At 40.1% G+C, this 72,089-nt stretch overlaps 1 long non-coding RNA gene across 1 annotated transcript; it reads left to right on the top strand.

Moving 5' to 3' along the window:
- The first annotated feature begins 27,911 nt into the window (after nt 1-27,911).
- Nucleotides 27,912-71,668, top strand: LOC309650936. Its single transcript, XR_014257836.1, has 3 exons — nt 27,912-40,849; nt 62,389-62,539; nt 67,920-71,668. It is a non-coding gene; the product is annotated as an uncharacterized lncRNA (long non-coding RNA).
- The last annotated feature ends 421 nt before the right edge of the window (nt 71,669-72,089 follow it).

Genomic DNA, 72,089 nt, shown 5'->3' with positions numbered 1-72,089 from the left:
ACAACCTGATTTAGAGACATGCCAAATGTTCTTTCCTACACCACCCCCATTGTTTGTGGAGTTGTTTTATGCCAGGTTTCCTCCACTTCATTATTACAGACATTTGGGACCAGATCACTGTTTATTACGGAGGGCTGTCCTGGGCACTTCAGGACGTTTAGTAGCATCCCCGGCCTCGACCTGCTAGATGTCAGTGGTACCATCCCCTCCCCAGTTGTGACAACCCAAAAAGCCTCTAGACATTGATAAATGCCCCCCTCCACACCACAGACAAAGTCCTTTCCTTGTTTACAGCCCCTTAGATGGATCCAGTAGGTTTTGGAATATTTTCATATTCCAATATATATTCATATATGAATATATTTCTATATTCATATATGAATATATTTCTATATTCATATATGAATATATTTCTATATTCATATATGAATATATTTCTATATTCATATATGAATATATTTCTATATTCATATATGAATATATTTCTATATTCATATATGAATATATTTCTATATTCATATATGAATATATTTCTATATTCATATATGAATATATTTCTATATTCATATATGAATATATTTCTATATTCATATATGAATATATTTCTATATTCATATATGAATATATTTCTATATTCAATAGAGTCCAGCCCAATGACTGGCATATAGTAAATACTAAGTACTGGTTAAATTTTAAATACTGAAGTTGTATTAATTTTATGTCAGAATAAAAGTGTGGCTATGTTGACATTAAAATGGAAAGAGCATATTTATGTACCATACCCAGCTTTCTGATCAAAGGTCAGATAAAACGCATTGATTCCTATTTGCAATAGGTTCAGACCTCTTTGGTTACCTATCAGGATTACCATAGACCCATCCCAGAATTGTGGGAAGCATACATGTAATTTTATTCCTAAACCATCATACCACTTCCCATGATTAGGAGGAGAAAAGCAGCTGTCCATTTGAACAGCTGTCAGTACTTCTGGACAGAATAGCTGAAGGGGAGGGAGAGAAGTTGGTTTAACTATCTGCTACATGTGTGCATTTCTATCCTGGAGACCTGAGTTGAGAGCAGTAACTGTGGTAAACTAAACCTAATGCATGATGGGCTTTACAGTCACCCATTTCAGAGCTAATTGGTTGTATAGAAATTAATTGACAGGAGATGACCAGAATATACCTTGTAATATCATTACACTTAATGATTATGCACACTATTCCCCCCATTCTTGGAATGGTTGGCTGAATTATTGACCCAAACACTCCTTCCCCTCCTGCTCAAGATTTTATACAATTTTCAACTAGTCAGAAAGTGACTGGGTACAGGATCAATTTTTCAAGGGGCAGGGAGAAGAGGAAGAAAGGCATCAGATGTGTTATCATGAGTCACACTTGATGTGAGCTCTGCTCTTTTTCAGCAGTTAAGAAATTAGAACAGAAATTTTTTTTTTTTTTTTTTTTTTTTTAAAGAAGACAGGCTGAAACATTTGCTGCTTTGGAAAGGTAATCTAGCGCTGTCAAGCTTATGACATGTCAGGATTCAGTATAGGCATTTTGTTTTTATAATACAAAGATCAGAGAGTCAGGCAGATTTTGGCAAAATAATAACAGGAAGAGTCCCTGCCAAACTTCAAAGTAATTTACATCAACAGTGTGATCGGCCCATACAAAAGGCTCCCCACCCACCCCCTGTGCAAAGCTCAATCATAAAAGGACTTGCTCAATCACAAAAGTGTTTTGAGGAAAGTGAAACTGAATAGGTTAGGTAAGTGATGATCTGAGATATAAAAACCCACTCTGGAAGAGTCTCGAGATTTGGTTCTCTTTGAGAACAAAGGAAAAAATATCATACTTTCAATTTCCAAGGATCTAGTGTGTTGAAAAATTAACACATTATCTCAGTAAAATGTGACTCACCTAGTGTTGGAACTCAAAGAATTACGGAAATGGCTCATAAAGCAGTGTATGTCGAATAAGGAAACTCCAAAACCCGTAGAACTTGCATTTTGAATTTTGGTTAGAAACTACACTCATTTAAATGAACTCCAGTTATCTAACTATTAAAAGTCACTTGCGGGCCCAAGTTCTACCGTCTTGCAGGCAAAGTAAATACTTTCACATTTAGTTGTTTTAAGATCAACATCGCTTTATGGTTTTAGAGTTTCACGTATATTTGAATCCATTTGAAAATTCGAAGTGGATCATCGTACTGTCACTGTGCTTCAGTGTCATGGAAAGAAATGAAAACGGGGCTGGAAAAGACCAGCCCGGAGGAAAATCATTTCTTGGTGCAGTGCTTTTTCCTCCTATGCATCAAATGAATCCCACCTCCACATCAGGAAACATTCACTATTTTTTATGTTTTTTCTCTCTTGGCTCCAAGGAACCCATTCAGTGTGCCTCCCCATTCAAGTTCCCCTTTCCAGAGAGCTGTTCATATTCTAACTCATTCTGCCCTCTCTTCATCTCTCCCCGCCCCAATTAAATCCTATTTTGCTATGCTTTAGTCTCCCAAGGCAATGCTAGGTAATTTGATAATTCTAACCTGAGTATCAATGTCTTAGCATGAAAATAATTAGCAAACATTTACTATGTTCGACTAATAATTTAGTGAGTTGTCTTTTTTATTGGTATTTACTCTTGCTTGAGGACTCCTGGTAACCAGGACCTTATGTATTTGCTGTACAATCTAGTGAGTAAGAGGCTGCTTGGGATGAATCCTGGTTTTATCTGTGTTAACCCCATGACTTTGGATTCATTACTGGGTCTCTCTGGATTTCAGTTTCCTCATCAGTGAAATGAGATGACGCTACGAATGCCCATCTTACAGGGTTATTTCATTGAGATAATTCATCTAAGATATTTATAACAGCAAGTGACCATTAATATACACTAAATGTGCATCATAGCTAACAGAAAATATACACTAAACAATATACCTGATAACTAAAATATACTAAACACTAATTATTCCTTATAATCTGAAGAACTAGGTCATTAACGGTACATTCCAGTCTCTAGAGCTGACAATTCAGAGAGATTTTTGCAAAGGGGAGAGTTTATCCCCCATTTCATAACATGCTTATGATAACTTTCTCAGCTCTGTGTAAGAACGGTCTCAGCTGTCATCTTCAGAAATATATAGTAGTAACAAACTGGGATAAACTAGATTATCTTAACAAACAACCAAACCAGGCTTCAGTGGCTGTAATTCCAAGAGCAACCATCATATGAGATTGTATGAATAGAGTTTTAAAATCGTGGTAAAGACAAATACTTAAAGATATATTAGATCACTTCTGCCTTATATTTTAATATACAGTCATTACAGGGAGAGAGAAAGAATTAAACCAAAGCATAGATCTAAGTAAAAATGATTCTCATCAACATCTATGGGCTCAAGTTTTTTTTTTAATAAAAAAAATAAATGAATGAGATGCAGATACACCATTTATAGCTATAGACTCATAATTTCTGACAGCCATGGGCTGCATTGAATTAGTCACCTACTTTCCTTTCCCCCAGTGGAATAGGGGAAGAAAATAGTATCCTTTGCTAGAAATTACTTAAAAATATGTTCCAGTGCCTTAGTTTGTGAAGTGTAGGGGGAAAAAAAAAAAGCCGTCAAATTCTGAAACAGGACTAAGAATCTCCAGCTTTCAGCCCAGAGCAATAACAGCCTATGGTTGATCTGCGTGTCCTCTGGTGGAGGAGGACTTATATTTAAATTTGCATTTTTAAATATACATCTTCTGGTCAGTTCTCTAGGTCCTCAATTGTCTGTGTCAAAGGTTGGGTTCTCCAGAAGGTAATGCTGGGATGGAATTTGGGGTGAGTGATGTTTTTTAGGGATCCGCCTCTTTGCAAAGGGGCAGGGGGCAGGCTTGGGCAGAGGGAGAAGGCAGGTGGGATGTGTCCGGACAGAATCTCAGCCAAGGCCCCGGGGAGCGGGCCACTCTGGCCGGATGGGTCACTGAATGAATGACCTTCAGGTATTGCCGGGCCACGGGCAAGGCAGCTCTCTGCAGCTGAGGCAGACACTGCAGGAGCCCATGGCTGGAGGGCTTTGCTGATCATGTTACCTTCAGCTGGACTGCAGGTCCTTCCTTGAAGGGCCGTCTGGGTGGTGCAATGCCGTCGGCCACAGGCTATTACTGATTTGATTCACAAGAATCCTTTTTATCACAGAGTTTTAGCAAGCAGTTGCTTTTTCTTGTGAGCATGCAAGGGACTGAACAAGAGCCTTTAAGCAGTTACTACATTAAGAATTGGAGCATTTGGGGATGTTTTTTGTTTGTTTGGTTTTGGTTTTCTTGGGCACGCCGCGGGGGCACGTGGGATCTTAGTTCCCCGACCAGGGATCAAACCTGCGCCCCTTGCAGTGGAAGCACGGAGTCTTAACCACTGGACCGCCGGGGAAGTCCCTGGAGCATTTTGATGAATCTAAACATTTGCTGGTCTCAACAATAGGCCATAATGTTCTTCTAACCACGGACAAAAGAAATGCTTCTAAAAATAACTTCACATTATAAAGCTCCACAGCTATCTTTTAAAAGTTACGGAAGAGAGAGGAAATACCTCAACTCTTCCACTTGGAAAATGCACGCAACAGGTAGTCACTTCTACCCTTGGTAATGATGAATTCTCTGAACGAAGCCAGGTTAGATTCTTAAGGCTTTCTGAGTTACCTCTGTTTCTGCTTAGATAATCTAACTAGTGTCATGACTTACCCAAATGTTTTACTGTAATAGTCTGTGTTCTAGTTTCTTCATCCATAGAAAAATCCAAAATGACATGCTAACCTTTTAGTTCCAGGCAAGTAGATTCGCAGAAAAGAGATGTATCAGTCAGGGTAATAACCACGAGCTGCTATAACTACAACAATAACGCAAAATAACTCAGCGGAAAGTTCAGCTGGAACTTAGCTGCTGGGCTTGGACCAATGATCTAGGAACCCTGGCTTTCCTCTTCTGGAGGTGCCATTCCTTTCCAGGGTCCCCTACCTTCAGCCAGACAACTAGCAAACAGAGAGCAAGAAAAGTCACGTATGGCTTTAGCCCTGGTGTGCCTTTAGCACACCTATAGCCATGGTGTGCATTTCTTCTTTCCTAGCCTCAAGCTTAGCACAAGGGAGGATGGAAAGTGTCGTCTTCTAGTGTGTCCAGAAAAATAGAATAAAACGGATAAGCATTTATTTATCCAGTCTCTACTACAGAGGATTAAACGGTCATCATATGTGCCTGAGTGTTTACTTATTCCCAGCCTGTCCTAAAACTGTCATTTCAAAATATTATTTGGAAGAGAGTGTTAGGGGGAGGTTAGCTGAATCCAAAAGAGAATTTGGTGTCATAAAAACATGAATGCTTCAGTCTGCTTCGGGGCACTATTTCTAGTGGAACTAGCTAAAGTTGGGATCGGTGCTTATTTCAAAAGGAGCGAATCGTAGGGTTTGGAAATGATGTAGTTGTTGGTATAGGTCATGCGGCAGCAGGCTTAACATCTTCCTCTTGGTGGATGCCAGGTTAAGAAAGATTCGTACTTAAGGACAGAAGAGATCCTAATTTTAGTCACTACAGTCTTGATAAAGTGGGGTACAGAGACATCTCTATTATCCCGTTAACGTTGCTTCCCCAGGCTGCAAGCTCAAAGAAACCAGTGAGTCGTCTATTTCCCTCACGACTGTACACCCCGAGGCAGTGGCGTACTGGAGCCAGCCTCCTACTGGCTTGTCGGAGCTGATTTTGTCCCTCTTGTCCCAACTCTACGTTCAGGGCCGCCATGTCAGCAGCTTGAAATCAGCCCCAGTGTATGTGCACCATAACAACCGCCCAACGTTACAAAGGAAGGATTCCTCCTCCCTGCCAGAGATGAGTTACCAGCACACGCCTGCCAGTTTACTATATATTTGGCAAGAGCATGACGGTCTCAGGAGAGACTGGCTTGTGCTGTGGTTCCAGACATTCTCCAGATCTTATTGTCTTAGCCACCCAAGTGTATTTTTAGGTCACATTTCGTGCACCACATGAGATGGCTTTGCTCAGTGTGGTCTGTTCCGGTAACACCTGGGTTCACAGAGGAATCAGCTTGACATGACCTTCTGTCATCCCTGCCACAATGAGAAAGGAGGTCTTGAAGCCTCTACCCAGAAGTGACATGACCCAGAAGTCATGTCACTTCTCTTAATTGGCCAAAGAAGGTCATGGGCTACACCAACCTCAAGAGGGCAAGGAAGTGAAATCCTATCGTGTTCCTTAAAGTGGGGTGAGTGTGGGAGAAGGTCATCAAGACAACGTGACCGCCAGTTGACCTGCAAGCTGGACCCAGGCAACCAGAGGGTCCTCACCCCCTCCCCTGTCCTTGGAATGTCCATTCTGCCTACTGTTTCCATCGTGGAAGCTGTTCCCAGGACACAGCCTTGAAAGAGTAAGGGGTTGTCGAGACCACCTGGACGGTATACATGACCGAACCCAGTTCAGGCCTCTATATAAACTTCTACGATTTAGTGGGTGGGTGCAGAGACCTACTCGTCTTGTAGCACCCAAGACAAACCTTGTATGTAAGTTCTTTTCCTTCTTAAACCTGCCGCCTACCAGTCCGGAGTGGCTGCCGATTTCTTGGGTCTCTCCCTGCCCTCTGTGTACAGGGCCCATTTGCAAACCAACGGTGAACTAGAATTATTTGATAGATATTATTAATGATAATTCCAATAGGGTTTGGTAAATAAGAGCATAGTCTTAATCAGTGTATTAGGGTCCTTCAGAAAAACAGACCCAATAAGAGACAGATATAGATATATATTTATATATATGTATAAGGAGATTTGTTATAAGAACTGGCCAAGAAGCCTCCAACCTGCCATCTGCAAGCTGGAGAACCAGGAAAATCAGTGTTTAATTCAGTCTGAGGCTGAAGTCCTGAGAACCGGAAGGCTGCTGGTATAAGTTCTGGAGTCCAAAGGCCCTAGAATCAGGAGCTGCAATGTTTGAGGCCTGGAGAAGATGACATGCCAGCTCAACAAGAGAAAGCAAGAATTTGCCCTTGCTTTGCCTTTTTTGTTCTGATCGGGCCCTCAGTGAATTGGATGATGTCCACCTCTGCTGGTGAGGGGGATTTTCTTTACTCAGTTTACTGATTCAATTGCTAATGTCTCCTGAGTGTGTCTACGTGAGTGTTTTACCAGCTCTCTGGGCATTCGTAGCCCAGTCAAGTTGACACATGAAATTAACCATCACAATCAGATAAATCCAGAGTCAGATGACAGTTTCACCTCTAACCTGCTGTGCAACTTTGGCCAATTCAGCTGCCTTCTCTATGCCTCCAAGTCTTCAACTCTAAAATGCATTGTAATCAACTTAATTGGCAGTTATGCTTCCCAATCTTTTCTGTGCTTTGGAAAATGGAGAGAAAGGTGATATTTATTCCAATCACTGGATTGAAGAGCTGCTGCTTGTGGCCAGAGGCAGGTCGTCTGGGTCTTCTGGCTTCCCGGAGGCCAGTGAAGATCAGTATCTAAGCATATGTGTACTGATTCTAGGCCATGGCTATGCTCCTGCACAGAAAGAGCCTGATAAAGCCTAGTTTCCACCACTCTTTGTTTTTTTTTTTAAACTGGTTGCTCAATATTAAATGAACAGAGGGATGTACACCACACAAAGACTGAAGTTGGTACTATTACTCACCTTTTACAGGTGAAGCAACTTCAGGTCATGAGGGCTAGCCATTACCCAAGTCCCAGATGTGGGAGAAGCATTGTAAAGAGTTGGATTATGAACCCCGAGGTCAGGTTCAGTGCCTTATGACTATGCTGTAGCTGCCACACTTCCTTACAAAGGGGGAATCTAGTGATTTCATGTTAAGAAATCAACTTTCAGTTTCAACACCTGCCCCCTTTCACCAAGGAAGTACCCTGATGCTCTTGCAGGAGACTTGGATTGACTTTTGCTGTAACACAATTTAGAATATGCCTGACATGTTCAATGAGGGAAACACTTATGTCTGGCCTGAAAATATGAGAAAATGGCTCTTCCCCTTTCAGATAAGTTTTAAAGAGATGGGTTGAGTTCAGGATTGCCCAGCCTTTTAGAAAAGTTTAAACCCACTCAAGGGAAACAGTGCATTGTCTTGACTTAGCCCCTGTCACTCCACTTAAATTACTTAGAACCTTCCCTCAGCAATCCACAAAAATCAATACAGCAGGGTTTTTTAATTCCACTCAACTCTGCATGACATATGCATTATTAGGGATTATTTTCTAAGTTGTCCTGAAAGGCAGAAAACAACCCATAAGAAAGTGATCACCATGATCCCAATTAAAAGAAGGGCCAGATTTATTAGATGGCTATTTTTAACAAAATCCCAGTGGTTTCAATAACCTATAAGCTCAGCTACCAGGAAGTGATCTCACCGGTTGCCCCAGTGAGAATGAATTATGTTTGTTACCCCAGGAGGACTTGTATGTTTTCCACTGCAGTGGGACATTATTTCTTTCTCTTTTCCTCAAGTAAAAAAGAAAAAAAAAAAACAGAACGAAAAGAATTTTAATATAATTTTACTTAATTAACCTGATTGAAATAAAGATTAAACCTGTCTCTAAGATCCTTTAGAATAATTGTGAACTTGATTCCCTTTCTACTCTGTACCTTAGCACAGCCCCAAATCCCAAGGGTAACAGGAAATATGGACTAAAACAAAGTCTATCTTCAAAGCTTTTAGCACCGTATCTGCACCATGGGAAAGGAAACATTTGATAAAGGAATTAGAACAAAAATCTTAATGGATTGGTGGGAGAAGGAAGTTTCAATTCTGCCTGGTTACTTCCCAAGGTCACTGTGAGCTCTGCAAACTTCATTTCATCTGCAGAATCACCTTATAGGTGGAGGAATATGATTTCACTTCAAAACATGCAGGGGGTTATTAAACTGAATTTAGATTGCTTGTAAGATGTCACTCAGTCAAATAGATGTATACTTTTCTTTCTGCATTTTTCTTTCCAGAGCTAGAATTTTACTGGCATAGATCTTATGAACATAGTAACATCTGATTCATGAAACATGGGCTTTAAACACCTCCGTAAATGAGTCAAATACATTGAAATGCATACCAATGACATTTACAAACAGAATTCAGTATAAAAGGAAAGAGTGATTTCACTCATACAAGAAATCATCCAATATTATGCTTACATCAAGAAGCAAAAGAAAATAAACAATAAAAAAATATAGAAAAATGCTGAGGAAAAAAAGAAGCAAAAGAAATAGCCTTTCAGGGTATCCATGTGTGTATTCAAAACAATCATTCCGTTTACAATCTTTAAAACTGCTTCACAAATTAGGGAGTTTTTTTGTGTTTCTGCCCAAAGGATGCTCCCGGTTTCTTATTTGAAAACGGGAGTTGGCTTGAGTCTTTGAGTTTCCTAGGGCCGTTGCCCTAGAGCAGAGTAAAACGTGTCTCAGGTGACATGCTGAGTGTAACACAGATACATCTATCTCACAGTGAACGGGACAAACCCTGGGGTCAGTGCTTGGTAAGGATGGGCAAGGACAGAAACAGAAGGGTCCCACAAAAGTGTCTTCCGGCTCATGCGAAGAACAAAAACTCAGTGGCAGGCAGCAGAAAGAGGCCAAAATCCTGTTCTGTCAATGACCAGTCGTAACCAGTGAGAAAGCAATTCTTTCAGGATTCCTTTTTTTCTTATCCATGAAATGGATTAGTAATACTTAGCTCATAGTACATCTGGGAGCACTAACTGGGCTAAAGCACTTAGTACAGTACCTGACACAGCAACTGTAGTGGGCAGAATGATGCCCTCCCAAAGATGTCTACGTCCTAATGCTGGGAACCTTTTATGTCTCCTTACGTGGCAAAGGGGAAGCAAGGTTGCAGACGGAATGACGTTTACTAGTGAAATGACTGTAAGAAAGGGGAGCTCCCGTGGATCATCCAGACAAGCCTCATGGAATCACAAAGGCCCTTAAACGTGGAAGAAAGAAGCAGAAGAGTCGATGTCAGAGGGCTGTTGGATGAGAATGTCTTGCTTGGCCATTGCTGACTTGGAAGTCGGAACCACAAGCCAAGGAATGCGGGCAGCCTCTAGAAGCTGGGGAAGGCAAAGAAACTTTCCCCCAAAGCCTCCAGAAGGAACATGGCCCTGCTGACACCGTGTATGAGCCCAGGGAGACTGACTTCAGACTTCTGACCTTCAGACCTATAAGATATTAAGTTTGCCATAAACTTGATGATTTAAAACAATTTAAGTGGCAATAGGGAAACTAAGACAGTGACTAAGCAGCAAATGGGACGTATTGATTGTGAACAAAGTCAGTTCTGTGTAAGAATGACAAGTGGTATCCAATGTGACTCCTTGTGAGTGGATTATCTTTGGAAGGTTGTACAGGATATTATAGAAAATCAAATTTTAAATGAAGGGAGTTGAAGGAATTAAGTAGCAAGGGGGAGAAGTATGCCAGCCAGATCACACCAGTATTCTCCAAACTCATAGGCATTGGATGAAATTTCCACTTTATAAGACACTAAATTAATCAGCTAAAAGCTCCCTTTTTTGATCACTTAAATATGCCCAGTTCTTCATAGACGTTTAACTTCTATGAACAATCTTATGAGTTGGCTATTACGTTTATGTCACAGATTCAGTTTGAGGTTCAGAGAAGTTAATTCATCAAAACCAGTACAAAAAATAATTGACAAATCCAAGTTTCAAACCTGACTTTCTCATCCAAAGCTGTAATTCTGTGATATGACAATTACGACTTGAAGTTATAACATTATTCATGTAAATCAACAAGCTTTTATTATACAGTTACTATATGCTAGGTACTATGCTAGATGTAGTTGTAGTAAGCTAGAGAGAGGTGCCCTGTATTTGCGAATAACCAACATCATAAAATGTGATGAATGCAATGTTGGGGTGAATAAAGGGATATGAAGCCATCATAGAATCATCTGACCTCCTTAATGGTACAGAGAGTAATAGAAGGCATCCTGAGGCCAAATCCAAGACATGGAGGATGGGTAGGAGATAATCAAGCAAAGTGGAATGGAGAGAAGAATAGACTTGAAAGTAACAAAGAGTATGGAATGATCAATAGTTGAGAATATACGAAATGTAGGAGTGACAAGAAATGGGGCTGAAGTGGTAGTAGGTGGGAGTTCAGGAACAGAAGACTGGGTTCCCCATCTTATCCCAAGGGCAATGTAAGTGTTAACATGGAATGACGTAATTGGATTTGCATTCTTGGTAGATTATTCTGACTGGTGTGGGAAATGGATTGGCAAGAGTTAGCAGACATTTGGTCCTGTCCATAAGACATCTGGTCCATGTCAAAAGGTCCTTAATATTTGGTTCTGTCCAAAAAGACCATAGCACATTTAGTCCTGTCCAAACCCATTTGGCATGGACCAAATATACTCATGAACATTTTGGATGGAGTCAAATTTCAAGGACCTTTTGGAATGGACCAAGTGTCTTATGGATGTTTGGGACAGGACCATATGTCCTGCAGGGTTGGCAAAGGAGAATACAGTTAGTGACACAGCTGCCACAGGTAGTCCTACACGGTAATGGCAAGGGGGGTAGAAAGTGTCACGTGTGAGAGAAGGTTGGGAAGCAGAATTAATAGAACTGCATGGAGGGGGGAATATGTTAATAGGAGTTGTAAAGAGTTATGCTCATGTCTCTGGTCTAGTTGATTTATACAGAACAATGAGGAAGAACAGTTTTGGAGGGGAATAATAATGACTTCTTCTGGGGCAGGTGAAGGTTAAGATACTTGAAAGACTGCAGGAGACAGATCCAGCAGTAGTCAGCCAAATATATAGGACTGGCTATGAAAACAGAGTTGAGTCGGATATAAAGAGCTGGTTCTTGTTGGCGTATAGACAGTAACTAAAATCCGTGGAGTGTATGATACCCTCTAAGAATTAAAATGAGGAACAAGTAGGTCCAAGGACTGGGCCCTGAGGATCAGCAACATGAAGAAACGAGCATAGGAAAAGGAACCTGTGAAAGAATCAGAAGTAGGAAGGAAGGAAATAAATGAGAGAAGCCAGAGGAAGAATGTGTATCGAGAACCAGGGGGAGAGTGCTTGGTAGAGTTTGAATTCAGGGAGAACGTGTGAATATTTTCCATGATTATTTATGTCAAGTGTGTTCACACTTACTGATTCCTCTGCCTGGAATGTTCTTTCTGCCTCTGCATCTACCTCCTCCAGGCCTGCCAGGAAATTCCAACTCATCCTGAAAATTTGCTTCCTCTGACATATGTTAGGACCTCAGGCTATACTTTTGTTAGCACGCTGTTCCTTTTCTCCAAAGAGCCATCGGAATTGCAGTAGGTTAGAAATAACTAAATACCTACATACCTGGTTACACCTTGCTCCTTGCTCTACCTTCAGTACCTGCCCTGTAGCATCTGGCATGTTGCAGAAACTCAAATGGGGCTTGTGTGTTTCATGTGACTAACCAATAACTGCTCAATAAACATGCGTTATTTTGAGGCAATAGAGACGTTAACTGCAAACACTCTGACGCCATATTGCCTGGGTTCCCATTCCAACTGAGCCGCTTCCTAGCTATATAATTTCAAACAATCATTTAACCAGGTAATTCTGCAAACAGAACTGAAGATCTGACTCTACCTAGGAGTTGTGAATTTTCTCCATAGGATTTTGACTCTTTATAATTTTCCTCTAAAGTGTTGGTGAATAAGTGAATCCCCCATGAACTGGCCCCATAGGTGGTGGTCTTTGCTCTGCCTTCCGCACGCCGCCTCCCCCCAGAGCTCCGGTGAGGACTGCATGAGGTAGTGTCCGTCAACGTGCTGAGAAGTTATTAAAGACAAAGCTCAGCTATTGCAGAGCGATCTCCCTAGTAGCGCCCAAAATCATCTCTCATCTGTGTTTACGGTTGGTTCAGCTTTAATGACAGTTTCATACTCTGTTGTTTAAACAGCCATTCTGAGACTTGGAGGGGAGCAGGTGGAATCAGTAATTGCTTAACTGTATGTGTATAGTAAGGCTTGGCAGTTTCAGTAATAGTCATGATAAGTCGTGGAGAAAGAGAAGTCCCCCTGGATAGATCTAAAAGTCTAAGACAGTGTCAACAATTACCCAGTTGTGTTGGCTTTGGGGTGTCATGCTGTGTCAGTAACACAGTGGGAAGAGGCCGTGACTTTAGGAATATGTGACCTCTGTTTTGGATCAGAACTCGATTCTTTGTCGCGATCTAGTGTTTCCCAGGATGCTCTGCTTATTTGTTGACAAACAACAACATACTGCTGGCATAAATCCACACTGACCCTAGCTCAGTATACATATGTCACTTGAGTCGCTTATCTAAAATAAGGCTGATGACTCTATAGGCAACTAATTATATTCTCAGTTGTGAATTCCCTGCGGGCGACAGCATGAATATGTGAAATACTGACCACGGGAGGAAAGAAAATCTGTGACAGTGAACTAATTTTATCTGTGATGCCAACTCACTTCTAAGTGGCACGTGCTAACCAATACATCTGTCTGCCTCATTGTGCAAACGTGAGGCACCCTCCATGCCCAAGGAAAGAGGGATTGTAAAGAAACCTTGTGCTATAAGCTCAGACACTCTGTACAGGGGTCGACCAGAAAACCTTTTCTGTAAAGTGATAGAGAATGAATATTTTAGGTTTTGCAGGCCACAGTTTCTTTGTCACAACTATTCAGCTCTGCCACTGTAGTGCAAAAGCAGCCATAGGCAATATCTAAACAAATGAGTATAGCTTTTTTCCAATAAAACTTGACAAAAACAGGTGGTAGGCCAGATTTGGCCCGTGGACTGATTGTTACTCTTGTGAATATTCGCATTTTACATAGAATATAATTCTTATAACTGTGGATATCCATGGATACAGGATGCTTCAGGATATAACATTTTTGAGTGGACTGAGAGGTTTTTAAATAAATCAGGAGCAGGCTCAGATTTCAGCATCAAAGTTATATTTCCTAGCCAACTTCTTTTACTCAAAAGTAGCACTTCTTGGTTAAACTTTGTGTCCTGATTTTCATTTTATAATTGGTCACAGAGTGGCATATTGAATTTGATGAACTTGTTTGAAAGGGAAGTCAAGGAGAGTTTTTTAAATGTTTACTATTCAATTGAATAGGTCAGTCACTGTAGATAATTAACCAAGTAAAAATCTCTGTACCTGTTTGCTTTCCCTTTATTGTTTGCCTTCCTAATAAGCAACTTGTCAATTAGTTTAGAAGATTTAAACCTGAATCATCATTTAAAGTCTTTAACAATTATATCAGCATCTCACTTCTAAGGGCAGGCAAACATCATTGCCATCTTAGCCACTGAGATAGACAGAAGATTCATTTCTACCATCTTCTGCCATATTAGAAATCCCCTTTTTGTAAAGTTATTCAATTATCATTACTGAAAGGAAATGACTGATTTAGAGTCACTAACCCAAAGCACTAGAAATGATCTGGAATACCACCCAGAGCCTTCAGCTTGTTACATGAAGTACTGTGATATTGTCAGGATGTAGATGGAAAATACAGACTTGCCTTTCTGCTCATTTATTTTTGTTTTTTGTTCTTGTCATCACTTTCGTTGTTCTACCCTTTGAGAGAACTGGAAACATAAAAGGTATCCATGTGAAGGGACAAGAAAAGGAAGTTAAACAGAAAGAAAGAAGCACTGCAAAGAGGTTGGGTCTACAGAGTGCCTAGTGCCAAAGGTTCTTAGGACATATTATTGGGATCATTTCTAATATGATTCAGTCCTTCAAGTTTCCATGGCAAGAGGATTTTCCTCTTTCAGGAAACTGGAGAATGACCATAGGAAGGCTAATTCTCTCTCTTTTGTAGACAGGTCAGTCATGAAGCGAGCTGGCCCCTTTCCATTATTTCAGGGAATCTAGTGCATGATCTTAATTCTGCTTGAGCTGTAACCTGATACACATAAGTGGGGATGCAGGTTCTCTGACACTGCCTGGGATCAGAGCAGCTGTAGCTTTAGACTAACACCTGACCCTGATTAAGAACTTCGGTGCCCTTTAAGCCCCAATCAGCAGAAAGGATCTACACCAGGAGCTGAACTCCTAGGTGTTACGTCCTAAGATGTTGGTAGTTCTTTCCCCATTCTCCAAGAGCCATCGCTCTTTGACCTGGATCCAAAACCCAACTCAAGGCTGAACCTGGTTAACTTCATGGTAGCTATGTAAGCAATTTTACAGAACTTAGAAAAGAATCACAAAAACAATCCCCCTTTCCAGGAGTAAAACCAAACATCTGAAGGTAACTAATTCACTGATGTCTACTAAAGGGGAGTGGGCAGGAAAAATAAGGACCTTAAGGACCTTAAGATAGAAGTCTCCCCCTCCCTCTTCTTTATAAACTCTTTCCCAGTTAAGGGTGAGAACATGAACTTCCTCGAAGAGAGAGAGACCTGGGTTTGTTTCAGGGCTCTGACCCCCTCCTGGCACATGGCCCTCGGAATGCAGGTCACATTTCTCAGTTAAATATTTGAGCTGCTACTGCGGCTGACCTAATACTATCTTTGTGTTGTGGGTCATCAGGTGTCTAGAGCAGCCTGTTCTGTTCCTTGGTTTTCACAAACAGTGGCAGGAGAAATTCATGGAATCAGTTAATATTTTCAACTACTATCAGTTGCCATGTTGTCATGAAATAAACGCATTGGCCGTCATAGGCAGCTACACAACCAGGAAGTTACAGGTGAGCAGGAGAAACTGCTGGGCAAGACTTGATCTTGGAAATTATGATTTTTTAAAATAAATCAAAGCATTTTCTGTCCATTTAACTCCACTCATGGTATTAAGCAATTTCAGCAAATACATGGATTTAATTTTGTTGTACTCTGATCATTCAACCTTCAAAAACTTTACATAACTGCCATGAAAATCTAATTTTCTTCACCCTCCAGATCCATTTTCATCCAACTGGGGAAACTCACATTGATAGGAAGAGGTGTTTTTGCCTCTGACTAGGCAATTTAGGTAACGGGAAGAAGAGTGGACGTCTCGATGGCAAATCATGAGTAGAGAAAGAGGTAGATGGTTCTCCAAATGTTCCAAGCAAGTGGATTGTATCACATTCTAAGGTCAATGACTTGGACTAAGTGCAAAATGAAATGTATAAAACTGCAAAGATACATTTCCCATGCTGCTCCTTTAACTGGAAGCATCACAAAGACGACTGTTATTAAAAACAACTTACTTGGTTATCTCCCGTTTTAGGCTAACATGGTCTATGATGCCACCAGGGTTTCCTTTAAAAGAGCCCCGGGCACTGCATCTGGCATCACCTGTACCTCACTCCACTCTTGCTTAACTGCAGACAGGCATTATCCCCCAGCAGATGGAAGACTTATCTGATGTCAGAGTCTTTATTAACGTGTCTCTGGTACATGCAGATGTTTTGGTGGGGTTTTTTTGAATTTTATTTTTTTTTATACAGCAGGTTCTTATTAGTAGTCTATTTTATACATATTAGTGTATGCATGTCAATCCCAATCTCCCAATTCATCCCACCAGCACCTCCCCACACCCCGCTTTCCCCCTTGGTGTCCATACATTTATTCTCTACATCATGCAGATGTATTTTAAAAAGCAAGATAATCATGGATGATACACTATGAGTCTGTCCGTTCTCTGGAATAATGAGTACAACTGAACCACAAACAATGAGCAGGAATGGCTGGCTGAAGAATTTCCTGATCAAACTTGGATGTGCTGAAATCTACATTCCTACAAACTAACATCGCTTTCTATGTAAGGGACACATTTAAACAAATCAATATTTTCCTTGGACTAGAGCACCTCTGTAGGATCCCGTCCTCCACCAGATATTCAGAAGAGACTTAACTTAGTTCTTATTTCTTCCCCGTGATGGCTAAATATTCGGATTTTTGTACCCACTCAATTCGTTTTATATGATGCCTACTGAAATGGCTTACCTCCTTTGTAATAGGTAATGAATAGCATATGTATTTAACAGGTCCAATAGATTTTATTGTCAACAGAATTTATTATCCCTAATGGATTAAACACCTTGATTTTGAAGAGCAAAGTATAATCAGGTTTAAAGCTACTAGGAAAAATAATTAGTTTTCTATAAAAGTTAGTTAAAATCAGGTGTATTTAAACTCCACTTATACGTAGTTGCGTCAATTTTCAATCAGCATTAAAATGGGAAGAACTTAACACTGTACCATTTCCTTCTCCAGCCTCAGGTGGACCTTTCCCACCCAGAAATACACACACACAAGCATGCACATACACCACCCCCCCACACACACACCCAACACATATACACACACTGTTTCTGATGCTTTGAACAGCTCTCCATAGGTTCAAACCTACTAAATATTCGTGTTAGCAAGGTTCTGCATAGTCAGGAGACCTTGAGAATAATCAGATAATGAATTAACCTGACCCCACTACCTCGAGAACCTAATCATAGATATGTTTCAGTGAAACGCAGCTAAGCTGTAGGACCACAAAGAATATCTCTAATTCGTCACTATGGCACATATTCTAAAAATTAGATTTGAATATTGCATGTTTGCAGTTCGGGGGGTTATTGCGGTGGCTTACCAAATGAAGCCTTCATGGTCATTCTTTTCATGCTCAGATTTATTCACCACACTGCCATTGGAGCGGTCTTTATAAATGCAGGATTTGATTAATGAGATTCCTTGCTTACGAATTCCTTCTAGTTCTTAACTGCATTCAAAATTAAATACCAAATCCTAAAACATGGAATCCAAGGCATTTTTGCAGACAGATTCTGCTCTCTCTCTTTAGGCTCTCGCCTAGCCACAAACCCTGCTCATCCACCAATCTTGTGTCTCTTGTGGACAGAAATACCAGATAATTTGCAGCAATTCAAATATGCCATTTATCAACTCTTGCCATATATGTTGAGTACTCCCTGTACGTCTTGCTCTGTGGGGGACCTGAGCTAAATAAACAAGAAAATATGAGAAGGGACCCTTGACTGTTATGAGGTCCCCATGCTTCTATGGGAACATTCTGACATGGCCCAAGACATACATTTTTGGATTCTTAATTTTTCAAAATTCTACATGGGTGCATGTAGAAGAGTTTCCCTCAATACGCTCTAGGGGTTCATATCTTTGCTCTCGCCACCACCCAAGGTAGAGGGAAAGATTGACACAAGGGATGGGAGAGGCTAAGAGATGGAGTGCAAACGCACCATTTGAATTCACCTGACACATGTTTACCATTGTTCCTAAAGGACATCAGTTAATTCGAAAGGTTATCTGTTCATCCTCCAAGAATCACTTGTATATCTTGATAGACTCATCTGCCCTCCAAGTTCTTTAGGTTTTTCCTTAAAGTAATAGATTCCAAAGTGAAGGATATTTGTTCTACAGTATGATTTATTATCTTTCGATCCAAACAGTAATATTACTGAGTCCTCTCAGATTTCAATACTACACATGCACAATATTTAATATCATTAAAGTCTTATGCAATAAACTTTGTGAAAAGAATGGAAACCTTCTTAGAAGCTAACTCAGTTTGAATAGGATTTTTGAAAAATATTTTTATTACTTGTAATTTGCAAAAGTAATGTATTCTAATAAAAATTCAAACAATCCAGAAAAAAAGTAATGGAAAATTATCTAAAACTGGAATGGAGTTAAGGATAGTGAAAATTAAATATATTTTATGTACCTCACTTTGTCATACAAGAATTTTTGCACCTTGATGGGGACATTATAATGACTCTTGCTTTAACTGGGTACAGGGAGTTATGTATAATTGTAATTGGGTTTTCACATCTGAGTATTATATGGGGACATTGCCAAAGTGCTCTGAGAAGCACTGAATGGCTCTTTCTGGGGGAAAAGAGGGGAGATAGAGTGGGCTACAGAAAAGAGTAACTGTTAATCTGCAATTTGAGGACTATTTAGAAATTTAACAACAATCTGGGAAGCAGGAAGAACATTCTATGCAAAGGTAACATTCTTGTACAAAGACCCTAATATACGAAGGAGTCACATTTTAATGGAAAAAGAATGGTTTAGGATAAATTGAACATTGAGCCTCATCAAGGTCCAGATGATATATTTCTGGCAGATCAACTTTATAAGTGGTCTGGGTTTCAAAGGAATCAAGTGAAAAGTAGAATAGTCAATCTTATAAAAGTCAACTCTACTATCCAGAACAGTTTACAGTATAAAATCTCACTGTAGTAGACTGAAAAGTAGCCCCTCAAAGGTATCCACATTCTAATCCCAGGAATGTGTGAATATGTTACCTGACATAGTAAAAGACTTTGCAGATGTGATTAAATTAAGGATACGGGGCTCTTGAAATGATCCTGGGATGTCTGGGTAGGTCCAATGCAATCACAGGAGGATCTTATCCTCATTTTATAAGAATAAGAGGGAGGCAGGAATGTCAAAAGCAGAGAGGAGATGTGAAGATGGTAGCAGAGGTTGTACCAAAGTGCTTTGAAGGGGAAGGAAGGGGGTATAAGTTAAAGAAGGAGGGGAACCACCAGAAGCTGGATAAGGCAAGGAACCAGATTCTCCCCTAAGATCTCCAGAAGAAATGCAGCTCCACCATGTTTGCTTTTAACCCAAAAGATCCATTTTAGACTTCTGAACTCCAGAACCGTCAGTCCATTCTGTTGTTTTAGGCCATTAACTTTATGGCAGTTTGTGATAGCAATAGGAAGTTAACATATGCATTGTCCTGGATACCACTGTGGTTCTCCATTTTGTTGATTTTACTGTTGCTTTTGCCATTGCTGTTCTTCTTAGAATAATTAAGAGACTAGGAAGTACACAAACGTAATACTGATGATGTCTTTTCCCTTGGGTTTTCACTTTAGTGAAGTGAGATACATCTATTAAAAAATTCCCCCAAGAAACGATAGTGATCAATAATAAAGATCTTTGAACAGAATAAAGAATCATTTAGGCTATAGAGCCCTAAGTAACTTTCACTAGTAAAATTATGATGGTTAGCACAACTGTGAAGAAATTAACACAGCGTAGGTAGAAGTTGTCAAAACAAAGCAACTGAACCATACACAGACTAGCAACTACTTCCTAGTTTTTCATGCAGAAATCCCTTTGGGGAATTGCCCATTCATAGTCTCTCCTGAGATTAATGGCTCCTACATTTTAATTGTTTGCTAGCTGTTGGTGTATTTTTCAAGATGACAGGGAGTCAGTACTCTTAGAGACAATAACTTGTTCAAATGTGCAAAACATATTGGACTTAAATGCAGGAGAAAAGCGGAAATATCTAGTTATCATAGCGAGATTACGTTGAAAATGACTAAGTACATCATAACCAAAGTACCAGAAGATGGTAGGGTCAAAGCTTAACCAATCATTGAAACTCTTTCCTCAAGCAGTCCAGACTGTGTCACTTTAGTGATCTTTTCCAAGTACGCTGGCCAGTGGTGTGGCTTGCTCAGCTGAAATAAATTGGTCTGAGCAAGTAATCAAAAAGCTCTAGAATGACTGGGTGCTTCTTTTGGAAGCATCCAGCTTGAATCTAGACTTCTTCAGGCTGGTCCATGTGTTTGGATTCTGCCTTACAGATCAAGGGCTCAGCCACGAGTATTCCCTAAAAGGCCGAGACCCCCTGTGCTTTGTAGCTTCCTAGAACTTTTTTGTTCTGCCTTCAAAATTAACTATTTTAAACCCACCCATTCACCCACAGGTTGCAATTCAATTTTTGTATTAGCCAACATAAGTTTTAGGTGCCATTCTGGGATTACATTAATTCCTCTGCCTATCTGGATGATTTAGACGTACCCTGCCTTTCAGTTCACCCATACTCTTGGGCCATAAGTTAACTTGCCCTTTGCTCCCTATTTCTTAGCCATGGTCAGCCATTCCCACTCTAGCTCTTGGAACACGAGATGGGGCCAAGCTCTCAACCCACTGTTGCTCTAGGCAAGAGATCAGACCCCAGTTACACAACTATCTTTAGTTTAAAAAAAAAAAAAATTGATGGTATCTACTGGTGACGTAGGTGAAAGACGGGTATTTTCTCTCAAAATTCAGTATAACTAGATGAGAATGATTCTAAGACTTTAGGTCTAAAGCGTGACCCCTACAGAGACAGCCAGACTCTCTAAGGTATGGTGTGTCTAAAGGAGAAACATGGAGGCCTCTGGCCTGGTACAGGTTGGTCTGTGACATCACATCTGATTAGTGGGACATTAAAAGTGAGATTCTAGTCTGGAGGTTAGAACCCAAGTCAGAAGTACAGCATCTCACATCCCCGTCACCAGGTACCATTAGTAAGGTCTGGAATAATTCCAGGGGGTAGCTGGCGGGAGTATGAAAGCAGAAATCTAGTCTAATCACCAAGTCAGGATGTCAAGCTAGGACCTGGCTGTGATTCAGTGGGCAGGGAGATGCCCACAGCCCATATCGGGGTGTCCTATTATCAGGGATATAGTCATGACTCTAAATCCCTCCAGCTGGCTAAGATGAAGCTGAGGATTCCTCCTCTGACAGACACAGCTTGGCAGTTCCAGGAGACGTAAAGGGCACACGGGGCATCAGGGATTTCAGCTCATCAGATGCACAGTCAACATGCTTAATTAGGACCTGGCAGAACACACAGGTAAAGGACAATGGTCTGAAGCTGAATGACTAATGAATAGTCGTGGAGGAGACCTGGAAGGACACTTTGGCCCCCTTTGAAAAAATTAACATCTTACACTTTCTCGTACATGGCAGGTCTCTGGTTTGGGACACTTTGTAACCAGGGTTGGGGGGCTTCCAAGAATCCAGGCTGACAATTTCATGCATCTCTGAGTAGGGTGCAATGCCCATGAAAGGTTGCATAGTCCCTGGACCTCCCAAAAGAACCTAAAAGGAAGCCCTAGGATGTCATTACCCTCGAGGGGACTGGTGAAGGCCCAGGGGAAGAGGGGACCAGCTCCTGGGGGGAAGATCCTCTGAAGCCAATAATAAATCAACTATAATTAAGAAGCTATGACACTGACCTGATAGAGTTTTGCTAGTAATAGGTGGGGTTTCTTTCTCGGGAAGTGTTTCATTTTCTGTTAGAATAGCAATAAAGAGGGCAGGAGGTGGGACAAAGAGGAAGAGGAGGACCTAGGAGTACACGTTTGTGTTGTTGCAGGTCAGAAGCCCGGAGAGCAAGAGGGTGGAAGTATTAGAACAGCGGGCTCAGGAGTCTACACGGAGGCAAAGGTCTAGAATAGTAGTTATTAGCATTGGCGTTCAGTGCCAGCTTTCTCAGGATGTGATACTACACTGTCTGGATCCCAGAGTCCTAGACGTCTGCATTTTATGAAGCCCTGCAAGGCTCCTTCCCATACAGTGAGGTTTCAGGTATCTTGGCCTGCTGAAAAGGGGCTGGAGAAGTGAATGGCGGGATGGGGTGGGCAGATAGCAGGGAGCATGCGTAGTTGGGAGAAGGAGAGGTGGTTTAGGGTCTTTTTTAAGCTTACAGTTCCATGAGTGATATAATCTATGGCTTAGGGAGAATGAGGTATGATGAAGCATAGTGAATTTCAAGTCACAGGTCCTGGGTTCAAGGCCTGGTTTGCCATTTATTGGCTGTGTGGCTTTGGCAAGACACCTGTCAGGTATCAAAGATGATTTTAAGGATCAAGTGAACTCATGATACAAGGGTTGTGTGGGTCAAAAATATGTAAAGTGATAACGATTATTTTCTCTGTAATGTCATATTTCTGAACACATTTCTTTAGTACAACAGATATAGTCCTATAGAAATATATTTGACCAAAGAGTCACATGTGAATTAGGAGAAATTTCATATGGTAGGGAACTACACAATTTACAGTGCTTTCTATGGATCTCTGCATAATTAAGGCAAAGGCTAGACCAGAATATGATTGGAGAGACTTCAGGGCGTTATATGCTACACATTTTAAAGCCTGATGTAGAATATTCCCCTTCTTAGCAGCTCAGGTAGGCGACCCCCGTGACTTCTGAAGCACCATCCAAGAGCTGATGGGCTACATACCCAAGAATCTCTCTAAATAATTGTCTGTGGTCCAGCTCCAGAAAGCACGATGGGGATGTCATCGGGATGTTCTCCAGAAGGGCACTGGTTCTCCAAGTCTTATCACACTTCCAAGAATAATAAGACCCACTTAACAAGATCCCCTTTATGGAAAGGCAAAGCACATTCGATTCATTATTAGTAGATATTTGTTCAAATACCATCAGTAACAGGTGTTGCAACTTGGTATTGTATGCACTGCCTCAGATTTAAGTCATTGAGCTCCACATCTAATATTCCTAAGGGTGCACATTTCTGGTAAGACCTTCAACCCTCTGCTATACATCCTGCCCCTCCACTGCCTTCTGATAGATTGGGGTTGACCCACTTGGAACTTTGCCAAATTCTTTTTAGCTTACTTGAGGAAAATATGAGGAAAATATAAGGAAAAGTGAGAAACTCATGAGTCTGCAGGAGAGAGAACAGAATTCAGTAGCTGCTATCAGAGATGACATATCTTTGGATAAACCATAATGATAATATCATTTAGGCTTTACATGCTTCAATTACAGAAACTCTGCTGAGTGATTTATATACATTTCGCATATACACTTCAGTAATTATACAAGATAAAAAAATGAAATAGAAGCCAGTACAGAAAGGTACAGTGTGACATGCTCAAAATCCCACAGCAGTGGACAGCCGGGATTTCAGCTCAGAGAGTCTAAGTCCAAAATAAGTCTTTAGTCATTGCTATACTGCTTACTGCTAACTACTTGTAATGACTTAGAATTTCTTCAAAAGCTGAACGTCACTTCTCTCTGTTGGTACAATTTGGCAATTGGACAGCTGGTTCAAGGAGATGAAAAGTGTGGTTAATCCAATAATTAAATTGTGGGCTTTCCGGGCTAAGCAGTCATTGGTGGTATGAAACAGAATTTTTTTGGAAAGTGTGTGTGCACCGTAGCTCCAGTTTGCATGGCCTGGACTGGTGAGAGACATAGAGAGCAAAGGAAGAATTTTAGTTCTAGGAGTAAACCGCTGTTAACCACCAACAGTTGGTTGAAATTATGTTTGCCCAAGGAATACATGCCAAATATAAAATGAACTGTTGGACTTGTGTAATTGTATTTGATTGCAGGAGGTGTCATTCACCCATCTCATTTAGAGTGGGAGGGGAAAGCACCTTTGGTCTTAGTTAAGACATAAACATAATCTTAACCATGAAGTTGAAAAGAGCTCCACCTTTAAGCCACTGGCGTTTGGGGATGTCATTCTTCTAATCTTTGGAGAAGTCAATTTTATCCAGTCATAGTGTTGCAGTAACAGCTGCTTTCATTACTGAGGGCTTTCTTCATGGCAGGTGTTGTGCTCAATACTTTACCTGCATTACCTTGTTTTAACCTCATGACAGACCTGTTGGGCTCATTTCACAGATTGGGAAATGGAAGCTATATTAGATGACATGTTCAACTTTACATTTCTAATAAGTGGCAGGGCCAGGTTTGAATTCCAGACCTCCTGATGTGTCTATACTTAATGAGCATACCATGATGTCTCCACTTACATTATAGGGTAAAGACGTTAACTGGGAGTCAAAGGATGTAGGCTTTGGTCTCAAAGCCACCCACCATTGGTCATCTGCCACCCACCATTCAGGAAATGCATACACATTACTCACCTCCCATATCAAAATGCAGACAACCACTGCCCTGCTTCTCCCACATTTTCCTTCCATTGAATGAAAAACTTCCCTACGTGAAGGGTCTGATTAATAATGACAGACTCTCAAAAATATTTTTCAACTTAAACCAAATTGAATGATTTTTTTGGTCTTCCAACATGATCAGACTAGAATTGCATTTTATGGAAAATAGTATGGCTTTGGTAAATAAAGATGCGTTGGGAAGAACATTCCAGAAAAGATGAATGATGTGAGCAATGATACAGAATAATGTTGAAGCCCCTCCCCAAGAATACTGAATAAGGATAGAGTTCAGTGTGTATACTTGATAAATGTCAGGCAAAGCTGTTTAGATTTCTCCTGCAAGCAAAGTGAAAACACCGAAGATTTTCTTTTTAACTTGGCGGTGGTGTTCCACGTGAGCGTCTGTTTTTTGGTGGTTAATGCCTAGGATCAAGTAAGAGGGGGAAGAGGTCACGTCAGGCAGACCAGTAATCACAATGCTTACTAGTTGAGGTCTGAAGTGATAAGCTAGAGACATGTCAATGAAAGAGGCTGGACAGATGGAAGGGAGAGTATGGGGTCTCTATGCAGGTTCTAGAGGCTGAGCAGCTATTGTAAGTAAGAAAGGAAGGGATAAAGAAGACTTCTGGATTTTGATCCTGAGTGCCTAGGAGAAAGAGGATAAGTGGGGAAGCCCAGAGCAGAGATCTCCATGAAGAGGAAAGATGATGGTGGGAAACTCTGGTGGAGATGGCAATAGGCAGCTGCATATGGGGAACAAAAGCTGCGGAGAGCACTTGGGTCCCAGAGAAAAGAACGTGAAGCCATCTAGGTTTTGGTACACTTGACAAGGAAGCCATGAGAACAGCTGAGATTCCAAGCCAATCCAAGGGTGAATGAGGCATGGTGTTCAGTTCCGTGTGTCTCTGTATTTGGGGGATTGGAGAAAGACTATTTGCCAGGAGGCTAAAACAGGTCCTCATTAAAACGATTAATCTAAAACTACAGAATGGTACATACATGCCCTATGTATGTATAACCAAAGTGAGGGGTTTGAAGAAACACATGGTCAAATATGAACTAGACTTTTGTAGTTTTATGGCCGTTGCTAATACCATTTTGTTTTTCTTAAAATCTGAACGGGCTACTTCCTATAGGTATACAGATTGTTAGAAATGTCTGCCATGCCCAAGTGCATTTGTTTTTCCCAGTGAATAGTTTTCCTTTATACCTATTTTGGCACTGTTCATCACATAATTTCTCTCATCATCATCTCATTTTGCTTCCAGAAACATATTCTCAAGTGCCTGGAAACATAATAAATACTCTCTGTGGACGCTACCCAACTCTTGGTTATGTGCAGAATTGCTGAGCTGTAGTGTGCTACCGACTACTATTTCTAATACCTCTTGGAATCACACCCGCATTAACCATTTATAATGTACCAACTGCTACTCAACATGTAGGAATGCAATTGCGTTTCACCGCTTGTCAAAACAACAGGCCTTTCTGAGATCTTTGTTTTTTGGGGTTTTTTTTGGTTTCCGGGAGAAAACATTATTGAGATCCGTGGTCACTTGCCAAGTGCAAGCTAGCAGTAGTTGTTTTTTCCTAAATGATTTTATTATATTGAGGATTTGCCTCGGAACAAAATGTGCTACAGAAACTAATAATATATATTTTTATTTGGTGACCTTTTACCCCATTCCACCTTCAGTGTTTATGTAAAGTTTACTAACTCCAAATGAGGGAATTTAAAATGTCGTCAGAAAGTCAAACAGTGGATCTGTTTTGCATTGGGAAGATGCAAAACGTTATCTGAGTGAGAGTCAAAGCCACTTTTTAAAAAATTTAAACTAGGATAGAGGTAGATAATGTCACGGTTAAACATGGTCTACCACTGGTCACAGAGTGATAAATACTAGTCTGTAATGACTCAGGCCATTTCTACTTTATGTAGAAGGTGGGATTCAGCATGTTACAGACACTTAGAGTAATAGATAAGGTCAGCTGAACATTAGAGCTCTTTATTAGCTTTGAGATAAATACTTCCGTTCTACTGTTTCCTTGAATAGATCTAATATACATTTGTGCCAGAAGTGTTTCAGAACAATGTTTTTACTAGGTCTTCAACAGAAGAAAGATTTCGCTAAATTCAAAGTTGTCAATTAGATCTCATCATCTCAAGAATCATTATAAACACTGAGGAAACAAGGAAAATCAAATAACATTAATCATACTGGGGAAAAGCCAACAATTGATTAGGATAATATTCTATAGCAAAAGTCCAAAGATGTAACCTTGACAATGTATTTGTTCAATGGTAGGTATTCGTCAATTGATGCACACACATAGTTTGGACTTACGGTGTCAAATATGGCACTGGTTTCTAGGAATACAAAATAACTCTGATATGCTTTGTATTTTATGTAGGTGAGAAGGGATAAAGGAAGGCTTCCCTATAGAAGAATTTCAGTGAGGTTTCAGCAGATAATTAGAAGCTTTTCTGGTGAGAAATAGGAAGAAATAAAATTCTAGAGAAACGAAACTTGTGTAAAGGCTTGAAAAATTGTTTTTAACTGTTTTCATATTTAGAGTCCCAGGATAGTAGGGAGAATTATGAGCGAGTGGCAGAAGGAAAAGCTAAGAAGGGCGGCTCTAATATTTTAATAAATTACTCAGGGTGAGATAAAGTAATTGCCCCACTCATAAATTTCATAAATTATGCAGACATGAGGGACATTTAAACACAGTTTCCTGGACAAGGAATGTCTGTCATGCAATGAGTACTTTACTCCTTTGCCACTGCTGCAATGCATGATTTTAATACATGCTGCTACAGCAAACATTTCTTCTAAGCCAATAAACTCAACCTTGAAGTTCAGCTTCAAGATCATGACACCTGTTACTTAAGTCAGTGCAAGCATGGTCAAGTTCATGGCACTTGCCTAAGGAAAAGTCTGTAGCAGAAGGCACCTCAGATTCTTCTCCCCATTACAAAATAATCCTTTATAAACTTGACTCTTTAAGATCTCAAATTAAGAGCCTGAAGACTCCCCTATGATCACCGCAGCACTGTTCACAATAGCCAAGACATGGAAACAACCTAAATGTCCATTGACAGATGAATGGATAAAGAAAATGTTTTATATTGTGTGTATATACACACACAAACACACACACATATACACACACACACACACACACACACACACACATATACACACAGTGGAATATTACTTAGCCATAGAAAAGAATGAAGTAATGCCATTTGTAGCAACATGGATGGACCTAGAGATTATCATACTAAGCGAAATGAGTCAGAAAGACAAATACCATATGATATCACTTATACATGGAATCTCAAATACGACACAAATGAACATATCTATGAACCAGAAACAGATTCATAGACATAGAGAACAGACTTGTGGTTTCCAATGGGGAAGGGAGGTAGGGGTGGGGGATTGAAGGATTGGGAGTTTGGGATTAGCAGAGGCAAACTATTATTTATAGAATGGATAAACAGCAAGATCCTACTATATAGCACAGGGAACTGTATTCAGTATCCTGTGACAAACGCTAATGGGAAAGAATATGAAAAGTTATACATATATATGTATAACTGAGTCACTCTGCTATACAGAAGAAATTAACACAACATTGTAAATCAACTATACTTCAATAAAATTAAAAAAAAGAGCTTGAAGACTCTCTTGGACCTATGGCTCAGCGACCTGCTCAAGTGTCTTCTCCATCACTGAGAGCCCTAAGATAGCTCAGGTTAATGCTACAGAATAACTGTGAAACACCCCTCATCCCTCCCTATAATCCAGGATCTTGACAGGGAGGCAAGACACTTACACAACTGAAAAAGCACATGTAATTCAGACTTGATTATGTGTAATTAAAATCCTAAATGGATTTTGACAAATCACCTGGGTGGACAGAATAACAGCCCCTCAAACAACGTCTGTGCCCTAACAGGGCAAAAAGACTTCTCAAATCTGACTTAGATGACAGGTCTTGAGTTGGGAAGATTATCTGGGTTACCCTGGTAGGCCCAACCTAATCATGAGTTCTAAAATTTGGAAAAGGCAGAACCGTGAACCTAAAGATGGCAGCATGAGAAGATGAGTAGTCCTATTTGTGATCTGAGACGAAAAGGCCACAGGTCCAGGGACCTGAGCGAATTCTCTGGGAACTAAGGGCAGACTCCAGCCAACAACCAGGAAGGAAGCAGGGACCTCAGCCCTACAACCACAGGGAAGTTAAGCCTGCCAACACTTGAATGAGCAAGAAAAGGGATTCCTAATAAGAAGGAACAGAGCCCTGCTGACACCTCGGTCTTGGCCACATGAGACCCACGTCAGACTCCTGACCAACAAGATTATAAGATAGTAAGGTTATATTGTTTTAAGCCACAGAATGTGTGGGCATGTGTCACGGCAGCCTAGATGGCCAATACACCACCAAAATGAGTGGCAAAAGTAATTTAATTATTCAACTGGCATTTGGGAAAGGAGACGGAAGGATACAATGTTTGGGAAGAGCTTCACCGACATGAAATTTGAGCCGGCTTTTTTAGGATGAAGGAATTTGAATGACCCAGGTTTAAGAGGGGATAGCATTTCTCCCCAAGGCAAGTTCAGAGATGAGTCAGATCAGAGCCCTCTGATTAAAGCAGAAGGCTTGGGTGGGGAAGGACTTGGAATTAAGTCTAGGTTAGAAGTGTATTCTTGGGCTTCCCTGGGGGCGCAGTGGTTGAGAATCTGCCTGCCAATGCAGGGGATACGGGTTTGAGCCCTGGTCTGGGAAGATCCCACATGCCGCGGAGCAACTGGGCCCGTGAGCCACAACTACTGAGCCTGCACGTCTGGAGCCTGTGCTCCGCAACAAGAGAGGCCGCGATAGTGAGAGGCCCGCGCACCGCGATGAAGAGTGGCCCCCGCTCGCCGCAACTAGAGAAAGCCCTCGCACAGAAACGAAGACCCAACACAGCCAAAAATAAATAATAAAAAAAATAAAAATAATTAAAAAAGAAGTGTATTCTTGAGGACTCTGCATGCAGGATGAGAAATGAGAGGCATCAGAGGAAATTCTTGTTTCAACCCCCCCTTACAGAGTAGCTGCTTGAGTTTCTCTGTTATCCTCGCAGAGGCTGACCTTGTGGCATCCCACTGCCCTCCTGCCTCTTCCACACCATCAAGGGTATCAACCACACAAGAGCCAAGACATGGAAGTAACCCAAGTGTCCACTGATGGATGAATGGATAAAGAAGTTGTGATATATCATGGAATATGACTGACCCATAAAAAGTGAGGAAACCCTACCATTTGTGACAACAAGGATGGACCTTGAAGGCATTGTGCTAAGTGAAATAAGTCAGACAGAGAAAGGTAGATACCGATCTCATTCGTATACAGAATTGAAGCAAACAAAACTCACAGAAAAAGAGATCAGACGTGGGGTGTCAGAGACAAAGTGGGGAGAGGGGCTTGGAGGGAAGTGGTTGGGGAGATACAGATTTCATTGTAAGATAAGTGATTCTGGGGATGTAATGTACAACAGGATGACTATGATAGACACTGCTGTATTATACATCGGAAAGCTGTTAAGAGAATAAATCCTAAGAGCGCTCATTGGAAGGAGAATTTTTTTGTTTGTTTTATGTCTATATGAGATGATGGATGTTAGCTGAGTCTCTTGGGATCATCATTTCACAATATATGGAAATCAAACCATCCTACTGTATGCCTTAACCTTATATTGATACAATGATGTATGGTCAATTATTGCTCACTACAACTGGAGGAAATAAAATAAGAGCACCAACCACAAAAATAAGAGTGAACATTTATTTAGTGATTACCAGATGCCATGCTCTGTACTAAGAGCTTTATTCACTTTGTACGCTTTAATCCTCACCACAAACCCTCTTTATAAATGAGTCAATTGAGGATTAGAGAAATTTAATGATCTTGTACCAGGACACAGCGCTAACTAGGGGCAAATCCAGTATTCAAATCCAGGCAATGAAATCCTAGAGCCCAGAGTCTTAGCCGTTTTGTACAGTGCGACCCATGATGATCAGACATGCAATTTGTTTTTCCTGCCTGGAGAATATTTTATGAATGTGTATTTTATTAGGCCCCTATAGGCACAACAGAGGTTATGCACGCTAAGGGCTATGTAATCAATTCTTTTAAAAGTGAAACTGAAAAACAGATCGAGTTATTCAGTCAGGTGAGATGTCTAGAATGGCCCAAGCATGATTCATCCAAAAATTGTTTATATATTATAGCCAAAAACACCAGCTGGCTACAAAAAGGATGATTCAGCGATCAAATAGAAACCTAAACTAAGTTGCATCTGAGTCTAAAAGAATGCCTGGTATTTTATGCCACGATAGAGCCTGCCATGCCCACCATTTGATCCAGAGTGAGGAGCAGCTGGGGCTCCTGGAATTTAATAGGTTAACAGAACTGCTTTTGTGTCCGTCTGCTGAAATGCCTTCCTTTGCTCCCATAACTCTTCATACACTGTCGTGACTTGAAGGTAACTGGACATCTGAAAAGAACCTAATAACCCTGCACAAAGCTGAAAGAATGAGAGAACTAGTGAGTGAATACACATTCAGAGAACTGAAGGGCAGCATCGTGACGTTAGCTAAAGCTCTCCAAGAAACTCAGTCATGCCTTTCTGTCCTACGACAGGCAGCCTGCCGGGTAGTGCTTTATCAAGTTGAGCTTTATAAGTTAGAAGCTTGCACTTTTGAGTGAGAATTAGTAAAGCGTGCATTAGTTTGTAGAATGGTAAATGCCAAGGCACCTAAACAAAACTCATCTATTTTTGTTTAAGGGTAAGAAAGATGACACATGTTAGAAGAATTAAAACGTGATAAACTGATCACTGGAATTGAATTCACTGTTAATGGCAATTAAGTTGCAAAAAATAGAAAAGATGTTCCTAATAATGTTTTATTGATGGTCCATAAAAATTATCCCAAGTCATTTCTTACCTAATTGAGAGCCAACATTGTTCCAGGAGAATAAATTTCTGTTTTGTTCTTATTGTTTGATTAGATTTAAAATTGCTTTTGATTAGGGAATATAAGTATACATATGAAATTTCAACAGATCAACCCTCTCACCCTCATCCATGTTACTTAATTTTTATTCCTTTGCAGGCAAATCAGCTACTTTTAGATTGCTATATAGAGCTATAGATCTATAAATCTACATACCTATATATATAGACCTATCTACATACCTAACCATTCACACAGGGAGTTTATTACTATAAAAGTCATCACTGGGCGATGATGGCTAGAAATCCACTTTTCCACAGGTAAATAGATGGAAAGCATTTTAAAACAATTTCTTAAAACATTAATTTTTTAAAATGTGGCTATGAATGAAAATAAATGCAACAAAGGGAGTGTAGATTGTTAGTCTTATTAGTTGGGAAGGACAGCTGGATGGTAGTGAAAGCACAGGCTCAAGAAACAGACTTCAGCTACTACCTGGCTCACCACTCTGTGCCTTGGGTGTCCCATCTGTAAAATGGGGATACAGACAGTGTATACCTCGGACGATTACCAGGACAATCCAGGTAACCCGTTTTGCACAATGCTTGGCACGTATTAAGGACTCAAACTGTAGAAGTAGGAACGAAAAATTGATGGGGAAGAAGGAAGAAAGCAGTTATGGGTGTGAGAGTGTGTGCACACCTGCAGGTGCTCAAGCCCAGAGTAATTCCAAATAACCTCTGTCTTTTAGAAGTATCTTAGGTACTCGCTTTCAGAAAATGAGGGTACTTATTCCTTTTTAAGCTCAGGAAACATGGCCCTGGAGAGCTCATTTACAAATTTGGAACTTGAGACTGAAAACTTGATTTAAATACATTTCTCACTTTTTCCCAACAATGGATTATAGTAATTGATAAAGCCATATCAGAGTTTTCAGATCTCAAAGACTTAGAATCTAAGTGATAGGTCAATAAACTATTGGTGTCCTCTGATGCCAACTTTTGCCCTAATAGATTGCTCAGGCTATTATACTCAGGCTATTATGAGTCTTTATTCCTTATGATTCCATTGGACATCTTCAGCTTCCATACTTCTTTGGCATCTGTAACCTTTCTTTATCTGCTCTCTCACATTTGAGGAATATAACAGAGGATATTCTTTTAAAAGGCCCAGCCTTCTCCTTCTCAACCACCGTGCGCCAACATAAATTTTAAAAGGCCAAGGAAAAAATACTTGCAACTACAGCAAGTGGACACCAAAACGTGCATCTCTGCCATATCCCCTGTCATCACCACCACCAGTTAAGCCCCAACTCCTCTGGTATCACCAAATGCCCTGCAGGAGGGGAGAGGTTGGGAAGTGATGACAGAGGCAGGAGAAACTTAACCTGTTGGCAAACAGTAGAGAGACTTGAAAACAGAAGAAAGCAGCTATATCCAGTTCCCCACCACCTCCTCCTCAAAGGACCTCACTCTCATCAGTATCACCTTCGCTCCGCTGACAACCCCCTGACAAGGATAAATAGACGTCAAATATGCTTTTGCTCCTAAGACCTCTCGGCATTGGTAGGGAACACAAATGCAAAACTCAGGCTAAGTTAATCTCCTGCTCTAGCACTTAATGAAAAAGCCACAGAATATAGGCTTCCAGCCCAAGCTGTTGGTCTTGCTCTGCCGGGTTACCAGCGCCCTCTAAAAAAGTAGGCTGACAAAACGAAGAAAGCCACTTCTGTTCGCATTTTCACACCCTATGAAACACATGTTCTGTTTATAAGCAAACATGACGCCAGGGTTATAGGATCTTTGTGGGATACATGACAACGAAAAGACCTCTGATTACAGGATTATGGTCTCCACGTTAAAAATTTGGTTGAACCTGTAAGCAAGTGAATCAGGGCCTTGCTTGGAAGAGATTAGACAAGCATGCAGTGACTTTGAGCCGCGGTGTCTTTCCTAGAAAAATCAGTGCTTGCCCCTGCCAATCTGAAACTCTAAATGCCCGGGCCCAGTGTAACACAGGTTCAACAATGAATTCCTTCTATTTGAGAGGGGTGTTGTCTGCTTTGCAGAAGAAAAAGATGGTTACTTGGGGGGTCACTTTTGCCTTTACAAAATTTAATGATACCAAAATGAAAAATTCTACCCAGGACAAAATCCCAAATTATACATATGGGTCAGCTACACTCAGTGTACTGCAGTAGTTAACAGTTCAGCGCTAAAATCCAATGATCTCTCTCTGCTTACGGGATGGCAATACTAGCAAATGCTCTGTTGAGCACATGTGAAGCTTAAAGAAAAATCGTGTTTATCAAGTTCACAGCATAAGGCCACACACCTATTATATACTCCATATATATTAGTGATACTTTTTCTAGCTGTCTTGTGTCCCTATTGATTGCTTTAAGTCTATGTTCATATGGAAAGCATTTACCGTATATACTCTGGGTTCTATGTGGGCAGAAACTTTACGGAAGGGAGAGAGAATGTAGCAGACTCCGGCAGAAGAACTAGGAGGGCAGTAGAGAGATTTTTAAGGGCCAATCGTCTATACTTTCTCCATGTCTTTGAACGTAAACACTTCTCCCTCAAGAAGGAAATAAGCCTGAGGGAATCAGAGCTAGGAATCTGTTTATATTCATGTTACAGAGAGCTAGGAGTGGAAAGAGCCTATAGCCTCTCGCAACTCACAGTTTCTTCTTTGAGATTCCTTTCACCAACTGGGTTAAATCAAATGTTTCCGGCTCCTCTCTTGCTGTTTTAGGTACTAATCCCAAGTCTCCAAATAATATTCTGAGTCTTTCCCAGCATGTACTCATCAAGGAAGTAGATGTAGAGTGAAAACCTTGGAGGGAGCTGGCTGTGTGCTTCACTGGCATATGTGACATTAACCCTCCTTATCCACCACTTCCCCGCTGAGCTTGGAGATGTAGCTCACGTGTGGCCATTCACATCCAGGGACGGGGCTGAGTAGAAAACACATTTGGCTTTCTTTTATTATCTTTCATGTCCTGGAACGTTATGTTTGCAAATATCATAGTCCCTAGCTAAAAAATGACTGAAAACCAACCCGAAAATATGTGGATTATAATCTCAAGCTGCTTTGGGCTTTCATTTTCTTCGAGAATTAGGAAGCTTCAGGCTCTGTGTTTTGTTTTTCTCTTTTTCACATAATTCATTCAGAAAAGAGGCACAATGTGATGTGTCTTAGTCATGTACAAAACTCTCCTCCTTTTGTGGAAAAGAGGAAATATTAAGATGCACAGTTGTGATGGTTGGGAGATGCTTGTTTTGGGTGTGCCCCAGCAGAATGTTTTTCTTCCTCAGTGGCACTGCTTTTTTGTCTACTTTCGTGGGTTTGTGAGACACGTACCTAAGAGGAGGACCCTTGAAGGTCATTTCTCTCAAAACAACCCAGCTTTCTCCACTCAGCTTCTGTCTGGCTTCCCTCTCTTGCTCTCTCTTTAAACTGAACATGACTGAAATTAAATGAATCCACCTGTTCTGAAAGCCTATCTCCTAGTCCCCAGTGGGTGCTATTTGAATTTTATTACTTTTTAAAGATTCACCCATGCTTTCGGTAACATGAAAGTAAATGACCTCAGAGGGGCAGCTTTTAGGTTGAAAAGGCTTAGACTCTGAAGCAGCAGCTTTTGTAATCCCTCTCCACTTGAAAGGCTGCAAAGCCTCGCTGGATGTATGTTTCACAAGTTCTCTTCTCCTGTGAAAAATGAGGATGTTTATTTCTTTGCTGAAATCGTAAAAAGACCCAGGTAGAAAAAATTTTCCATTACACGTCTCCTTTCCTGTCGTGTCACTGTGGGTAGAATAAATGGTCAGGATCTGATCGCAGTCTTGTAAATGGGAAATAACTCCTGAGTGATGGCAAACGTCACAGCTACCCACCCCCATCCTCATGTCTCTGTAGGCCCCGGGAACACTTCCCACAGGACACCATGCTTCCCTTCACGACTCTAGGGTTGCTTTGCAATGAGATGGATGCATGGGATACAGTCATTTGGGATACTCAGCCTCCAGAGAGTTCTGGGCTGTGCTGGGGGTGGAGAAGGTGCTTCAGTGCCAACGCACAGCTCAGCAGTCAGAGGTCCAGGATGGACAGCTGCTGCCTAGGGTTTGCCTCGTAAGGGCTGCTGTCTAGTTTCAAGAGAAACCTCAGGGGGGAAGAGCAGGGGACACGCCTAAACCTGCCTTCAAAAACTTGGCTTTGCTTCTGCATCCTGCAGAGCTGCTGAGTTTCTAACTGGGGATGCAGACGGTTCTAATCGTCTCCCTTCACATCTTGCCTGATGCTCTACAAACACAGAAAGTCAGTTGGTTTAAAAAATGGTGGGTTGAGTGGAAGTAATTGACTGCCCCCAGCCCCGCACCATGACAGTGAGAACAAGGCCTGACTTGGCCAGAGGGTAGTCTTATCCGAAGAAAATACCCATGCTTGTAATCAGCTACCTAAAGAACAAGTGGGGTGCTAGTCAAGACCTCAAATTGTGAGGAAACCTCTGACCACATAGCATAAAAACATCAATGCTATTTTCTGCTAATTGAAACCAAGTGCAAACGTATTTGGTTTCAAGATGTTCTAAAATGTTGTGCGATTATTTTGATGTAACTACAGACCAAAATTTGCATCGATCTGCTTTTACAAATGAATTTTATCCAACTTTTCTGAGCTTTCACTAGTACTGAGGGGCTTTCACGAGTACTCCTTTTGAATTCCTCTAGCAAATTCCCCACAATTACTAACAAATATTTCCAATTGTCTTCTGTTTCCTACCATTGACTGATCATCTCTCTCTTTCAATACATTTTTGGTTCTTTACTGGAAAACATCCAGGTCACATCAGTTATTTATTGTGGCACAACCACACTCACAAAATTCAGTGGCATAACAACAACTGAAAAACATCATTTAATTTGCTCCCGATTCTGTGAGTTGGTTTGCCAAGTCTTAGCTAGGAAAGCCTCTCCTTCATCCGGTGGATGCAGTTTGGTCTGGACGAACCAGAATGGCTTCCTTCACACACCTGGTCCCTCAGCTGAGCTGTAGCTGGGATACTGAGACCTCTCCTCCTCTTTCATCTTCTAGGTCCTTCCTCTTCCTGTGGGCTTTCACCCTTCAGGACATCATTCGCTCCATCTGGTCTCTCTAGCAGGGTAACCATACTCATTTATATGGTAAATCAAGACTCCAAGCAAAAAAAGGCCAAATCTGCCAAACCGCTTAAGCCCGAGGCCCAGAAACGATGTATATAACTTCTACCACCTTCTAGCAACCAAAGCAATTCTCAGGCCAGGGAATACTGAAGGGAAGAGGAAATAGTCTTCATCCCTTGCAGAAAGAGCAAAATCCACATATAAGGGTGGGAGGAATCACCGGCATCTAATGTTTGCAGACAACTGACCACATATATCATACCACGAGTTCTAGAAATAAAAACACGGGGGCCAGGGTGGCAGGGGAGAGGAAGGAATACATGTAGGAATTTAGTATACCTTAAATTGTATGATGCAAATAATTGGGGAAACTGATCTAGTTAATAAATTGTGTTGAAGCCATTAGTGAACCATTAAGAGAAAGAAACCCAGCTAGCTGAAAGAATGCAATGGGATAAATAAAGATGTACAGAGCCATAAGAAATACTTACTTTTTATCAGAATGTGGAAGAGAGATTAAACAAACAAAAAAGACATAAAAGTAAATTCTGTCTGGTCTGACAAATCTTAACCACATACAAACTTTATAGGTAGTAGCAAAAGCTCTCAGGTTCTGCCTCTACTTAAAATGAGAATACAAGAGAATGTTGCTCTCACCCTAAGAATGAGGGCAGGAAAGCCAGATAATTTATAAAATCATAACCTTTGAGCTTATCACAAAACAGAGGTTACACGGCAACCAAATGAACAGAATTCCAAAGGGTAACAGCAACTCTAAAGAGACATCAAACAAAACATTTTCACCTGGGGCAGAATCAGGAATGACGCGTCAGCCAGCTGTAACAGCAGGTAAGAAAGCAACCAAAATTTTAGCCAGTTTCCAAAATCCAATTACAGGCCAGCATGACAACCTAGAATACCTGGGAGCCCCAGACCTGAAGGAAGTACACATTCGCTCGCAAGCGCTTTTTCATGGACCTCCACGGTGTTCATCAGACACTGGGAACAGGGCTTGAGACCCAAGAGAGCCCCTTTCAGTGGCACTCAGCGTGAAACCACACCCACTTTCTTGGAACCTTCTTTCCTATGGAGTAAACATCTCAAGTCACTAGGGAACGGGCAGGCAACCTTTCTGTCCCAAAGGGTCAAAAATTCACTGCCTCATAGAGAAACAAAACAACAGGCACCAGCTACTGAAGGACCAAGGATGGACAGACTTCCCTCCTGCCCACAGTCACAAGCAAAGGTAAACCTCTGCGTAGAAGCAAAGAGGTTTGCCCCCAGGTACGGGCAGCCCCATCCCCGGCTGGGGGAGGGGCAGACACTCCTGCTGCCAGTCTAGACAGTGGTACCGGGCTGCTGGGGAAGAGAGAGAAACAAAACCCTTCTGCTTCTGCGGGAGAGACAGGAGGGTTCCTCCTCACGTCCCAGCGGAGGGGTGGGAACACTGACAGTGTCCCATCCCCAAGTGGCCGGCGCGCCACGCCTGCCCGAGGCCGGAACAGGAGGATAGAGAACTCCCCTGCCCACCACAAGCCCTGCAGCAGGTAACAAGTGACAGCAGTTCATCACTGGGCGATGAATAAGAACGTAAAGAGAACTCTTACCTGTTGATGTCGGGCAGCACCTGCAGAAAGCTTAGGTCGGAGCAGGGACGATGAGAAAAAGCCTCGCGCCACGCAGCCTCTGCGCAGGGCACGGGGTCATGGCGGCCCCGCACAGAAGGAATTTAAAGGCTCCGTTCGCCTAAGGCAATTAGCAACAGCAAAGCCCAATCTGCTTGATTACCAACTAGATTGACTCAAGCACCCACACGAACAATCTGGAAGAAAGATAGGTGTGCTCATTTAAGGGCATACATGCTGGTATTTACCTCAGTCTCTACTGTTGTATGTAACTGATGTCCAGTCTTCAAACAAGAATGATAGAAAGAGGAAGGGAGAGAATGAGGGGGGGAAGAAGGAAGGAAGGGAGGGAGGGAGGGAGGAAGGAAGGAAGGGAAGGAAGAAAGAAGGAAAGAAAGCAGAGATAAAGCAGTAAACAGAGCCAGATTCAGAGATGAGAATATATCACATAGGGAATTTTTAGAAGTATGATTAATATGTGGAAATACTTAGAAATAATTTTGACAAAATAGACACAATATCTGAAGACTAAAAACTATACAACATTGATGTGAGAAGTCCACTTTGAAAAATAAGTTACATAAATGGAAAAATATACTATATTTATCCATCAGAAGGAAGACCCAATATTATCAAAATGTTATTTCTCCCCAAATCAGTCTATACACTGAACACAACCCGAATCAAAATCCTTCTACGTTTGTGTGTGTGTGTAAAATTTGACAAACTGATTCAAAATTTTATACAGAAAAGCAAAAGACCTAGAGTTATCAAAACAATTTTGAAGACTAAAGAATGTGTGACGGTTTGTAAGATATAAATGATATGTTTGTTTGGAGCATATAAAGAGAGGACAGGCTGTCCATGTAAAGACAAATGTTTTCTAGACACCTGAGAGGTGAAAACAGGGACTGAATTTTGCAAAAGAAGTTGAGGCTGAACTTGGGAATTTGAGAGCTGTGAACCCACGAGTGATGGCTAAAGATACTGAAACCTAACCGAAAGAAGGAACTTAGAGAAAGACGAGTAGGGGCGAAGCACCCTTGGGAAATGACCAAAGCTAGGGCTGCCAGAAGAAAGAAGACTCCCCAGATGAAACAGGAAAAGAGAAGTCAGCAATTAAGAACAGAAACCGAAAAATGCAGAATGAGAAGCGGAAGGGGAGAGTTTCAACAGGAAAAGGGGGTAAATTCTGTTTACTTCTCAGAGAGTCAGGGGAAATATGTTTAGAGAAAATGCAGTCATTGGGATTTAGCAAAAGGAAAGCTTCAGAAACTCCTGGAAAGAGTCACAGTTTCTGTAGAGGGGAAAGAGGCAACTCACAAGAAGGAAGGCGAAGGAAGGCAATTGTGTAAATCAGCTGAGTAATGGAATAAAGCAGGGAGCTGAGGGGAATGGTCGAAGCGAAAGTGAATTATTTTTTGATGAAATGGTAATAAACTTTAAGAACAACTAACAAAATATACATTGTGTTTTATTCATCTCTGTGTCCGTTGCACTGTTAATACCACAGGGTCTTGCTGTTTGGATAGCTATTTCGACAAGTATGTAGGCGTCTGCACAGCAGCTAAGGTTGAAAAGCATTGATCTATTCATTTTTGGATGCAGAACTTAAAGTCATGAGGGGTGAGGTAGCTTGATCCAGGTCACCCAAGTTAAGGAAGCCTGACCCCGACTCCTGGTCAGAAAGTTGCATTCATTCCCTGCTGCCTCTGAAGAATAAACTCTGTCCTCTTTTGGAACGAGCTGATTGAACTGTCCCCATTTCTGAGATCCTTAGAGACGTGACACCTACCGGGAGGAAGATATCCGTGCCTGACATTCTTTAGGTGTTGAGGGGTCCCCTCCCTGACTTGCCGGGCTGTCTTTCCCAAAGCAAATTCTGGATGTGTGAAAAGCCCGGATAGGAAGAACTGTTTAAGTCCATCCTCCTTTAAAAAGCCAAGAGCCAAGGTAGAAATCTATGGGGAAAACTTTCTGGATGAACAGCTATCTTAGTTGATAGACATGTAGCTCCAAAGCACAGGGAAGCTGAGAAAAGTTTGAAGTGTCTCCAACATGTCACATGGCTCTGCCCGGGCCAAGCCAAAGCTGCGAGTGTGCCCCTCACATGACGCTTGAGTGAGTGATAACTCATAGCAGGTGGGAGCAATGAGAGAAAATGGAAAGGGAACCATGGGACTGAGGTGTTTGTTTTGTTCTGTTTTTTATACTCCCCTGTTTGTCCTCATTAAGTCCTTTGAATATGAAGCTCTGTGTCACCTCCTTTATTATTATGAGAAGTGGGCCATTCAGGACTTTCTCTCAATCTCATGGTAAAGTACCCACCTTTCTTTTTTCTTTTACCTCGTAGGATGCGTTGTCTAATATATTTCAATTCCCAAGTTTCCCCCTCCTTGTAAGACTCTTTCTTTCTTTTCTGAGAGGTCATTGCTTAATGCCTCAAAAATCTGACTTCTCACCATCATTTCCTCTTTGGTTCACCGTGGTTAAGACTGTTTCTTTTAAGTTCTCTGGTTACAAAAAAACCTGGAAATTGTAAAATGTCCTGTGGTATTGTTTTTCCTTTAACTGAAATAAATATGTTCCCAGGGAGATAGGTGTTGATCTGTTGTCTTCTTTATACATGCTAGAATTCCACAGACACTGGTTGAAAGTAAGGAATACCAATATGGTCTTGTCTAGTTGCCCTAATTGAGAGACGAAAAGGAGGGAGTGATTGAAAATGTATATGCCTAAGATTTCTAGCATTTGCGGCTTTGGAAACTGTTTTTGCACTTAAATGGGAATATATCTGTGGTCCTTGTGCTGGGGGATATGGCTTGTAATAAGATATTGAAGATAATTTCTGATCACTTGGCCCATGAGTAGCCACAAAGCTGTCTTACCATCCACCCCAACCCCTCTTCAACAAGAGGTGAAGGTTATAACTTGAGAAAAACATCCCCGATGTTTTAGCCTGAAGGAATCAAGACCTACAGTGTCATTTAGGAGGAGGAGCAGTAATCAGTTAAGTATTAGAGTTTCAGATCCTTACTGGGATGGATATTGAATCTAAATTTAGACCAAATACAGAACAGGCTTTCACAAGACCATCCGACTTAGCAAACTATCAATACTTCAAGTGTCTCCAACAATTGGTAGCACGTTGGAGAAAGACCAACCGGAAAGGTATGCCTACAGAAAACCCACTATTTTCTTCTGTCTGTTGGAAAATGTCTATCTCTGAACTTTATCGCCCCATTATTTGTCCACTATTTTTTTTTTTTTTTAGAACTTAAATTTCTTTATGCAAATCAGTACTTCTCTCTTTTTTTTTATTAATTTATTTATTTTTGGCTGTGTTGGGTCTTCGTTTCTGTGCGAGGGCTTTCTCTAGTTGCGGCAAGCGGGGGCCACTCTTCATCACGGTGCGCGGGCCTCTCATTATCGCGGCCTCTCTTGTTGCGGAGCACAGGCTCCAGATGCGCAAGCTCAGTAATTGTGGCTCATGGACCTAGTTGCTCCGCGGCATGTGGGATCTTCCCAGACCAGGGCTCGAACCTGTGTCCCCTGCATTGGCAGGCAGATTCTCAACCACCGCGCCACCGGGGAAGCCCCTGTCCACTATTTTTTAAAATATAAATACGAGAGTGTGTTTTATCCCATTATCTGCTCATCTATGAATTCATCTTGTGTTTATAAGACTTTGGATTTTGAGAGTGTTTTCAAGCTCCTGAAGCTCAAAAGCTCTGAAAAATAAATGTATTTGTTTGTTATTGCCATGGATTGTTAACAGATGTCATTATACTCTCCGGTGAAAGGTTTAGGTTCCGAAGATACGTAAATCTGGGTTCAAATAGACTGAGCTACCGAAAATTTTTGAGAAACTACCCTTCTAAGTGTGAGTTTCCTCATCCAGATGATAGGCCTGCATGTGGTACCAAAATCATACGATTGTTGTGAGAATAAGCTGAAATTACCAATTTCGATGATTAATGAGTGACATGTAGTAAGCACTCAATTGATGATGAGGATTACAGCTAATTTTAGTTAATTAATAAAATATGACATTACTAGATTATAGTTGAATCAAGATTACAGTACAAGGATCTCTTCATTCGTAATCATTTTTTGAAATAATAAACTTGATTCCCCCTTATGTTAATCTACTGTACCCAGATAAATATTGAAAGCAGAAATATCATTTTGAGCTTTATGTAAGGACATCAAGCTATAATTAATCAACAAGAGTGAGAAGTAGATTTACAGACACCAGCCCTGGATTTTGATAGATCAGGCGTGTGAAATTACAAGGTATTGATTTAAGCAAAACACACTCAATATAGCCTCTCTTTATAGCCTCGGTCTAAATTACAGCATTTTGTAGTGGATTTATGGCTTCTGAAGAATAACTCCACTGGAAGAAGTGATTGTTTCTTGATGTCTCACTGGAGTGAGGTTATTAGTTTTGTACAAACAGCACCATGTTCCTGGTGTCATTCAGCAAAAACTGTTATCTGTCACTTGGATAAAATCTTATACACACAAATATTGCCCCACAACTTTGCAGGGCACAAAGTGGAACATAAATCCAACGTAAGATACAACAGAATCAACATTCCAAATGATCTCACCAGACGGGAGCAGTGACATTTAAGAGAACAAATGTAAATTCTAACATTCCGATTCAAAAATAGTCACTGAAAAGATACAAGATGGGAGGAATCAATTGAAGTCATTTCCCAAAGAGAAATCCAGGAAATACTACAGTTATCCAAGAGGATAAGGCATCTGTCCCCCCACCAAACGGTGCATCATCGTGTTGTGTTCCTTCCTCCTTCCCAACTGCATCCAGGAACACCTCCATCTAAATAAATCAATGCGTATTAATGCGTAAATCACCAAGTAGTTGAAGTAATCCAAAACACGGAGTGGATCTAAAGCAGATATCCTTTCTGACCCCTGTATTCTCTATTTTTAATGAGGTCAACATTTACACACACACGCCCGCCATCACCCGACTTAGAAACCTTTTTGACCCTTTCTCTTACAAATAGTTAGCGAACAGTTTCCTTTTCTTGGCTCCATCTGCCCAACTTTTCATCTTAATGTTGACGCCAATTCTCATTCTTTTGGGGGCTCCTACCGCCCAACCTGTTATTCTGTCTCCACTTTCTCCTCTGTAGGGTCTCTTTGTTATGCCTCATCCTTCTGAAATGCACACGGGATCCTAGCATTTCTCTGCTTAAAATTCTTCCATAAATACCTGTAACCTAGAAATCAAGTCAAGATGCTTTTCCCGAGCATAGAAGCCCCCTTTTAACCTCCTCGGTAGCCATGTATTTCTATGTTCCATCATGTTGAACCCTTGAGCTACTTCCCTCAATATCCCAAGCTTTCACAAGTCAGTGTCTTTTGCATGTTCCTATCTTTGTCTAGCATTACTCTCATTTCCTACTTCTTATATTTTTCATGCTTCAAATCTAAAGGCAGAAATCAAATCTGTATGGGAAAATTAGCTGATTTATCCTCTGTTCCCTTTTCAATGTATATGCTTTGTCTCATACGTGTTCATGTATATGCCTTTTTCTCAAGCAATGATGAACATCTTACAGTTTTATATCACAGTGGTGTACCACCAGCCTCTGTAGACTAACCGACACACTGGTGATACAAAGATTTGAAAAATGAATGCATTATTTGGAGGAATGGGCATATCAGATAATTAGCATAAAGTGATTCTTCAAGCTGAATTGTGAAATTTGGAAGTCATCATTGATTAGATAATTTCCATGCTATAATCCTGTAAAGTAATGACATTCCTTTGTTTTGAGTAAATAAAACAAGACTCGGGTATAATTCGGTGAAGAATGCTTATGACTAGGTCCTTAGTATGCTTTTCTCTTGGCATGTGACTTTCTCCCTAAATTCTACAATAAGAAGCATGCATTTATCTCCCACATTGGAAAGCCTTGACCTAATTTTAAGGAAATCCTAGAAGAATCTGTAGCCATTAACTTTGGGGCTGACGTTTCCGAGAAACAAATCAATCAATATGTGTCAGACTGTCACAAAACTGCAGGCACATTTCCAGGATAGGAAAGCAAATGGCCACAATTTCACCCACGACTTACTCCCATTCTTGAGCCAATAATTGCTAGGGAAATACTATTTTTAATTGAGCAAGTGATTCACGTCTCTTGAGTACAGAACATGCATTCCACGCGGTGCAAATCACCAGCTGACGATAGCTCAGAAAGTATGCTGGTCGGCATCTCTATCAGAGCTGGGTGTCCCAAGTCCTGAAATGACATGACATGTACCCAGTTGTTCTTAAGAAAATTTCTAGAAAATTCTCCGAACGGTACATATTGATACATCGATCTGCTGTTGGAAAAATGCCTTCTTTGGGGGCCTTAGCATTTTAATCTTCTAAATGGCAATCTCCCAAGAAATAGGTCACCTCACCAACACGGCAATACCACTGGTTTGGTTGGTTTCCAAGGATACTGAAGGGAAGGTAGACACATTGTAAAATGGAGCCTTTGCCTAAAAATAAGAGAAAATTATAGAGATGGGGAAGTCACCGATTAATTGCATTCACCACAGCAGTCCATTTAGAAACTGAGGCTGTGAGATGATAAATTTTCAGAGGTCCCTGATATTTTCTAATGGTGAGTTTGAGCCTCAACTTACTCTGGGTCCTGTTCGATGATTGTATCAGGAATTTCCTCTTTGAAAACCATGATTTTAAATAGGGTTAACCTGTTAGGGAGGAGGAATTCTAAACCGGAGGGAGACTAAACTGCTACAAACTACACTGCTACTCATCCTGAGTTGTGTTTTCGCTTACTTGAGCCCTGCCCAGCCACTGATCCTTGTGCAGAGCTGTCTGAACCACACTCGGAGGGAAGACTCACAAAAAATAATTGAAGAATAAACCTTCTGCCCAGGCCAATTGGGTAAATTGCCTTTGTGCTTTTCCATGACTTGCTTTTGCCAGATAGAATACTTGGCACTCAAGACAGTGGTGTTGGACCAGATTTTGGAGCAATGGGGTTTTTGAAAATGATTTATTTTTTCCCTCTGTCACAGACAGTTACTCTGGCACAGATGGCTTCTCTGAATGATGAGCCCAGAGTCTTTTCCATCAGATTTTGCCATTGTAAAAATCTATCTGCTGTAGTCTCTCTGACTTTTTTCTCTGCATATCCAAGAGAAGATGTAAGAAAGTTTAGAATGAAGACCAAATTTTCGCCCCAAACATGTGTAGCTCCAAGGCCTTCAGAGATGGCTCTGTGACTGTGATAAGCTGAATACTTCTTTCCCTTCCAACCCTGTTCCTCCTATGAAATTCCATCTTCAACAAATAATGTTAATAGGGGAAAAAAAACAACTAGACAAGAATGGAAAATTATAGCTGTCTTTCCCTGGACTAATAAGCAAGCTTAGATTGGGTTATATAAATGCTCAGTACTTGTTGTGGACCTTTCCCAACAGATCAAGACCTAATTAGGAACATCATACTAACATGGTAGGAGGAATTACCTTAAGAGAAATGATTCTGTCAGAAGTTGGCCACGAAGACAATGCAGGCAAGATCTCAGGGGATATCTAGTTTCTGTGGAAGGAAATCTGCCTTTGGAAAAGAATCGACTTTTCCTGAGAAACAATTGTGTGCCATAAATGTAAATCTATAAAGTCCTGAAGACTTTGTGGACCCTTAGCCCCATTTTGCAGATAGGTAAACTGAGAATTAGAAAGTTGCAGGAGATACAAAAGATCAACTCTCAGTTTGAATACCGCAGAGCTCTGCACCCTAGGATGACATACTCCCTCCATGTAAATCACATGTGGGATACGGCGATTAATGGGATTTTGGTGGAGAGGAAAGGTGATAATGATGCATTCCTTGAGATCATTAACAGAGAAGAAAGATGGAATGATGTGCCTGGCATAAGAAGTCACTCCCCCAGGGAGCTACGATCGCTAATGGAGAAAACGGCAGTGATAACTGCAAGATATAACGACACCACATGAAACTCAGCCAGAATTTGAGCCCATCACAGCAAAATGGGGCACAAGGAATCATCTAATTCCGCTGAACAGATTTGGCAAGAGAGGACAAGAATGAACATGACCATTAATCATGATTAATTATCGTACTTCTATCTGTCACAACTGTGCGAGTTACCAGTATACGGTATGGGATCTTTAGAGGAGTATAAATGTATTCCTACATTTCTGTATCGGTGCATTGTATACTTTGGGTACCTAAAATTAGATTCAGCAAAGATTCTATACGAAATAAATAAGTGACTTTATCAGGAAATACGGACGTGTGTACGTGTGTACGTGTGTATGTATTTTGTGTGCACCAGCCACACAAAATAAAAATTGCACTGGGGATAACCCTGTCAGAGTTTTTGAGAGCCTTGACTCAACTCTGTAATTTCTTTTTTTTTTTTTTTAAGATTTATTGATTGATTGATTGATTGCTTGCTATGTCGGGTCTTTGTTTCTGTGCTAGGGCTTTCTCTAGTTGCGGCAAGCGGGGTCCACTCTTCATCACTGTGCACGGGCCTCTCACTATCGTGGCCTCTCTTGTTGCGGAGCACAGGCTCCAGACGCGCAGGCTCAGTAGTTGTGGCTCACGGGCCTAGTTGCTCTGCGGCATGTGGGATCTTCCCAGACCAGGGCTCGAACCCGTGTCCCCTGCATTAGCAGGCAGATTCTCAACCACTGTGCCACCAGGGAAGCCCAACTCTGTAATTTCTGACAAGTCATTTCTCTTCGTTGGTGATCAGTTTCCTCATGAGCATGTTGAAACAATGGCAACACAGCTACATTTCCTCACTTGTAAATTGGGAGTACGCAGGAGACGATTTTGAAAAATAAATGAGAGATAAAGCACTCAGTATAGTCCTGTGCCATAATGTCAAACTAGTACTCACTGCTATTTTTTATTATCAATCTGACGAGCTAGTTGAGCCAGATGTGCTCCAAGATTCATTCACCACCCCCCGCATCTTCATTTTTCACATCATGGTCCCTTGGTCCATTTTTTTAAAAAAAAATCTCTGTATATTCCTCCTCTCTTATTCATAAGAAAGCCATATATCTTACTTGTCATTAATATCCACCCCACCCCTGCAAGGAACGATATATGCTTTTTGTTCATTTGTTTACCAAGTTTACAAAATATATTAAAATTGACATCTCCTTTTAATGAGTGAATCAGAAAAAAGCAGTAAAGGCCAACAAAAATGAGATAGAACGATCTAAAAGCTCATAACAGCCATTTGCAAATCCTCCTGAGTTTGAGGACAGATACTATTCCTTTTCAAACCTTTGTTATGTATGTAAGCCAAATATATACATAAACTATTCAAATAATATTTATAAAATTGCTTCTTTTGATCAGAGTAGCCATTGATTTATTAATTTAGCTTAAAACATAGTTCAACAGTAGTAAATAAGGCATAAATGTGAACTCCAATTATGTTATTTTAAAATGTCATTGAATTCACAATGAAGTACATATTAGAATAGCTGGTTAACAAATTGAAAAATTCAGTCTCTCAAATCTCTCCCTATAGTAAATTAAATCCCGATATATATATAAAAAGCGAAATATTTTACAAGAAAAGCTAGGTGAAAATACAAATGAATATTTGTTAATGACCTGGAAAAAACAAATCAATATTTGCTACCTAAAAATTTCAAATGTATACATGTTAAAAGTATAACAAAAATGAAAAGGTAAAAAGCAGAATGGGAAACTATTTTACAAAACAGGATAAGAAAGGAGCTATATATAACTTTATTAAAAATATAAGAATGTCTGACCGGGAAAAAATCTGGACAAAAATATGAAAAGGCATTTATAAGAGAAAATCTACAAATAGTAAACCAACATGATAGAAAGATTCAATATAAATACAAGCAAAATAAAACAAAAGAAAGGCATTTATAAGAGAAAATCTACAAATAGTAAACCAACATGATAGAAAGATTCAATATAAATACAAGCAAAATAAAACATAAGAAAGGCATTTTTTTAGTCTTTTAGATGTCATAATCCGCTATTGGTGCTTGAAATTACTAAAAGCCATTTTAGTGTGAGCAGCAAAATATATCAAAGACGTTTGAGTGATCACACCTTTTGACCAGATAATTGGACTTCTGCAAATATGCCTTACGAAAATTATCTGAAATACAAACACTTTATGTACAAAAATGTTGTTTATTTTGCTAAGAAATGAAAGCATCTCCATTGCACAATACTGATGACGAAAATGTTACATGCCTTTAAATATGATGGTAGTGAGAATCAGAAATAATGCTTATGATATCTATATGTGTGTATATATACACAGGCGCACACACACATATAATGCTTAAAATACAGGAATCTGGGACAACTAAACATCAACATGCAAAAAAAAAAAAAAAAAAGTGAATCTAGCCATAGACCTTACATTCTTCACGAAATTAACTCAAATAGGTCATAGACCTACATGTAAAACTCAAAAATATAAAACACCTAGAATATGACATAGGAGAAAATCTAGAAGACCTCGGGCTTGGTGATGGGTTTTTGATACAACTCCAAAAGGCATGACCCCAGAAAAAGGCTCAATAAACTGGACGTCATTAAAATTAAAAAACTTCTGCTCTGCAAAAGACACTGTCAAGAGAATGAAAAGACAAGCCACAGACCAGGGGAAAATATTTGCAAAAGACATATCTCATTAATGTCTGTTATCAAAAATATACAAAGAACTCTTAAACCTCAATAAGAAAACAACTCGATTAAAAATGACTAAAGGTCTTAAGACACCTCACCAAAGAAGACATACAGATGGCAAATACGCATGTGAAAATTTACTCCCTATCATATGTCATCAGGGAAATGCAAATTAAAACAATGAGATACCACTACCTGATTGTCAAAATAGCCAAAATCCAGAACACTGACTACACCAAATGCTGGTAAGGACGTGGAGCAATAGGAACTCTCATTCATTGCTGGTGGAGATGCAAAATGGTACAGCCACTTTGGAAGATAGTGTGGCAGTGCCTTATAAAACTAAACGTACTTATACCATACAATCACTCTCCCTGGTATTAACCTAAAGACATGGGAAATTTATGTCTACATAAAAACCTGCAAACAGATGTTTGTAGTAGCCTTATTCGTAATTGCCAAAACTTGGAAGCAACCAAGGTCAAAGATCCTGAGGCAGCCCAGAATGCAGGGAATAAGAAAAATTCAAAGATGGCTAGTGTGATCATGGTATGGATAAAAAAAGAGTGATTAATATCATTGTATGGAAACCTTTGTTCCCATTTTTGTTTATCTATTTAGAATAGATTGCTTGAAGTGAAATAATTGGAGTAAAGTTATGGACTTTCCAAAGTGTCCTGATAAAACCGAATTCTACCAATTTACTTTTCTGTAAAACATATGTGAAATGGTCTCTCTCCCTTTATCTTCTGAAATTTTAAGTATTCCATTTTTTTTAAAAAAATGAATTCATTTAGTGTGTTAGTCACTGGATGAAACCCTTTAAGATTTAACAAAAAAGGTACGTTCAAAGTCTTCCCTGGTTACCTGTACTCAGCTGCAACAACTGCTATACATTATATTCTTCCACGATTCAAATATTCATTCTCTACCACATTCTTTTGTGGTTTTAATTCTGATGCTTTGCCATTCTCTTAATGTTGTTTAATGGGCTTTTCTTTTTTCCCAATTAGATTAAAAGCCGCATAAGGACAGTTCAGTACAATTCAATTCAACTAATAGTTATTGAATTCCTACTTTGTAAAAGGAGTAATGCAAAGCACTGAGCATGAGAAAAACCAAAATGCATGATCTTTGCTCTCAGAGAAAGACAAAACTGGCACAATTAGCAATGGCAGAGGCAAACCTTTCACTTCTTCCATTACACAATAAGTAAGAAATAACAGTGGTAAGTAATAAATGATAAAATGAAGTTGAAAACTAATGTAATGGAGCTCCGGAGAAGGAGACTTTAGTAATGACCAGAGAGACCTAGGAAATACTTATGAATCAGATGAGTGGAGTGAAGGTTTGATGAATCAGTAGGAAAAGTGGACACAGGTGTGGAGACAACACTTTTTTTTTTTTTTTTAATTTGATTGGAGTAGAGTTGATTTACAATGTTGTATTAGTTTCAGGTGTACAGCAAAGTGATTCAGTTCTACATATACATGTATCTATTATTTTTCAAATTCTTTTCCCATTTAGATTGTTACATAATATTGAATAGAGTTCCCTGTGCTGTACAGTAGGTCCTTGTTGGTTATCTATCATATATAGTAGTGTGTGTATGTTAGTCCCAAGCTCCTGATTTATCCCTCCCCCCAACAGCATTTCCCCTTTGGTAACCATAAGTTTGTTCTTGATATCTGTAAGTCTGTTCTGTAAGTCAGTTCATTTGTATCATTTTTCAAATTAGATTCAACATATGAGTAATAGCATATGATATTTGTCCTTGTCTGAGTTACTTCACTTAGTACGGTAATCTCTAGGTCCATCCATGTTGCTGCAAATGGCATTATTTAATTCTTTTTTATGGCTGAGTAATATTCCATCGTATATATGTACCACATCTTCTTTATCCATTCATCTGTCGATGGACATTTAGGTTGCTTCCATGTCTTGGCTATTGTAAACAGTGCTGCCATGAACATTGGGGTGCATGTGTCTTTTCAAATTATGGTTTTCTCCCGATATATGCCCAGGACTGGGATTACTGGGTCATATGGTAGTTCTATTTTTAGTTTTTTAAGGAACCTCTGTACCATTCTCTATTAACAGTGGGAAATGGGGGTTATGTACAAGAAAATGTAGCTGCCCATTATGGCTGAATTATATAAAGTTTATTGAGATTGCGGGCCAAGGAATTATATCCAATCCTGAAGGCCTTGCTGAGTTAGGACTTTATTCTATGATTAATGATTACTCCCTAAAAGTTTTAGGAAATAGTAGGGAGATAATTTCCCAGGAACAAAAACCCATAGAATTTTGTGGTTGTTATGATACTCACTGGTAAAAAACATTTCAAGGGGCACAGCTAAATTTCCATTTCCAGCCATCATTTTCAAACACAGGTGAGTTTTGTTTGTCGCAAAGAAGGGTACAATAAACATTCAGTTCCCTTACAACTTGCCCCAGGGTCAAGCTTAAGCTGCTTCTAATAAAGAGAGAAGTGTGTTATCTTCCCTAGAGATGATTCTTATTAAGAGCGAATCGCTCCCTGTCAGCAGGTGGGCAAACCAAGTGACAAAAGAGGGGATGAGTCATCTAATTTTGAACTCACCCACTGTTTGATGGCAGCATTTACAGAAGAGTGAGGCAATTGGATTGCTAACCCAGACATCTGCGGCATTGACAGCCCTCTATTATTCCAAATATAGGACAGTGTGATCTGACAACTCAAAATTGGGGGGGACTGGGCAAGTGAGTGGTAAAATGAATGTGATTACCTAGATGCATGTTTTCACGGAGGATTCTGCTTCAGTCCATCACTCGGACACCCATTCAACAAATATTTGGTACCTGCTGTACCAAACGTATGTCGTGAGGCGATCACTATAGAAACCTTACCCTCCGGAATTTTATACCCTAATAGAAGAAAAATGTCTTTTTTTGTTTTTTTTAGAAAGTAACACACTTTAGCTGGATTGATTCCTGTTAACTTGGTGTTTCAGTCTTCAAAGTCTTACTTTGTCCACCAAGTAGTCTCAGACACCCACCCGCCCCCCAGTACAAACATGTTCTCTACTCTAAATGTCCATTTGGCCCCAGAGAGTGGAAAAACGAATTGACTTTTCCTACGCTTCTCTGACCAGATCGCGTTGAACTAGGTTGCAGCTGCACTTTAGCTGGCGAATGCACGACTGAAAATAAAACACTTATTGGAGGCCAGCCCCCGACCAACGCTTTGGCAAACTGACAGCGCTGGCCAAAAATATGGAGGTCATATAATAATTAGAGAATGGATCATGACTTCCAGGGCATTATCCTGGTTACATCAATGTGGGGATTTTGCTGGGATATGTTTTAAATATATCCCCAGCCTCTTTTCAGGACGAAGTCAAACTAATCGTCTTCTGGAATCTGCTTTTTCTCTGAAACATTCATTTTTCTCTACATCTGTATGAGAGGCTTTCACCAATCCTTTATTTATATAAGCAAATGAAAGGTCAACTAGAAAGAATACTTCCTTTCCTTTCCTGTGTTTGATAAATGCTCGTTTTGCCTTTTAATTCAACTGATTAGGGAGAAACTGAATTATAAACACCCACGTGTCCTGGTGGTCAAATTCACCCCTGTCAGATATCAGGAAGAGTGTCTCCAAAGAAATTCATAGTTTATGGATGAAAGGACAAAAATTGGCATCCTTTCCTAAATACTGGGCATTTTTACACCAGCTGAGAGGCATTCTATTTCTTCCTTCCTTCTTTGCTTCCTTCCTTCCTGCTTTCCTTCCTTCCTTCCTTCCTTCTTTCCTTCCTTCCTTCCTCCCTCCCTTCCTCTGTTCTTTTCATTTTCTTTCTTTCTTACTCACTCTAGCTATTCGTGCAGGATTATTACAACTGAGGCTGAATCTGCAAATCAAGAAGCATTAGACTCACAGGTGCCTCCTCTGTGCTTGCTTTGGACAACTGCCCACCCCCGTCATGTCCTGTAATATCTGTCACTCTCAGCTCTGTCTGCTGTCCTCAGCCCTAAATGATAGAGCAGCAGCAAAGCCCTAGCTCAGATTGGTCTCCTCACTCCAAGACTGATGACTCCGGGCAGGATCATCTTTCCAACAGGGGTGAATAGACCCTGAAGCCAAGACCTACATACGTAGCATCTCTACCCTTAGAGGTTTTCAAAGGAAGATTTTGAGTATCTTTGTGCTGCCTGCTCACCAAAAGGATTTCCAATGGCTTACACGAAAGGATGCAATCACACCTCAAAACATGTATCGCCTGCTTTGGCCAATTTAAACAATTTGTGTATTTTAACATATTACAAAGAGACTAAATAAAACTTCTGTATTGTTCCCCAATCTCCACCTTCATGGAAATTGAAGCAATATTCTGACAAGACCAGTGACAGACAGAGCTTCTGCCGAAAATGGAGAGGGAAAAATACAAAGCATGTTTATGTTGCAGATTGTGTTTATGCTACAACAAAACTGAATAAATTATCATGCTTTTCACAAATGAGTGTTTCTAGAAATCTCAGAGGGATAGGTTTAAGGGCATTTCGGTGTCACATGTGCTTCTTATTTGTTTAGCAAATGTACACTGAAAAGAGAGAGGCAGAGGTTGCAGAGAAAGAGGGATGAAATAAGGACAAGAGAAAATAAATTTGAAGGTCAAATGACATATCCCAGTTACCCTGCCACTTATTTTAGTAGCTGATTCATTCTCAATACAGTCGGCTCTTCTCCCACACGACAGTGAGGAATGAGGATAGAATAGCTCCACAAGCTGGCGGAGACAGATGAAGAGGGTTAATAAACAGAAAACTTTTAAAAACCAGCATAGATCAGTTGCTGTGCACTGGATATATTTCACCTGGAACTCTAGTATCTTTTTTTTTCTTCTTCCTTTTTTCTTTTGCAGTTCAAAGTATCGCTAGTTGAGATGTATGAAGGGGCTCAGGAAGTCAGAAACTTATTTTATTAATGCTCATTTTTTTAAACATGAATATTAGCAGAAACTCTCCCTGCTATTATATTTTGTTCAATGAGACAAATAGGGAAGATGTTTCATTCAGTCCGTTTCAATAACCCTGTAAGCTCTGACAACAAAATAAGCAAATTCAGTTGCGTATTTTCCAACATAACATCTACCTTGGGCGTAGCATTGTGGGATTTGGGGTGGGAGTAGGGTTGGTGGCGGAAACATGTTACTCTCTGCTCTTATACGTCTAAGAAACTAGCCTTTTGCAAACGTGAACTGGAGGCAACTTATAATAAAAGTTCCAAATACTTTAAAATTTAAAAATATTAAATTAAGAAAAGATATGAAATATTTGGGGAACAATAAAATAAAAAATAAAAGTTTTTGCTTTTTTGTTGTTTTTTGGCTTGTTCGGTTTTTTCTTTTTTCTTTCTTTTTTTTTTTTTACCTAGATGCTATTGATGATCATAGAAAATTGAGATGAGTGTAGACTGGAGACATGACCTTGTTCTAGTAGGGTGAATATGTTTTGAATGGATACAAGAGTCAAGTTCATATCATTAAATAATTTACTGAGATTGCTGCTACTGTTATTATGAAGCCAGGTGTCTTTAACATCTTTTGCAAAGACTGAAGGAAGAGGAATGGATTGGCAAAAGGTGGGGAATATGACGAGCTAGCTAGTGTGAGAAGAGTATGCAGAATTCCTGTATCCCAAGCGAAGATTTTTATGATAGATGTAAATCAAGTCAGGTCAGGGAATCAGGTGATACATCAGCTGCTTTTAACTCTTTCTTCCCAGGGCTCTTTGCCTCTTGAGCACCTGCCCTATTACTTTTTGCCTCTCCGGTTGTCCCTCCACTTCTCAACTCTGCACTAGGTTGTGAACTATACTAGGTATCAGATAACATATCTTCTTTCGCTTTGTCTTCCCAGTACCTCGTAACATGCCTGGTTTGCTATCAGTACTCAATACTTGGTTTAAGGGATAAATCAAAGGCTGGGTGATGAGGTCAGTCTACTTTGGAGATGGATTTAGATATATCAGCGGCAACATTTGCAAAAAAGCAATGATCACACAGTAAATAAATTGGAATAAATATTCCAATGAGAGCAATCTGCTTTATTTATTTTTTAACATCTTTATTGGAGTATAATTGCTTTACAATGGTGTGTTAGTTTCTGCTTTATAACAAAGTGAATCAGCTATACTGCTTTCATTTTAATGGGCTCTCAGATATGGAATAAGGAGATCTGTGGGGTGCTGAAACGTAATATCACAACTGCCGTGTTCAATGCCATCCTAGTTTTTTCACATGCGTAGTAGCCTTACCTTATCAAAATGTTACCACATTGTTTCCACATTCTTAATTTAGCCACACTTCCGTTGTCACTGGTTTACAAATGAAAAAAGGAGAGCCCTCCGTCTCTGCATATGCCAGGTCCTTCTTAGATGTGCTAGGTCTTTTTTTATTGACATACAGTTGATTTACAATATTGTGTTAGTTTCAGGTGTAGAGCAAACTGATTCAGTTACACATATAGATATGTATGTGTTTGTATGTATCTATATTCTTTTTTTCGATTCTTTTCCATTAGAGTTTATTACAAGAGATTGAATATAGTTCCCTGTGCTATACAGAAATGCTTGTTGTTTTTCTATGTTATATAACAGTAGTATATATCAGTTAATCCCATACTCCCAATGTATCCCTCCCCAACTCCTTCCCCTTTGGTAGCCATAAGTTTGTTTTCTGTGTCTGTGAGTCTGTTTCTGTTTTGTAAATAAGTTCATTTGTACTGTTTTTTAGGTTCCACGTGTAAGTGATATCATATAATATTTGCTTAGACATGTTATTTTAAAGTCTTACAATATCTTTGAGGAAGTTACTCTTAATTCTAGTTTACAGGTAAGATGACTAAAACTCAGAGAGATTAAAAACTGCCCCCAAATTATACACCTGGTAACTGGTAAAGCTGGGATTTGAACCTATGTGTGTGTGTTTTGTTTTTCAGTTTAGCATTTTGTTTATTTTCCATGTTATCACGTGTATCCTTTTAACATCTATATGGGATTACATTGTAGAAACAGACAAATGCATGTTTCTTTGTATATGTGTTTCATATTCTTGGTTTATACCTAGGAAGGATGTGCACATTTTCAACTTTCTAATGAAATTAATTTCTAATGATAGTGCCAATTGCACCCTCTTTTAGTCGTGTAATGAGAGTTTCCATTGTTCTATATTTTCCCCCAGTATTTGGAATTGGCAGGCTTTGATTTCTTCCAATCTGGCGGTTGGTTCTTTGAATTTGAGAATATCTTTGTGCTTTTAAATTATATTCATACTCTTCCAAGTCATCTCCCAGGGAAGAAAAGATACACTTAAGGTCCACCAGTGGCCAAGCCCTAATCCCAACACCAAGCAACAGAACTCACCATCCTGCAATTAACACCGCGAGCATGCCTGCCCCCCCAGTTAGGGAACAATACTGCCACCGAAGCAGTACCAGACTTTGGATGGGGAAAGGGGTGGTGGGATTACTATGCTTTCTCTCTCCTGTCTCTGTGGAGCAATGCTTCACTCAGACCTCAGCAAGATCCCAGGAAACCTCGTGTTTTCACTGGAGAATGCTTGCATATTGCTGTTACTCACATTTCCTTGTCTGAGTTTATGAGAATTTTCAGCACAACAAAGGTCAGAGTTCCTGCCCGCAAAATAGATTACAATCTCTCAGTGCGAGCAGGACAATACAGCTGGTGCAACAGACTCAGTCCTTGCTCATAAACACTTCGTTGGCCTTAGAAGCGCTTGTGACCGACAGCAGGGCATGTTTTCACAGCTCCTTCCAAAAATAAAATTGAAGGAAAAAAATCAGTAAAGTCAGAATATCACCATTTCCCAAACTCAAAAAAACTCAGTGATATTTTTGCTTTCAATTTGGAAAAGCTCCCCATTGAGAAATGAGGTCCCAGATACTAAAGAAAAGAATGGAATCTAAGTACAGTAAAACCCCATAACCATAGAAAGGAGTAAGGTATCTTCCGTAGACACAGAGAAGTGACAGATTATTTCCGTAGATTGATTTAACTCTGGATTTTTTTTTTTAATTCCTTAAAGTACAGGGGCTTGATTGTAAAAGCACACGAGGAAGCCCAGCTTAGTCCTCCTAGTATTGATCTGAAAACATGTAATTGACTTGTTTATATGCACATGCTTAAGAAAGGATGCCGTTGATTCAAACTACTTGAGCTCATTAGCTGTGTTGACTCAGTCAATGAACTGACTTTCTCTCATGATGTTTCTCTCAATCCTGGAAAGAAAGAGAGTTCAGCATTTTTTTTTTTTTTTTAAGTCAATAGCTTCCAATGCCACTGAACCAAATTGCTCAAAGTAACTTTCTGTTTTTAACTTCACTTATTCTTATTTTGATGTTTCATTATACAAGAAATATATTTACCTAACATTTTTAAAATACAGAAATAAAGAAAACACACAAAAATATTTTATTCTGCCCCACTCCACTGCCTTCCAAAGAAGTTATCACTCTTTTGTTTGTGTGGATCTTTCTAGACTGCTTCCTATATATTTATTTACAAGTATTATACATGGCTTGTATTTTGAATATCTTTACCTATGTGACATATTATTCTATAATTTGCTTTCCTATTCTTAACAACATATTTTAGAAAAATTGAATTATTTTAAATGGTTGTATGATAATCTCCAGTGTAGGTATATAGTCTATATATTTTTATTTTTACATTTATTTTACGATCCCCCCTAGTAATTAATAGACATTTAGGTTGTGGAAATATCTGCTACAATACTAACAATGCCACCATAAATATCCTTGTGCTAGCCCTGTGGATGTTTTTTGTGTGTCAGAAATTCCAAGATAATCTGACTATTCAACTTTAACTATAGAATGTGTGCATTATTAATTTAAACTGAAGGACAGGGAAGAGTGGTAACATGCAATAACCACTGCTAGCTTTTGTTGAGTACTAATTGTTTACCAGGTACTATTTAAGTTCCTTACATGCATTAACTAAATGACCTTTAAAATGACCCTATACGGTAGCTGCTATTATTAGCCTTATTTTATATATGGGGAAACGGGCCTTGGGGGATTAATTACATTGCTAAAAGTCATAAAACTAGTAAATGGAAGAACAGATTTGAACCCATACAGAGACCTGGCGCCTGTACCTCTAACCATTATCCTGCACTGCCTCTCAGCATGACTATATAAGGAATCAGTAAAGTAATTAAAGAGAGTTCTTGGGTAACTTCCATGTCTACAGCTGTTTTTGGATGGGGAGAGGGTGTGTGGATTCCTGTGGTGACATCTGAGATGTCTAAGAAGCATAAATCAGAAAAGGACATGAAGGCTCGGTCAGCCTAGATGAACAAGATTTACAGAGAGTAGCTGAGGAAATCAGACTCTTTAAAATATTCAGATGGATTCCAGTGACACAGTTTTATTCTTCACACATGTGTCCCTGGAAGGTTGTCGAGAACTGCAAGGCTGTTGAGAATCTGGACTGTATCCGGGAAAAAGGAGAAACTGATAAAAAGGGTAGAAAGTAAATCCTAAGAATAAAAGCCGAGGAGAGTGGTTCAGTGGCTGTTTATTGTTAAGTGGGTACGTGGTCCTCTTCTAGGTGCAGTGGTCGCAATGAAGAGGAAGTTCTCTAAACACGGTTCCTCGAAGGATTTGCTTGTTGAATTAAAGTGGAGATCAGAGCTGGGGACCAATCCCTGTGGTGTGACACGGGCGAAATGAATGAGGGACACGATGCATTTGTGGGTCACCCACTGTGTGCAGACACTGTCCAGGGACTCAGACGTTTTGCTCTGACTTATGAAACCGTGCGCTCAGACACACAGGGCACGAGTATCTCTGATCCCAACACATACGCCTTACTCCAAAGCTCAAAGGTTTCTTAGCTCCAGCACTTTGTTTAGAAAAGAGAAGAAAAATGAAAAGCAATTACTCTTTTCTTACCAGTGAAGAGTTCTTATGAGAGGACCATAGAATGGACGGTTAGTTAATCTAGGGAGATTTCAGATGAATGTACTGAAGAACTTTGCGTTAGATGAAAAATACTTTAGGGAGAGAAGTCTCATTCTAAGAGGGTGTGTGTCACTAGGGCTAATATTAGTATGGATTGCTCCAGAAGACTCATATTCCTTGTAAAAATATTGAAATTCAGCCAGATTGCTTCATACGCAGCTATTATCCTGGGTCCCCTGACTACCTTGCAATACCCCAGTCACCCTGGCTGTATCCCTGGCCAACCTCTGTTACCCAGCAAAAAATGGTTATAGCATCTGGAACAACGTGGATCCTCTGGAATCCTTCTTCAGACTACCACCGTCCGTTCAGATTGGTTGATGCCTGTATCACACCAGTTATTATAATTTTGAATATACTTCCTGTTCGTAACCACCTGACCTTAGATATTCAGGCAAAAAGCTGTATCCTGTTCCCTCTCAAGGTCCCCTTCACCTCCGTAAGCATTATCTTCTGTTACTTAGTAGGGGGTTTTATAAGTCTGAATCTCCATCAGGTGCTGAATTCAAGCCAGAGAAGTTATTTTGTAAAAAACAGGGTTTTGCATCATCATTTTGGACTTCTTTCTGTTTCTATCAGCATGCCTAAAGAAGAGTCAGCATTTTGATCCTAATCTGAGGAATCCTAAACTTTAGGATAATGGAGTCATATATCAGAGTGCTCTATGAAGCCCAAAAGAACCCACTAACTGAAATCTTGAACTATGACAATTGTCATTTGAAATGTATGGTAAATACCCAAGCTGATGGATAAAGGCAACAGAAACAAGGCCAGCAACCATGGATGAGCAACCCACCATATATACCAAATATTGCATAATCAGGTTTCCCAATCTTTATTTCTTTTAATCCAGAACTAAGGGGAAAGGGAAGAGTAGCACCGACGTCTGAATTTCTCAATAAATATTCCACTGATGATGGTTTTCCTCATTAAACCACCTCCCTCATATAGGGATACGAGGAAGAGAAGGAAAGATTAGTCTCAGTTGGCGGCCTGACCAGAAGCAGCCAGTGTAATGCTGTAGGGGTTAATCTGTTCATCTGTCTTTCCTCTAAGGCCAGGAATCTTTCTTGTAACTCATAAAAGAGAAATGTTCCCAAAGAACTTGTGGAGGAGAAAGGCAAGTTGGTGGGACGGAGCAAACATTTCTAACCATCTCTAACCATCTTGCAGCTAGGACTTCTGGAGATTTCAAGAAAGTCTATTGCTATGTGTTCGTACGTTCCTGCAAACACACAGCATGGGGTTAGGGTCCATGTATGTTTGTTGAGGTTAGGAAAGAACGGTGGAAACAAATGCATATAAACTATGGTTTTTGGCAAACTCGTTATGTCTCTCATACAGGGAAAAACAACGGTTCCGAATTTCAAGCGCATTCCTGAGCCCACATGACTACTTAACAATAATTTTCAGCTCTAAGTTTCAGCTGTAAATATCATTTATAATGGGTAATTTTTATTACCTCTCACTCATCAGCTTCCATCTCTACCCCACTCCCTTTTACAAGAAGAGTGAAATAAAGGAACTAAACTACTTTATCAAAATGAAGACAGAAGTACATAAAACACAGATTTGAATGCTGGCTCTGCTTCCACCAGGACGCGGCATACTTTCCCCTCTTACAAGGCATGGAACTTTGCACTTCCAAGTTTCGGTTCTCTGTGTCTCTGCTCGGTGTGGTAGAAACTATCATTTTGAAGTGATTCACGTCTTCTGCTTTCTTAAGCTGACCGGTCGTTTCTGTAACATCAGATCTAACCCATAATCCCTCAACACCCTCACAGTCACATGCACACAGAACTCTTTAACTCTATTCACCTTCTAACCTTCTGTTGACAGTACGTGGTCAAGAATTGCTTCAAAAGAATATGGAATTAACAAACTACAAGTTATTTTAGTTCTTGATTTTAACCTTGAATTCAAATTGTATACTACTTGGGTGACCTTGGCAAGTTATAGAACCTATTTCTTCCTTTGGAACAGTATGATAGAACTATTTTTCAGAGTTAATGTGAGGATGAGATAAAATTATTTGAGGCATAGAGTCTAACATAATGCAAATACTCAATAACAGTATCTAGTACTCTTGTTATTGTCCTGAAAACAGTGACAACAACAGAAAGAATATCATCGCCCACTTAGCTTCTCAGTAAAAAGAGGCAAAGAATTCAGAGGCCAAGTTAAAAAGTCATGTAGATACCAATTCTTCCATTTTTGAGATGAGAGAATTGAGGCCCTAGATAAAATGAATAGCGATTCTGATTTCTGTAATCCTTCAGCTACCTCATAGCCGAAATGACCCACTGTGTTTTAACAGTTATTGGGATGATCTGTAAGAAATGTTATATTCTGAAATAGATATCCTTGTCTCCTTTTGAAAATTCTATGTTATACCTTCTCATGGCCACCCAGCCCAGGCCAATATGAGCTCAAAGAGTTAAGTTCATATTCATTTAACTATAACGAGTCATACTTCAATAAGGCAAATCACGATCTATAAAAGTAACACAAAAAAAGTAACACAAATCTCAGATTTTAAAATTTAAACTATTTTCGATTGAAGTTTTAAATTTTAAATCATTTATTGTTTTGTATAGCATGGGCAAGCTTTCTTTTCGTTGAGAAATCTGTATAGATAGAGCAATATTGAAATCGCAAATCTTTTGTGAACTCATTCACAGACTACCAGTTACCATATGCCTTAGTTATCAGTAGCAAGAAAAGGCATGTTTCTTTGGCACACACACACACACACACACACACTTATATGTACTCACACGTGTATCCACACATATGCATTCACGCATGTGCACACACACACATGCTCACACACACATGCTCACATACAATCACACACACACACGGAATCACACACACTCACGTTCATACAGTCATTATATGTCGATTATCCACAAGCTACTAGAAAATTTAGAATCAAATCTATGATCCATGTCTAGCATTAATATAAAATGGTTTGGTGTTCATTTTCATGTGAGTTAATACTACCCTTGGCCTTATCTTCATACTTTATTTTTCGACCTGGATCACCCTAATATTTATTGTCTTTCTTTGTTAGGCATAATGTGGTAAGCTTCTCAAGTCCTATGGAATAAGAGAGAATGAATAAATGAAGACCGAGAATGAAGGTAAAGCTTTAACCTACACAGTTGGTCCGATGGCAACTTAACTCCTGGTGTCCCAGAAAGACCACTTACCTGGGAGTCAAGGTAGGATATTGCCCGTCTTCATTAATTTAAAGTTAGGGGTTTCTGATTTATGGCATTTTCTCTTCCATCTGCCTATTTGCTAGGAGAATCCCTTTCTTTGTTCAACAGTCTTTAAAATTAGTTACAATTTACAGAATGTAAGTATAAAACGGTGCTTGCAAATACACTATAACAAAACAGTTTAATTGGCAGGACAATGTTAAGTTTGAAGTGGTGTGTGAATGTTATCTTTAACAAAATGTTATATTTGGCTGAGTTTTTTAAGTATGCGTGGCCCACCTGGTCCTCAGAAGCCCAGATGGGATCCCCTACCTCTCTCCGTAGGCGCTAGGTCTACACCTGTCATATGACCCTGTCTTCCTGGAGCAGCCCCAAATGATAAGACCCACACCTGTTTCTTGCCATGGGTGTTGCACCTACAGAGACCTGCCCTGGGAATCACTATCCCTCTGTTAACAAGGCAAATCACGATCCAGTTTGTAGGGGACCCGCGGTCTTGGAGAACAATGTCTACCCTCCTTCCTCACTACCAGCCTACCCCATCTGCTTAAAGAGGCGAGACAAGGACATCCCATTCCCTCTGCACTCGGATACATCTCTTGCCTGGGTCAATGGAAAAAGGGATGCAGCATTAATCCTGTCTTTTTTTTCATTCCTACAACAAGAGTCTGTTGTCTGTGTATAAAGGCCCATCGATGTTGAATAAAGGGAACCTAACTGATCTATTTTTGAAATCGGAAAAAAAAGAGAAAACACCCGACACCAATACTGTTTGATCCAATTAGCGCATCCACTAGCTAGCTGAGCAAACTGCTTCAAGTCACCAGGACATTCTAGATTGTTGTTTCCAAGATTAGTGATCCTCCAGTTAAGCTCTCAAGTTCCTTCCAGGTCTATTTAAGAATCTGTAATTTTATCCAGTATCCTGCTTCTAAGCCAGAACTTTAGCTCTCGTAGATGAAGGACAAAAATAATTTCTGTAGAGAGTATGCCACATGCAATATTCAGCTCAGGAAGGACAAAGGTTCTTCCCATTTGAAGCTAAGTGTCATTGCTAATATCTCAACGTACATTCCCTGTTAAAAATGACAGTGGGAGAAATTCAAAATAAGCCTTAGGAATGGCTTCCTGATTTTATTTGTTTCCCACTGAGAGTCTGGGCTTTTCTAAACTCACTCACTATCTTTCAGGAGATTTTTTTTCTGAGCACAGGTCTGCACAGAATCAAAGACATGAAATGATGGTCTCAAGAGTTCTTGCACCCTTGTAGCTTATTTTTCTCCCATAATGCTTTTTTATTTTTCCCCTTATCATTGAAAAATAAAACATTGCTACTGTTTCACTTCATCATAATTGCTATAAGACAAACTTAGACATGCTCTCAGACACTGTCTTCTGAGTCTGTTTGACAGCTTTTTTAAATCTTTCGCTCTTTGGGAGGGGAATTCAAGATCTGAGCTTCATATTGGATGGGCGCCCAGAGTAGAAGACAATATAGATGATTCTTCAGAAAAGGACAAGGAACATCTGTAGTCAGGAACACTCAGAAAGCACTCACTGAGGGCTTAGGCATGTTAAAAATGGATAGAGAGCACTGGGGGTGAGTTATTCTAGTAGCGAAAGGGAAGCAGCTCCACTCTTGCAACTGGAGGGAACCTTAGGACCAGAGGGATCCTTTGCTCAAGGTCCTTTATGAAGAGCTACCTCGTCCTTCTCCCTCCCTCCCTCCCGCCATTTCCCTTTTCTTATGTAAGACAAAGCCTAAAGCTAAAGGAGTGACCTAAGACTTTGAAAGAGACATGAAAGCATCTACATCATAAAGGAAATGTTTGCTCAGGAGCTGGTGATATTCTTTCCAAGTCGAACAGGTCTTTTCATGCATTTTAGAACAAGTTTCACCTTTCTAAAAGGCAGAAGCACCCTTTCGAGAGCCTTAGAACAACACTGCCCGTTCAAGGCTGTGCCTACACTTGTCTCCTGATGAGTCTGATTAACTGGCCTCCAGGACGCAACATGCTGGGAGCAGAGCGTGGCCGAGAACCCAGATTCTTGGGCACAAGGAGTACAGCTCGCCTGTGTGATCTGCTCGAATGCGTGCATCACTTTATTCCCAAAGCCCGCGGTAACCCTTAGGGGAGTTACGAGAACTCTCTGTACCACTGAGAGCTAACATCATGAAATGGAAATCAGTCAGTCCCTACCCTGGCAAACCAGTCCCTAGATTTTACATAGCACCTAATGTTTCCCTTCAATTTCCAGGACAACGTAAAGCATCAAGTTCATTCCTTTTCCGAGTGCAATGCCCCACGAGTGTTTGTTTCATATAGGATGCCACCCACGCCTCAGATCCCCCCAACTCTTTCTTTCCTTACCTCCTTCTTGAAACTCCCAGCACCTCTTATACCTTCCATGCTAATTTGTTAATAAATGTGGATTACATGAATTGAATTTGGAAAATATTAGGATCGTTAGAAGTCACTGGGATTGCTACACAGCACACCTGGGAATTAATGGTTTTGAGCAGGGGTCAGGCCAAATCCGGTCCACCTGCTGTTTTTCTTTGTCTCATAAGCAAAGAATGTGTTTACACTTTTAAATGATGTTTTAAAATCAAAAGACTGACATTGCTTAATATGTGAAGATTACGTGAAATTCAAACATCAGTGTACGGGACTAAAATTTATGGGAACACAGTCCTGTTCATGTATTTATGGATTGTGTCCAGGGCTCCTTTTCTGCAACAACAGAGGAGACCCCATGGCCTACAAAGCCTAAAATATTTACCGTCTTGCCTTTTACAGAACAGGTTTGCCAGTCACCAGTTTAGAGTTTCACCTTTATTTAACCCTCTGAGCTTTATATCTCTCAAAAACAAGGGAGTTAAGAACCTGTAGGATTCATGGAATTTAAAGTCGCAACTTGCTTCAGCCGCAGGGCTCTCTGGGGAAAAGCTGAGCTTTGCCTGCAGAAATGTATTGTGACAAAGGAGATATAGGTCGTTGAGAGACATATTTTACCATCTGCAGACGCCTGGGAGTCAGCTAGAGAGGGGGTAATATGTACACTCTGAGGTCAGAATGTGCTTGCTCTGAAAATTTGAATTGTGTCTTCTTCAGTTGAGGACACCATGGGTAGGAACATGTGTATCTCCTTATGGGATATGCATCTCCCTGAAAGAGTTGCACTTAAAAGAGTTGCACTTAAAAGAGTTGCACTTAAAAGAGTTGCACTTAAAATCTTTTTTTTTTCTTTTTTTTTTTAGTAAATTGAATAATGTCCACACAGGAGAGAATCTATGTATTTGAATTCCCTTTTTTCCATATTATATACGGTATTATTTATCTCGGGTCACATAGTAAATTATCGCAAACTTAGCAACTTAAAACGACGTGTATTTATGATGTCGCTGTTTCCGTGACGGGAGCTCATGCATAGCTTAGCTGGACCCTCTGCTTCAGGCTCGCAAAAGGCTGCCATGCACGTGTTGACTGAGGCTGTAGTGTAAACAAAAGGATCAGCTGGGGAAAGATCCACTTCCACGCACACATGGCTGCTGCAGAATTAGGTTATTTTGCGGCCTGTTGGAACTTGGAGCCTCGGTTTCTTTTTTTTCCCCTGTCATCTTTAACTCTTTATTTAATTTAATTTAATTTTTTTATTGGAGTATAGTTGATTTACCATGTTGTGTTAGTTTCAGGTGTACAGAAAAGCGATCCAGTTATATATCTATATAATGTATATATACCTCCTTTTGCAGATTCTTTGCCCTTATAGGTTATTAGAAAATATTGAGTAGAGTTTCCTGTGCTCTACAGCAGGTCCTTGTTGGCTGTCTATCTTATATAGAGTCCTGTGTGTCTGTTAATCCCAACCTCCTGATTTGGAGCCTCAGTTTCTCACAGGCTATTGACCAGAGGCTGCAATCCCTTCCATGTCGTGTGGGCCTTTCTGTAGAGCAGCTCACAACACAGCACTTCGCTTTATCAAAGCCAGCCACGGGGAGCATCTTCCAGCAAGACAGCTTATTATCTCGTAAAACGTAATTATGGAAGTCATAACCCATCACCTTTTCCACGTTCTGCTAATTAGAAGCAGTCAAAATTTTCACTCACATTCAAGCGGAAAGGAGGACCCTGGGGGTGCAAGTACCAAGAAAGGGGATAATCGGGGGGCAAGCTTAGAAACTAGACACGACATAAAATTATCCTGTTTTGTTTCTGTGGATTAACCAGGGATGTCCTCAATGATGGGTACACAAATGTGAGACTTGTAAGAGAAGGTCCAAAGAGAACTATTCATTTTTATTTTATTTATTTTCTTAAGATTTTTTTTTTTTTGATGTGGACGACTTTTAAAGCCTTTATTGAAATTGCTTCAGTATTGCTTCTGTTTTATGTTTTGGTTTTTTGGCCCTGAGGCAAGTGGGATTTCAGTTCCCCGACCAGGGGTCGAACCCGCACCCCCTGCATTGGAAGGTGAAGTCTCAACCACTGGACCACCAGGGAAGTCCCGAGAACTATTCATTTTTTGTTCTCCTTTGTTTGATTAAAATCTTTTTTTAAATTTTTAATAATTAAAATTAAAATACTTTTTTTTATAGTTTTAACTTTTCCCTGGCTGACTAATTCTGTTCTTTCATTCTCTCATTACCCCATCGTGCATCCTTCTATCCCAGCTTTCATGCTCACTGGCCAGCACCAGCTGGCACATCTTGTTCCCTCACTAGAGCTTGAATTCCTTGAGGTCAGAGACTTCAGTTTTTTGGGGGGTTTTTTTGGATTTTTTTTTTTTTAATTTATGGCTGTGTTGGGTCTTCGTTTCTGTGCGAGGGCTTTCTCTAGTTGTGGCAAGCGGGGGCCACTCTTCATCGCGATGCGCGGGCCTCTCACTATCGCGGCCTCTCTTGTTGCGGAGCACAGGCTCCAGATGCGCAGGCTCAGTAGTTGTGGCTCACGGGCCCAGTTGCTCCGCGGCATGTGGGATCTTCCCAGACCAGGGCTCGAACCCGTGTCCCCTGCATTGGCAGGCAGATTCTCAACCACTGCGCCACCAGGGAAGCCCCTGAGACTTCAGTTTGATTGTTGCAAACCTGACTCTCAATAAATATAGACTCTCAATAAATATCTGCTGAGTGTGTAAATGAATGAACAAATAAAAGATTTTTCTGCTCACCTTTCCCCCTTTGATCCAACCCTTACAATAAAGCAGTAAGATGTAAAGATAATTTACTTTTATATTGCTTTTATAAATTCTTCATACAAACTCATATACATTTTCCCCCAAATATTGCATCCTTAAAACCTAGAGCTTACAGAGGTTGCTCAGGGCCAGAATTTAAAACCAGCGTTTTTTATTTAAATTCTTTATTTTTTTCCCTTAGAGCTGCAACCTGATGTTTGACCTTGTCTTTGAAATGTTGACCAACTGACCTTGATTCCAAGGACCTTGATTCTAAGACATGTGCTCCCCTCTAAAGTGTGGTATAAAGGAGGGGGGAACCAAGGGCATCTGGTCAAAAAGCTCTTTGATGGAGGTGGGAAGGACAGACACACTTGTGTTTTATTATGATTAGAATCCAGAATGTTCTGAAATGTACTAAAAATAAATGTCTTTTAGCAGCCCCTTTGCTGGGGAAGGCCGATTTTTGAAAGAACTTGGGAGAGAATGTTTGGGTGAACTTGTATACCGTACCATAAATATTTTTGCTAAAATTATAGAATTGTCTGTTTCCTTTCAAATTGCATCAGGACCCAGGCAAGAGCGATGAGTTTTTAATGTGGAAATTTCATGTGCACGTTTCGGCTTCTTCCTTTTCTTCTTCAGCTTTGCCAAGTCTCACTTTATGTTTCGTAAAGATTGATTTATTGGTGCTTTTTTGGCCTACCTGCTGTGTTATGCAATTCCTCACCAAATTCAGAGACACGACCATCAGTTTGCAAACTTGTTTAGTTGCAGCCAAAAAGAGGTTTGTTTATTAGAATTCAAGCTGATTTATTTGCTGTGCTGAATGATTTTTGCATCGCCTGAAGCCTGAACCTTCTCTTTTCCTCCATTTCTTCTTTGAAATTAAAAATATATATATATATATGTTAATGAGACACAGTGTGACTTGTTCTGTTCCTCAGGGTATAGGAAAAAAGCTCTCTGATCTGCTGCTGTTTGGAAACTGCAAAATGATAGAAATTGTTACTTGGAATGGCCTGAGAGAGGAAGCTCTGGAAACTGGGGTTGTTTTTTTTTTTTTCCCCAATAAAATGTCAGTAACTAGGCAGAACAGGGGAACCCAACAGGACGATCTGTGAAAGTAAGCAAACTCCTCTTTGGTAACTGTAAATAGCAGAGCAAGGTGTTGGGAGGCACTGATGCTTTTAAGTGGAAGGCGCTGTGACCAGGGTCACTGTGCCTGGCCTCTGCACTGCGGTTCACCCTCTGCGGACAGACTTCAGATGCGGTTTCAATCCCATTGAGTGTAATTGACATGAATGCTTGCTGGGTCAAAGTCCCAATAATTTCTCCAGCAACTGCCTCTCTCTGGACGTTGCCAAGAATAGAATCCAGTTCAGCACAGAGAGAGTTTGCTCCAAGTTCTCATCAAACATAATTTCCACTTGTTTTCAAACTGATACATTTTGAAAGGAGCATCTCCTGTTCACTCTGGTTTCCTGAGATGACTGTCCAGCTGCACATGTCTTTGCTTTGCATCAGCACAACTTGAGCCGTATTTATAATCCAGCGTATTAGCTCGTGTTCAATAGCACATGTTGAGTGAGTGAGTCAAGAACCTCCTAATGTTGGTGGAAAAGGAATTTAAAGTTATTAACCCGTGAAAATTGGGTAAGGCGCCATTAGGGGTGGCTGTTATGGGCTGAATTGTGTCCCCCATTCCCCAAGTCCATAATGCTCAAGTCCTAACCCTCAGTACCTCTGAATGTGACTGTACTTGCTTGTAGGGTCTTTAAAGACGTAACTAAAGTTCAATATGATCATTGCAGGGGGGCGGGTGGTATTCCAATATGACTGGTGTCCTTATAAGAAGAAGGGATTAGGACATAGAAACCACAGACCAAAGGATCTGCAAGCCAAGAAGACAAACCTCAGAAGAAACCAACCCTGCTGACACCTTGATCTCAGACCTCTAGCCTCCAGAATTGTGAGGAAGTGAATTTCTATTCTTTAAACCACCTAGTCTGTAGTGATTTGTTGTGGCAATACTGGCAAACTAATACAAGGAGTCAGCCTTCTAGTGAAGGTGCCCTTTTCAGGCAAAATGACTCTTTCTGGAACTCAAGTTAGACGCCATGTAGATGTGGCTTCATTTTTTCTGTTGCATGATTTATTAGTGCAAGTGACTTGTCATGTTAACCCACAGGCTTTCCCTTGACTTTCTATTGTTTATCCTGGCATGGGGCCTATATGCTGACTTCTCCATGGGTGTAAGGAAGCATTTCACAGAAGATCTAGGGGACAATTTTCTTTGAAGAGATTATATTGATGAAAATAAGAATAATTGGGGTGTAAAACAACCATTGTTTTGGTACCTACATGGATAGAGTTAAATCACATTACCTAAGAGCCCTTTAAAGATGGCTACTCGAGGGGCTTCCCTGGTGGCGCAGTGGTTAAGAATCCGCCTGCCAGTGCAGGGGACACGGGTTCCAGCTCTGGTCTGGGAAGATCCCACATGCCGCGGAGCAACTAAGCCCGAGCGCCACAGCTACTGAAGCCCATGTGCCACAACTGCTGAGCCCACATACCACAACTACCGAAGCCCACGCGCCTAGAGCCCGTGCTCCGCAACAAGAGAAGCCACCGCAACGAAGAGTAGCCCCTGCTCGCCGCAACTAGAGAAAGCCCGCGTGCAGCAACGAAGACCCAACACAGCCAAAAATAAATAAATAAATAAATAATTTTTTTAAGATGGCTACTTGATATAGTAGAAACAGCATTAAACCAGAAGTAGATAGTGAAATTCCTTAAAGACTTTGAAGTGCTAGACAAGTGCAGTCTGATCTTGAGAATAACCTTGGGATGTAAGTGGGGTGCTGTAGTATCATTGCCATTTTTCAGGTCAGGAGGCAAAGACTCAAAGAATTTAAGAGATTTGTAAATTAAGTCTTCAAGCCTCAAACTCAGGTCTTCAGATTTGAAAGTCTATCCATTTTCTATCCCTCCACACTGACCCTGTAGATTTCTACATTCAATGAGGAAATGAAAAAAGGAATGTAGCATATGTCTTTTACATAGAAAATGGTCAACAATGTTAGATGAAACTGATGTTGTTACTGTAGGAAAAACCTCAAAAAGAAGCAAGATACGTGTGAAGGATTGATCAGTTTTAGTTCATTTATTACTTAATGAGGGATCTTAATCAAATATGTCTTTTGTTAGACATTCTTGACAAAAATCATCGAAAATGCATTAGTCTATTTTATTAAAATGTACAATATGATATGCATAATTTGTATTTTATTATATTTATTAGTTACGATATAATTTCATTTTTAAGTTTTCAGAGTAGGATAGACCATTATGGAAAAGTATGAGATGGTTTTATGAAGCTGTTCTGACTCAGAGTTCTTCCTGAAATAAGCCATTTTGATTTAAGAAAATTAGCAAATACCCTGCAGGCACTTTGTAGTCAATGAAATTTGGGGAGATTAAATTTTACATTAATAGGAATATACTGAGAACTTATTTTGTGCCCGGCCCTATGATAGGCAACAGAAACTGTATAACGAAAGTAATACTTGAGGAAGTAGAATGTGGAGCAAGGAGAATATGTATGGGAGGAAGAGATAAGGAGAGTTCATTACGAGGCCTCGTGTAGCACGGGTTTGATAATATGATCATAATAACATTTTATTGACGAAGTAATTTTTTTATGGACAGCACAGAGTTGAGTCACATTTAAAACTCATTCTGACAATTTCTGTCTTTTAATTGGTGTATTTAGACATTTATATTCAATGCAATTGTTGATATCCTCAGAATTAGGTCTACCATTTAAATTTTTGCTTGTTTGTTTTTTCCCTCTGTTTCCTTATCTCCTCTTGTTTGCTTTTTCTTATTTTCTATTAGCTTATTTGAACCATCCCCTTGTTTTGTATTCCTTTTTAATGCATCTATTGAGATTTTGATTATGCCTTTTTGTAGAGATATTTTAGTGATTATTCTTGGGAGTTACAATATACATACTTAACTTTTGTCAGTCTACTTATAATCAAAATTTTGCCACTTCACATTGAAAATAGAAACTTTACTATTTTCTTTACTAAGTTCTTTTTATCCTCCACCCTTTGTGCTATAGTTGTCATATATTAACCCTCCCCATACTTGAAAAACCCCATCAGGTAGTGTTACAATTTTGCTTTCAACTGGTTTAAAGAATTCAAGAAGGAAGAAGTCGTTCATTATTTCTACCTAAATATTTGCTATTTCTTTTGCTCTTTCTTGGTTCTCCATGTTTCAAATTTCTGTCTGGTATCATTTCCCTTCTGTCTAAAAAATTTAATTTAGCAATTATTTTATTTCAGATCTGTTGGCAAAAAAA

Source organism: Balaenoptera physalus (genome assembly GCF_965194825.1).
Source record: "Balaenoptera physalus genome assembly, chromosome: 20".
Classification (NCBI taxonomy): domain Eukaryota; kingdom Metazoa; phylum Chordata; class Mammalia; order Artiodactyla; family Balaenopteridae; genus Balaenoptera; species Balaenoptera physalus.
The sequence above is the reverse complement of the archived record's forward strand: the minus strand, read 5'-3'. Positions and strand labels throughout refer to the sequence as shown.